The sequence below is a fragment of the Carcharhinus amblyrhynchos genome, chromosome 10 (assembly GCF_965287045.1).
Source record: "Carcharhinus amblyrhynchos chromosome 10, sCarAmb.v2.hapA, whole genome shotgun sequence".
Taxonomy (NCBI): domain Eukaryota; kingdom Metazoa; phylum Chordata; class Chondrichthyes; order Carcharhiniformes; family Carcharhinidae; genus Carcharhinus; species Carcharhinus amblyrhynchos.
Genome location: NC_137333.1, coordinates 82778586 through 82850674, shown reverse-complemented (window position 1 = coordinate 82850674; position 72089 = coordinate 82778586).

The following is a 72089-nucleotide window of genomic DNA, read 5'->3' as shown; positions in this document are numbered from 1 at the left end:
TGCTGAATGCACCTGGCATTTGCTATCTTTGTAATCGATTACTGGTGGCTGGAGCAGCTTATTTAAATTGTCAATATACCATGGGCGACCTGTTGGCACAATGATTAGCATTACTGCCTTATAGCACCAGGGACCTGGGTACAATTCTCGGCTTGGGTCACTGCCTGTGCGGGATCTGCTTTTGTCCATGTGTCTGATGGTTTTCCTCTAGGAGTTCCGCTTCCACAGTCCAAAAGATGTGCTGATTTGAGTGCATTGGCCATGTTAAATTCCCCCTCAGTGTACCAGAACAAGTGTCGGAGTGTGGCGACTAGGGGGTTTTCACGGTAACTTCATTTAATGTTAATGCAAGCCTACTTGTGGCACTAATAAATAATCAATAAAATAAATATAAAATGAGATTTAAGTTATTCTGGGATATTCGGGAAAATGAAAAGAGGAAGCATCAATGTTCAAACATCACCTCATAATGACACTGCTACTTCAGCAGAAGCATTAATCCATTAGAGCTAAATCCATTAAAGTCTTTATTCAGGAACAAAGCAAAAGAACGTGTTATTGCTGTGTTCAGAAATTGTCCAATCATGGTGGAGTTTCTGGTGCAGATGGAGGAGGAGAAAGTGGGTTCCCGGACACGCGTCCTCTGTTTGAATAGAGGGGAGTACGGTAGGATGAGAGAAGAATTGGCGAATGTGGACTGGGGGAGCGCGTTGGAGGGAGGGTCTGTTGAGGAGCAGTGGAGGATCTTTAAGGAGATCTTTCTTGGTGCTCAGCGGAAATTTATTCCGATGGTCAAAAAGGATAGTAGGAAGAGAGGTAATAAGCCGTGGATAACGAAGGAGGTGAAGGAAAGTGTTAAATTAAAAGCGGAGGAATGTAGAGTAGCTAAGAGTAGTGGGCGAGAAGAGGATTGGGAGAGGTTTAAATGTCAACAAAGATTGACAAAGAAGTTGATAAAGAAGGGTAGGAGAAACTATGAAGCTGGGCTAGCGCTTAATATAAAAAAGGATAGCAAGAGTTTTTATAAATATATAAAAAGGAAGAGGCTGGCTAGGATGAATGTTGGTCCTTTAGAGGATGAGAAAGGGGACCTAGTGGTAGGGGATGAGGATATGGCTAAGGTATTGAATAACTTTTTTGTTTCTGTCTTCACGGAGGAGGACGTGAATAATTTGCCGGGTGTTAGCGATAGAAAGGTGGTAGGACTGGAGGGTCTTAATGACATTACTGTTACTAGAGAGGCGGTGCTCGACAGACTGGAGGGGCTGATTGTGGACAAGTCCCCAGGACCGGATGGAATGCATCCGAGGGTTCTGAAAGAAATGGCGGAGGTGATAGTGGATGCCTTGGTGGTTATTTTCCAGACGTCACTGGATTCCGGGGAAGTGCCGGATGATTGGAAAATGGCTAATGTTACGCCGTTGTTTAAGAAGGGTGCCAGGCAAAAGGCGGGGAATTATAGGCCGGTTAGTTTAACGTCTGTGGTAGGTAAAATGTTAGAATCTGTCATTAAGGAGGAAATTGCGAGGCATCTTGAAGGGAATTGCTTGATAGAGCAGACGCAGCACGGTTTCATTAAAGGGAAGTCGTGTCTGACAAATTTACTGGAGTTCTATGAGGATGTGTCTAGGGCGGTGGATAGCGGAGAGCCGGTGGATGTGGTCTTTCTAGATTTTCAGAAGGCGTTTGACAAAGTACCTCACAAGAGGTTATTGCAGAAGGTCGAGGGACATGGAGTTGGGGGTAGGGTGTTAGCGTGGATAGAGGATTGGTTGTCAAATAGGAGGCAGAGAGTGGGGGTCAACGGGTGCTATTCGGATTGGCGGATGGTGACTAGTGGAGTGCCCCAGGGGTCGGTGCTGGGGCCTCAGCTTTTTACCATTTATAGATGATCTGGAGGAGGGAACCGAGTGTAGGGTGTCGAAATTTGCTGATGACACCAAAATTGGGGGAACGGCAAATTGTGCGGAGGGTGTGGAGAGTCTGCAGAAGGATCTAGATAGACTGGGCGAATGGGCCAGGAAATGGCAAATGGAATTTAATGTTGGCAAGTGTGAGGTGGTCCACTTTGGTAGGAAGAATGGTAGGAAGGACTATTACTTACGGGGTGAAAAACTGCAGCAGGCGACGGTGCAGAGGGACCTCGGGGTCCTTGTGCATGAGTCGCAAAAACCCAGCTTGCAGGTGCAGCAGGTGGTCAGGAAGGCGAATGGGATGCTGGCCTTCATAGCGAGGGGGATTGAATATAAAAGTAGGGAGGTCTTGCTGCAGCTGTATAGGGCATTGGTGAGGCCGCAGCTGGAGTACTGTGTGCAGTTTTGGGCGCCGCACCTGCGCAACGATATTTTGGCCTTGGAGGGAGTGCAGAGGAGGTTTACTAGGCTGATACCGGAGTTGAGGGGGTTGAGCTATGAGGAGAGGCTGAATAAACTGGGCTTGTACTCGTTAGAGTTTAGAAGAATGAGGGGAGATCTCATTGAGACGTATAAGATGATGAATGGGATGGACAGGATAGAGGTGGAGAGACTCTTCCCACTCAAAAAAGATAGTAGGACTAGGGGGCACAGCCTCAAGATAAAAGGGGGGCGGTTTAGAACGGAGTTGAGGAGGAACTTCTTCACTCAAAGGGTGGTGAATCTCTGGAATTCTCTGCCCGTTGAAGTGGTGGAGGCTGCCTCGCTAAATATTTTTAAGGCGCGGGTTGATGGGTTTTTGATAAGAGAGGGGATTAAGGGTTATGGGGAGAAAGCGGGAAAGTGGAACTGAGCAGCGACAGATCAGCCATGATCTTATTGAATGGCGGGGCAGGCTCGAAGGGCTAGATGGCCTACTCCTGCTCCTATTTCTTATGTTCTTATGTTCTTATGTTCTTGGCCTTTATAAATCAGAGTATCGAGTATAAAAGTTGGAGTGTTATGGTAAGGTTATATAAGGCATCGGTGAGGTGAGGCCGAATTTAGAGTATTGTGTACAGTTTTGGTCACTTAGTTACAGGAAGGATGTAAATAAGGTTGAAAGAGTGCAGAGAAGATTCACAAGGATGTTGCTGGGACTTGAGAAGCTGAGTTACAGACAGAGATTGAATAGGTTAGGACTTTATTCCCTGGAGCGTAGAATTATGAGGGGAGATTTGATAGAGGTGTATAAGATTTTGATGGGTATAGATAGAGTGAATGCAAGCAGGCTTTTTCCATTGAGGCTAGGGGAGTAAAAAACCAGAGGGCATGGGTTAAGGGTGAAAGGAGAAAAGTTTAAAGGGAATATTAGGGGGGGGCTTCTTCACGCAGAGAGTGGTGGGAGTGTGGAATGAGCAGCCAGAAAAGTGGTAAATGCAGGGTCACTTTTAACATTTAAGAAAGTCTTGGACGGGTTCATGGATGAGAGGGGTGTGGAGGGATATGGTCCAGGTGCAGGTCAGTGGGACTAGGCAAAAAATCATTTGGCGCAGGCAAGAATGGCCAAAAGGCCTGTTTCTGAACTGTAATTTTCTATGGTTTCTATGGTTTCTATTCCAAAACAGTCAACGCTATATTTTAGTATTCCAGTTACAGTGTCAGAAATACCAATGCTCCCAAATGATTCTAAGAAATGTTTACATAATGGCAAAACTGACTGCGCAGATAGTGAGAGGCGTTCAATTATAATAAAGGACTTCATGCCAAAATAAGCAGTTGAAAGATAAAAATTTGGTTGAAGGCAAAGGCTTGAATAATTCACCAATGCTGACTCAAGCACCAGTTTTAGTTCCCATAGCAACAGTGGCGCCTGTTACATTTCCTGTCTGGCTTCAGTTTGGTTACAGGTGTCCATCACTTCCACTCTGTTGACTGAGAGGGCAATTACAATGATTGTACATGTGACAAGTCACAATATACAGAGAGATATGTATCAGAAAGATATTTATGAGTTAGATAAATATATCAGAATATGACCAGGAGACAAGCTGTAAGCTTCCCAGAACATATCTACTTGTCATGAGGCTAATTCAATTTATTTTTTTTTCATGGAACATCAAAAAATGCTATCAGGAATAAAACAGAGAGATTCTATTAACCCAAATTAGCTAAAGGGACATAAACATGTTTTCTCGTTTGTCACACTGAGAAACAAGCATTTGAGGTTTTATTAATGTTAAAGGTGTGTTCTAATTGTATCCATATGATTTACTCTCTGGTTCATTACTGTGGTATAAAAAAATTCCAGCAGAATATATATTCACAAGAATGTTCCAAGAATGTTTGTAAAGATTTTACCAGAGATAATTGCTCCAACTGATCTATGCATAGGGCTGCTTGTTTGCAGTTTTAAATAGACATAAAACCACCTTTAAATTAGAGGAATTTAATATAGTTGTGTTAAAGTCGGAACAGAAGGAAGTGTGTCCTTGAGGCTGTGTCCTTGAATAGAGACACAACAGAGCTGCTTGGACTGAATGGCCCCTTTGCCTGTTATATTGTCTTCGTGTTTTCATTTAGTGTTTCTCATGGTCTCAGGTGTCCCAAAGCACTTCACAACTAATGAATTACTTTTGCAGCGTAGTGACTATTGTAATGTAGCGACAGTAAGAAGTCTCACAACACCAGGTTAAAGTCCAACAGGTTTTCTTGGTAGTACATGTAATGTAGCGAAGCATGGCAGTCAATTTGCACATAACAAACTTACACCAAAAGCAGCGAGATAAATTACTCAATTTTCTGCTGTTTAGTGTTGTTTGTTGAGGGATAAATATAGGAGATCTCTCAGTTCAAGTAATGCTATGGATTCATTTAAATTCACCTGAGAAATCATGTTTCACATCTCATCTGAATGATGGCACTCGCAAAAGCGCAGTACTGCTTGTAGCATCGCGTTGAGTTTAATAGCCCAAAACTTAACTTCCCAGATCAAGTTCTGTGCTCTTTAGCTTCATGAGCTAATAGCCTATTGTCCAAATTTTGCCAATAAAAAGAAGAAAGTGGTGTTTATAATGCACCTTTCACAAGCTCAGTGAGTGCTTTACAGCAAATGACATTACTATTGACGTATATTCACTGTTGTTACAGGGGAATTGTCATTTGGGCGACATGGTGGCACAGTGGTTAGCGTTGCTGCTTCACAGCACCAGGGACCTGTGTTCAATTCCTGCCCCGGGTAACCGTCTACGTGGAATTTGCACATTCTCCCCGTGCCTGCTTGGGCTTCCTCCAAAGATCTGCAGGTTAGGTTGATTGGCCATTTCTCTTTAGTAACGGGGGATTAGCAGGGCAAATGCATGGGGTTACTGGGTGGGATTGTTGTTGGTGCAGGCTCGACTGACTGAATGGCCTCCATCTGCACTGTGGGGATTCTATGGTTCTATTCCATGAATGCAGCAGTCTGTCTGAAGCAAGCTTGCACAACAGCAACATGGCATTGACAACCAAAAGAGAAAATGCTGGAAAATCTCAGCAGGTCTGGCGGCATCTGTAAGGAGAGAAAAGAGCTGACGTTTCAAGTCCAGATGACCCTTTGTCAAAGCTAAAAGGCATAGAAAGTGGGAGATATTTACACTGCAGGGGGAGGGAATGAAAGATCAGCTCTTTTCTCTTTTTACAGATGCTGCCAGACCTGCTGAGATTTTCCAGCATTTTCTCTTTTGGTTTCAAATTCCAGCATCCGCAGTAATTTGCTTTTCTCCACGTGGCACTGACAAGATTATCTGTTCATGATGTTGGATGATGTTAAATATTGCTGCTCTTTTGAAATGGTACCATGGGATCTTTCATACAGCAGCCACTCTGAACACAGAATGGTTCCAATAACAGCAAAACAATGACCAGATAATCTGTTTTAAGGATGTTCCTTCGTGGAGATTGGCCAGGAAAATGAGGAGAACGCCCTTCAAATTGTGTCATGGGATCATTTACCTACAACCACAAAGGCACACCAAACCTCAGCTGATCATCCCATTTGGATTATAATGCTCAGCAGTGCAGCAATCCATCAGCACTGCACTCAAGTGTCAAGCTGGATTAGGTGCCAAGTCCATTGGAGTTGAACCCTGAAGTCTTCTGACTCAGAAACAGGAGTGTTACCACCAAGCCAAAGCTGACACTTTATGCTGTTTCTATCACACCCAGTAACTTTGAAAAAAAACAAATTGCTGAAGTGATAAACACAGCAACAGTAAAATATGGCAAAATTAGATATTAGTCACTTTCGTCCAATTTCTGATCACCTGAGTCCGACAGTATTTTTGATTAGCCAAGGATTGATAAAGTACATGCTTTGCGCTGCATGTTATGCCTTTTCTTCGAGTCAAAATTCTGCTGCTAACTATGAATTTCACTTCTGTGATTTACTAACTGATATTAAGATCAGATGTGAGAAATATCATCACTGCATTCTTCTCAAGTAATGCTTCACAAAGAATCCAAAAACTTGGAGAGCTGCAGAGATCTGCGTCATTGGAGCATCAGGCTGTCCAATTTGTGTAGTCAGGAACACAAAATTCTTTTTTATGATCTTACTCATGGTTAGAAATTGCTGCTAATGGAGGCACTTTGGAATAAACTTAGCTAACATTTGAAAGCTTTGTGAAAAGTTTATTTATTAATCACAAGTAAGGCTTACATTAACACTGCAATGAAGTTACTGTGAAATTCCCCTAGTTGCCACAGTCTGGCGCCTGTTTGGGTCAATGCACCTAACCAGCACATCTTTCAGAATGTGGAGGAAACCGGAGCACTCAGAGGAAACGCACGCAGACACGGGAGAACATGCAAACTCCATCACAGACAGTGACTCTAGCTGGGACTCAAACCCAGGACTCAAGTGCTGTGAAGCAGCAGTTCTAACCACTGCTCTATCGTATTCCTTACTTCATGAAATCAGTAAACATGCCTTGGAGATGTGCCCTGACATGGAGATGTCAGGGATAAGTTTTTCACTCAGAGGGTGGTGAGTGAGTGGAATCGGCTGCTGTCGGTGGTGGTAGAGCTCGCTGGGGTCTTTTAAGAGACTTCTGGATGCGTACATGGGATTTAATGGCATTGAGAGTTATAGATAGGCTTGGTAGGTATGGATATGATCGGCGCAACTTGTGGGCCGTAGGGCCTGTTTGTGCTGTAGTGTTCTATGTTCCAAGCCCCAAAGAAATTATTCATTTTGGACAAATTAGAGGACAATACTTTCTTTCCTGAAGCTATACCCTTATCAAATTAATATCAACTTCAAGTATAGGGAAGGCAATGGCTTAGTGTTATTGTCACTGGATGATTTATCCAGAAACTCAGCTAATGTCCTGGGAACTTGGATTCAAATCCCACCATGGAAAATGGTGGAATTTGGATTCAATAAAAAATATCTGGAAGTAGAATCAACTGATGACCATGAAACCATTGTCAATTGTCAAAAAACCCATCTGGTTCACAAATGTCCTTTAGGGAAGGAAATCTGCCATCCTTACATGGTCTGGCCTACATGTGACTCCAGAGCCACAGCAATGTGGTTGACTCTCTTGCTGAACCTTGGGCAACTGGAGATGGACAATAAATGCTGGCCAGCCAGCGACACCCATGTCCCACAAATTAATCAGCAAAATAAAATGCAGTTGTGGATTAAATTACTAAATGATATTTCAATGTTTATGGTTATGGTGGGATATTCAGAAGATTTTATTGCAAGTCTAATTTGAACTAAAATCTTTATTTCATCTGCAATTGCAAAAGTTTTTTGAACTGTCCAGGCTTTAAAATATTGGGGTGGAGTCAGTATTTTGGTGGTAGTAGTCAGATCTCACTTAGATGTAGGGTTCTTCTTCAATATTCTGCACAAAGGATGTCCAATTCACAGCGCCACAACTTCCACAAGGGAGGCAGGTCCCAAATTCACCCCAGACCAGATTGAACCCTGTGTTGTTGGCACCAATCTGACTCACAATGGCCATCCACCCAATCTAACCAACCTGTCCTCCAACTGGGTTGTGGTGGCAACATGCACATTTATATGCATAGTGTAGCTGAAGTTATGGATAGCGATGGTAGAGGCTACAACTTGCTTTCTATCACATGGCTGACCAGGAATCTCTCCCTTTCTTACCAGCATGATGGTGTAACGGCATTGTCACTGAACTAGTAATCCAGGACCCAGGATAACGCTCTGGGGACCCAGTTTCAAATCCCACCATGGAAGATAGTGAAATTTGACCATGCAACTATTATTGATTGTCTTAAAAATCTATCTGGTTCACTTAATGTCCTTTAAAACTTTATTTATTTATCACAAATAGGCTCACATTCACACTGCAATGAAGTTACTGTGAAAATCCCCTAGTTGCCACACTCCAGTGCCGGTTCAGGTACACCAAGGGAGAATTTAGCATGCTCAATGCATCTAACCCGCACGTCTTTGGATTGTGGGAGGAAACCAGAGCACCCAGAGGAAACGCATGCAGGCACAGGGAGAACATGCAAACTCCACACAGATAGCAACCCAAACCGGAAATGATCCCCAAGTTCCTAGCCATGTGAGGCAGCAGTACTAAATACTGTGCCACCGTGCCACCCCATTTAAGGAAGGAATTCGGATTGGCGGTTGGTGACCAGTGGAGTGCCCCAGGGGTCGGTGCTGGAGCCTCAGCTATTTACCATTTATATAGATGATCTGGAGGAGGGAACCGAGTGTATGGTGTCGAAATTTGCTGATGACACCAAGATTGGTAAACGGCAATTTGCGCGGAGGGTGTGGAGAGTCTGCAGAAGGATCTAGATAAGCTGGGCGAATGGGCCAGGAAATGGCAAATGGAATTTAATGTTGGCAAGTGCAAGGTGGTCCACTTTGGTAGGAATAATGGTAGGAAGGACTATTACTTACAGGGTGAAAAACTGCAGCAGGCGACAGTGCAGAGGGACCTCGGGGTCCTTGTGCATGAGTCGCAAAAACCCAGCCTGCAGGTGCAGCAGGTGGTCAGGAAGGCTAATGGGATGCTGGCCTTCATAGCGAGGGGGATTGAATATAAAAGTAAGGAGGTCTTGCTGCAGCTGTATAGGGCACTGGTGAGGCCGCAGCTGGAGTACTGTGTGCAGTTTTGGTCGCCGTACTTACGCAAGGATATTTTGGCCTTGGAGGGAGTGCAGTGGAGGTTTACTAGGCTGATACCGGAGTTGAGGGGGTTGAGCTATGAGGAGAGGCTGAATAAACTAGGCTTGTACTCGTTAGAGTTTAGAAGAATGAGGGGAGATCTCATTGAGACATATAAGATGATGAATGGGATGGATAGGATAGAGGTGGAGAGACTCTTCCCACTCAGAAAGGACAGTAGGATTAGGGGGCACAGCCTCAAGATAAAGGGGGGTCGGTTTAGAACGGAGTTGAGGAGGAACTTCTTCACTCAAAGGGTGGTGAATCTCTGGAATTCTCTGCCCGTTGAAGTGGTGGAGGCTGCCTCGCTAAATATTTTTAAGACGCGGGTTGATGGGTTTTTCATAAGCGAGGGGATTAAGGGTTATGGGGAGAGGGAGGGAATGTGGAACTGAGACACGACAGATCAGCCATGATCTTATTGAATGGCGGGGCAGGCTCGAAGGGCTAGATGGCCTACTCCTGCTCCTATTTCTTATGTTCTTGTGCTATGTTCTTATGAATTTGATTCTCTTCACCTGGCCTGGATGACTCCTGGTGCACAGCAATGTGGTTGACTCTAAAATGCCCTCTGAAATGGCCAAGCAAACCCTCCAGTTCAAAGGCAATTAGGACAAATGCTGGCCCACATCCCCAAATGAGTGAAAAAAATGGGAGAGTATACGAGTTTCTATAATTAGGTTACTCAACAACATTGTAGCCTATCCTGGAACAGAAACAGAAAATGCTAGAAAATCTCAGCGGGTATGACAGCATCTGTGAAGAGTGAATTTAGCCAACTTTTTGCATCTGGATGACCCTTCATAGCCTATCCAGTGCCTCAATTTCTTCAGTCATTATTAGCTCCTGCCTCTCCTCTGACCTCTCCAGCTCTCATGCCTCTGTGATGATTGTGGGCCACTAGGATCCTGAAAATGTTTGTGGGATTACTATATCGTACATCCTTAAAACAGTGGATAGATCTGAACCGTCTCTTTAATACTCATTGTGAATGGTCATTGTGCCTTATTGTGTCTCTGTTCCACAACAATAGGTGGAACCTATGGGGCGTCGCTATGAATGTATCTGTCACACAATGGTTATATTGCTGAATTAGTAATCCAAAACCATGGACAAATGTTAACGCTGGCAGACAAATTCAGAAATCACTCCACACTCAGAAACCGATCTGGCTTCCAAAGTAGCTTTATTTAACACTGGTGGAGAGAATGCTTCTGCTTTAATCCCAGTGCCATCTGAAGAGTCAGTGTGAAGGTCTCAACATTTAAACCTTTGTTAGAAGGTACATTCACATAATACATTCACATAATTTGATTTAGCTAGGTGTTACCCAGATGAAGATAATCACTCCTGTATTGTTTCTTAAATTGCAAAGACATCGAAACCCATTTCCATATAACAACCTGATAACGTCTTCATTCATGAAACCAGCCAGAGACATTGAAATATATTTACATACATTTAGACTAGTGAGGTGCCTTGATCGGTGAGTTCTTGTCCTTTACTATCCCTTGATTGTTGTCTGATTTCTGGTAATTATCAGAATATCATTCTGTGATTGACTTGTTGCTACGGCTTTGTGTATGTGCTAATGATGTGGAGATGTCGGCATTGGACTGGGTTAAGCACAGTAAGAAGTCTCACAACACCAGGGTAAAGTCCAACAGGTTTATTTGGTGGCACAAGCTTTTGGAGCGCTACTCCTTCATCGGGTCAGAGGAGAGTTGGGTTCACAAACAGGGCATATATAAATACAGAGTCAGTTTACAAGATAATGGTTGGAATGTGAGTCTTAACAGGTAAACAGGTCCTTATAGATACAGATAATGTGAGTGGAGAGAGGGTTGAGCACCTATAAAGACCTGATTACCTATTAAGACTCGTATTCCAATCATTATCTTGTAAACTGAGTCTGTCTATATGTGCCCTGTTTGTAAACCCAACACTTCACTCACCTGACAAAAGAGCAGTGCTCCAAAAGCTTGTGCTACCAAAAAAAACCTGTTGGACTTTAACCTGGTATTGTGAGACTTCTTACTGTGTATGTCCTAATGTCTTTAAGTTGGTGGGTTAACTCAGACTCTATAATGTTCAGACAGGACACTCTGTGGTGTCAGCCTTTAAGCTGTAGGATCTTTAAGAACTTAAGAACATAAGAAATAGGAGCAGGAGTAGGCCATCTAGCCCTTCGAGCCTGCCCCGCCTTTCAATAAGATCATGGCTGATCTGTTGTGGCTCAGTTCCACTTTCCCGCCCTCTCCCCATAACCCTTAATCCCCTCGCTTATCAAAAACCCATCAACCCGCGTCTTAAAAATATTTAGCGAGGCAGCCTCCACCACTTCAACGGGCAGAGAATTCCAGAGATTCACCACCCTTTGAGTGAAGAAGTTCCTCCTCAACTCCGTTCTAAACCGACCCCCCTTTATCTTGAGGCTGTGCCCCCTAATCCTACTGTCCTTCCTGAGCGGGAAGAGTCTCTCCACCTCTATCCTATCCATCCCATTCATCATCTTTTATGTCTCAATGAGATCTCCCCTCATTCTTCTAAACTCTAACGAATACAAGCCTAGTTTATTCAGCCTCTCCTCATAGCTCAACCCCCTCAACTCCGGCATCAGCCTAGTAAACCTCCACTGCACTCCCTCCAAGGCCAAAATATTCTTGCGTAAGTGCGGCGACCAAAACTGCACACAGTACTCCAGCTGCGGCCTCACCAATGCCCTATACAGCTGCAGCAAGACCTCCCTACTTTTATATTCAATCCCCCTCGCTATGAAGGCCAGCATCCCATTCGCCTTCCTGACCACCTGCTGCACCTGCAAGCTGGGTTTTTGCGACTCATGCACAAGGACCCTGAGGTCCCTCTGCACCGTCGCCTGCTGCAGTTTTTCGCCACGTAAGTAATAGTCCTTCCTACCATTATTCCTACCAAAGTGGACCACCTCGCATTTAACCTTGTCCTGATTTGTCACAAAGTGAATGCTGAGTGTCATCTTATCCTCGCTTTGTCATTCAAACATAACAATGAATAATCCTCCAAATCCCAGCATGGCAGGTGGAGCTAACAAATTCAAATAAAAAGACAAAAGGGCTTCACTAATGACCTAAAGACAAGGAAACATTCTGCCTTTACTCAATCTGAATTATATATGAATCAATTCCAGAGGTTGACGATTAATTGTCCCCTGAAGAAACTTCTGATAACCCATCACTCACTATCAGAACTATCCAGACCATTCCTGCTCTGCAACGCTAGACAATGGAAACAAAAACATATAGGCCTGAATTTTATCTTGTTTGAGTGGACGCACGTGACCCAGCAGAGCCTGAAGACATGGGAGAGGATGTCTGAGGGCCATCGTGCACTCGTGTAATATTTCACTCAGCGGACACATGCAGCAGTCGGAAATGCATCCACCGACATTTAAGCCCATTAAGGAATCACTTGATAGTAATTGTTATGTGGTGCATCTACTTCTATGGTTGGCAAATGGGCCATCCTGCCAGGTAGGCTGTCACATTTTCGCTACAGCCTCGGTCCAGGGATAAAATGTCCAGGCTGGAACAGAATAAAAATGTACATAGGGAGCTACTGTTTTTGGAGTTCTGCTGTCAAGTGCCTGAATGTGCTGAACAGACAGAGTTTGCCGCATTTTTTAAAACTCAATGAACTTGAACAGGTCTGCGGCTCCCTCAGGCAGCTCTGGAGCAGCTGTCCACCTTTGGGGAGCTGATTAGAAGCACCAGCCCACGCCCACAATTTTCTGTGTATCTGCCCTATTCCTAACCCCCCCTCCTCAGCCCCTGGCGACACTGAGCCTTACTCAGCATTCTTTTCACCAGTCAGCGTGAAATTGCGTTCGACGGCAATTGTGGCCGAAAGCACATTTCACATCTGCTTCTGGGCCTGCTAACTGTGTGCACCCTGTGAGTGCAAGATTCAGGCCTGCATTTGAAAATGATCTGCATTTGTGATGAGTAAATTGGTAGTGGAGGAGACAGATAAGTCATATTCAAAAAGTAAATGGTGAATATAGAGTACTTTTATATCAGGATTGTTAACCCAATGGGGCGGGGAACCTATTGCAGTGGGTTGTTGCATATTATGGGTGCCTTTTCTTCCAGCCTTTTGCCAGCATAAGGCAGTCAATGTCTGCAATGAGACCAAACCAAAGCAATTTTTTTGTTCTTTCAAGGCTTAATTATAGTTTCTACCTCAGGCTGAGAACACTTTGGGAATGTGGCGGCAAATGAGACAAGTTCAGAATTTTTCAGATGCAAATCTGCAAAATATCCTTTGTTGGAATCAGATGGAAAACTCCTGCTAACTTTGCAAGGAAACAGACCAAGAAAGCAAATGTAGAATGAGAAGAGGCCATGCCACTGAATGCAACCCCTCTGAGCCCCTGATGCTATAACAGCCAATTAGTGCAGCAAGAAGTTTAATGACCTGACCAGGGTAGTGAAGGTAAGAAAATTGTAATTGTCCCAATCTCACTTTGACATGATATAAAATTCTTCAGTTACTATCTGCACTCCTTCAATGGAATGACTAGTTTCCTTTTACCATGTACCAAGGCTGAATGGATCTATAACACTCCCACTTTGAACCATTGCTTGGGACTGTGGTCAGGTAGCCAATGGCAACAACAGTAGTAGTGGCAGCGAGGGCAACGGTAACAACAAGAGTTAAGCATGCTGGGAACATTGGTCAAGTTATAATTAAGCACAGATGCAGGTTAGAAGACTACAGCAAGTCATGAGCTGCCCTGTGACTTGACAGTTCCTGTGTTGTTTGGGCTGTGCTAGACATGCCAGAGCCATTGTTACCATATATGGAGAGGCTATGTAATTTACATGCAACTTGGTATGAATATTTGGGAGTTTTCAAGTAACTCCATTGGCTATAATGGAGCATTGCGATTGGTTTCTGATGATATCATTGGCTGAGTGCCGGAGAACTTTCTGGAAGAATGTGAGAAGTTTAGGATAAAGACCTGTGTTTGAATTTTTTGTCTCCATCGACAATTCAGACCTACCATCGCAAGTGTGCCCTGCAGAACGTCTTCAGAAAAGACAAAGAACCATGAGGGAAGATCTACGTTGGAGATCAGAGCTGGCCAAGTGCCCAAACTGGATAGTATTTGTTTTCCGTTAAAAGTTTGGAGTTAATGTTACAGTCAGAGGGTTAAAGTTAAATAAGCTAAAGTGTTGCAGCTGTTATAAGTTCAGATGAATATTGGTACCTAAAGTATTGAATGCAGAGAAACGTTTTGTTTAAGTGAATGTGAGTTGACTCCTGTCCTTTGATTTGTCACACTAAGATAAATACCTGGGAAGTTTACATTCGGATAACAGGACTCATCTCACTAACCACAAGCAAAGTGGCAAATTGCAACTTCAATCATTCATGCTATCATGTATCTCTGTTTGATTCATTGCATCAGTTAACTGTATTAGAGTTAAACACTTGTTGAAAAAATATTTCTCAACCTGTCTTATTCAAACTGAGTAGTGTTTAAATCTGGTTATCTGAGGGCAATAGATCAGAAGCGATGTTTAAATTGTTAAAGAAAAGACTGGCATTCTAGAGAGCACTTTTCATGGCCACCAAATGTCTCAAATCCTTTAATATCAAGGGAGTACTTTTGAAGTATAATCACTGCTGTAATGTAGGAAACACCCCTCAATCAATGTCAAATCACAGAGGCACCAGGCCACTGTGCAAACGTGAATAATGTGAACTAGTAATTGGTCCAGATAACAATGCCGACATGCCAATTTGTTATCTCTGTATCTGCTATAGAGGGATGGCTGAGCCTTTCACTACAGCAATACATCAGTAGCACATCAGTGTTTTTGTCTATTCACCCATGTAATGGTTACCAAATCTGTTTGGCAGTCTATGACGTTGTCATTTGAAAATAGCTATTCAAAAACCTTATGGAGTTGAGGAGCATCAGGTCTGGGTGAGTGATGCACTCAGTTGCCAAATTACAGGAACAAAGATATTTTCTTCAGTCCCTGAACTCACTTCAGGATATGTCATTATAGTGCCAGAAAAGGCATAGACCAGGTCAGACAACAACAGCTCATTAATGGCAACAGTCTGAGCATTGATCCCAGAAAAAGTGCTTGGAGTAAAGCCCTAAAATATAACAGTGATTGGTTGACAAGAAAAGTCTTGGAGGGAAGGTGGTGTCCACATTGCACAGCAGAAAAGGACAGTTTACCATATCCTTCCCCCATCCAGTCTGTTTATTGTTTTGTACTGTAATTCAATTATTAACACTTGTTGAATCAGGTTTGTCCACGTGCAACTGCATGCACTGAAATTCTTCTATGACGTGGTTAGTTTATTGCAGGATTAACAATGTCCCTCCAAGGCAACCCACATCAGTCACAAATCTCTTAAATTTGCCAAGAGCACCTCTTTGCATACTGCCTGTACTGCATACAGCCTACACTTCTATGCATTTAATAAAAGTCAGTAAGTATCAGCACATTCAGATTCAATGAGACAAGCTAAATTATGAAGATCAAATCTCCATTGCTAATAGGTATGCATATTATCTTGACAATATGTATTGCGCCTTTGTAAGCAGATTCATATGGACATGTGCAATTGCAATGAACATTTGGTGCTTTCATCTGAAGAAGTCATCCTTTTTAAGTGTATTTATTAGTGTCACATGTAGGCTTATATTAACACTGCAGTAAAGTCATTATGAAAATCGCCCAACCGCCATATTCTGCTGCCTATTCAGGTTCACTGAGGGAGAATTTAGCATGGCCAATGTACCTAACCAGCACGTCTTTCGGACTTTGGAAGGAAAACGGAGCATCTGGAGGAAACCCATGCAGGCAAGGGGGGAACGTACATACTTCACACAGACAATGACCCAAATCAGGAATCAAATCCAGGTCCCTGGAGCTGTGAGGCAGCAGTGCTAACCACTGTGCCACCGTGCTGCCCTGGTTTGGCAAGCTATTCAACTCAAGGGCAAATGAGGATTTGCAACAAAGACTGGCCTTGCCTGTAATGTTCACACCACAGAAAAGAATATAGAAAACAAATACTTGCACATGAGCCTAAAAGAAATCTGAATCATAATTTATACCATACTTAAAATCTGTTAGCCAACATCATTGGACAAAGTTAAAATATTCCACTGAAGTAGCAGAATCAAAGAATCATAGAATCACAGGGCTCCTCATACATTGTTATTTTTCACTGACAGTGATTCATAATGAAACATAATCTATAAACTTTCAGAAAATCAGAAACAAATACACAGACGCAGAAGAATCTATGATTCTCAGGTTTTGATCAAAACTTAAAAAGCCTAATCACTATTTAATCCAGAGTTTTTATTTAACATCAGTAACATTATTCCCCCTTCATGGAATCATAGAATCTACTGCACAGAGGCAAGCCCTTCAGCCCAAACTGCTCCATGCCAAAGGGCCTGTCTGCAATGCCATTTCTATAGCTCTTAGAGCTAAATGGACCAAGGGATATGGGAGGAAGGAGTGATCAGGATGTTGAATTCGATGATCAGCCATGATCAAGATGAATGGCAGAGCAGGCTCGAAGGACTGAATGGCCTACTCCTGCTTCGAGTTTCTATGTTTATAAAATGCCCATCTCAGCTAACCCCATTTGCCTGCATTTGGGCCATATTCCTTTGAACCTTTCCTATCTATGTTTCTGTCCAAAATAGAAGTGGTTCAACAAGCAAGCAATCCTAACAAGCAATGGACCGTGAAGTGCTGAGGCACAGAATTGTTCAGTGTTGTCCTACCAAGTAGACTGAGAGAAGGTGTTGAATAAAGATAGGGCACTATCACAGTAGTAACAGTAGATGTTTGTACATCTTCAGCAGATGAGGGTTGCTCAAGCCACCCACTGTAGCATATCATAAATACTTTTTTCTCTGGATGTAATTGTGAAGTTACCATGAAACAGCCAGAGCAATACATTCACAGGATTGACTGGATTTCATTGACTGAGGACAAATCAATGGTTACATTGCCAACCGGAGTTTTACTAGAAGGAATTTTGTCATCCCGTCTGCTGCAGGAATTGTGGCGGGTGGGACACAGGCCGCTGACCTTGGGCAGTCTTTTTCAGTCTCGGGATGAATGAGGGCTGGAAAATCCTACCCAATCTTTTAATAAGCAGAGGGCCTAGGTAAGCTCTGTTGGGGGGGTCAGTGCAGAGTCAGTGGGTCAAATGGACCCCTTCTGCACTTCAGGATTCTATGATTATTTCATTCATTAGACTGAGAGACAGCCACCTCCATAGAATCATAGTATCCCAACAGTGCAGAAGGAGGCCATCCAGCCCATTAAGTCTGCACCAGCTCTCTGACAGAACATTTTTAACCGGGTATACCCCCCATCCTTTCTCCGTAACCCTACATATTTAGACCACTAATCCACCTAACCTACACTAAGGTGCAATTTACCATGACAAATACACCTAACCTGCACATGTTTGGACTGTGGGAGGAAGCCGGAGCACCTGGAGGAAACCCATATAGATACAGGGACAACGTACAAACTCCATACAGTCACCCAAAGCTGGAATCAAATACAGGTCCCTGGCGCTGGGAGGCAGCAGTGCACCACTATGCTGCCCTATCTTATCAAAACAATGGAGCCTGATTTTAACACTGCAGGTGGAATGTTTTGTGTGGGTCAAATTCAAGCCCTGAATAGTTTCAGTGATATGTTGCCAAAGAAGATTGCATTCTAACTTGGAAGTTAAGCCCTGATATGATGGTACAGCCCACCAAAGGTAATAACTATGAAGTTTCCATTCAAGTGGTCATCTCAAACCATGCTGGATTAATGCCCAGTAAAATCCAAGCCAGATTACAAAGATTGCTCATTAAGGATGTTTATACATGTAATGTTGTTAAGGTTAGGAGGCTACAGTGTATCCCTCACCCCTGGCTGTCATTCAAGGAGGAGAACACTGGGACCAAGGAGAGGAAATGTGGGGTGGCATGATGGCACAGTGGTTAGCACTGCTGCCTCACAGAGCCAGGGACCTGGTTCATTCCCAACTTGGATCACTGTCTGTGGAGTTTGCATGTTCTCCCTGTGTGTGCGTTGGTTTCTTCCGTGTGCTGCGGTTTCCTCCCACACTCCAAAGATGTGCAGGTTAGGTTGGTTGACCATGCTAAATTGGCCCTTAACCAGAGGGATTAGCAGAGTAAATATGTGGGGTTACGGGAATAGGGCCTGGGGTGGGATTGTGGTCAATGCAGGCTCAATGGGTCGACTGGCCTCCTTCTGCACTATAGGGGTTCTATGACTCTATGTGCCCCACGCAGCTCCTGTGGCTGAGCCCTTTATTCCCCAATTTAACCCTCTCCCACTAGCTCCAATTCTGGTAAAATGCACTTCAAATAATAACAAGGGAACTTATTCTCTGCACAAAACTTTGCACCAATCTTTTATACTCAGAAAAAGCTCTTACTTTCAATGTGATCGACAAACTTTAAAAAGCAGCCTTTCATTCTATTTTTTAGAATGTAAATATCTGCAAATCGCTTTTAGTGGGGAGAACCTCGCTGCATTTAAGAACATGAGAACATAAGAAATAGGAGCAGGAGTAGGCCATCTAGCCCTTCGAGCCTGCCCCGCCATTCAATAAGATCATGGCTGATCTGAAGTGGCTCAGTTCCACTTTCCCGCTTTCTCCCCATAACCCTTAATCCCCTTGCCTACCAAAAACCTATCTACCCACGTCTTAAATATATTTAGCGAGGTAGCCTCCACCACTTCAACGGGCAGAGGATTCCAGAGATTCACCACCCTTTGAGTGAAGAAGTTCCTCTTCAACTCTGTTCTAAACTGCGCCCCCCTCTTATCTTGAGGCTGTACCCTCTAGTCCTGCTATCCTTTCTGAGCGGGAAGAATCTCTCCACCTCTACCCTATCCATACCCTTCATCATCTTATACGTCTCAATAAGATCCGCCCTCACCCTTCTAAACTCCAACGAGTACAAGCCCAGTCTATTCAGCCTCTCTTCATAGTTCAACCCCCTCATCTCCGGTATCAGCCTAGTGAACCTCATCTGCACTCCCTCCAAGGCCAAAATATCCTTGCGCAAGTGCAGCGACCAAAACTGCACACAGTACTCCAGCTGCGGCCTTACCAGATTTGCTCCAGATGCTCCCAACACATTAACAAATGCCCTTGTATGGTGCAGGAGCAGACCCAATTGCTGTAACCTACCCTGGCCTTCACAGGCACATGGGAAGGGGATTTTAGGAGCGATCAGAAGCGAGCGGAAAGCTTATTACTGATGAAGACTGTGACTGCAGCATGTGGGAAAGCAGCAACCTGTGGGATAGAAAGGATGGAGCTCTCAAACAGGTTAATATAGACAAAAATATCTGGGATTTTCAAAGTACAATTGAATGTTCAGATGTGAGAGTTAATGTACTCAGGGAAGGGTAGCAAAAATTAACTATTGGTCTAGTCTTACCTTGTTAGTTGTCCTTTAATTCAATCATAATAATAGCTTGAAAAATTAGCTAATTGAAATCTAGGGCCTTGGCTTAGGTTGGTTCAAATGTTTCAGTTGCCTTGAAGCTGAAGTCAAAACCATCAAGACTGATGTTTGGGTTCAAGGAGTTTGGCCTGAACTTGATTTCAGCACGGAAATAGTTTGATGTGGTTTTCAATTGTTGAAATTCCTGAGTCCTTGAGCTCATTTATTGCGACAAGCCGGTGGAAATCTGTGCTGTACACAACCTGTTTAGACAGGGGCAGGAGGGAGCTCAGAGGCTGGGGGTTGCCTCATCATTGCCCATGGAATCTGGTGGACATTTGTTATGCCGAATGCACGGAGGTTCAGACAACCTCCCAGCTTTCAGAAGTATCTTAGCCTGGATTCCCCACTGCCACCCATCAACTCAGACAAGCGTACAATCCGGTTAGGTCCTGCCAATAAAAAAATATGTTCATTGCCTGTGGCTCCATGGATGGAAAGACTTGCTGGCAGCTTCTCCTGCCTCTCTTGATGCGGCGACCACCCAGCATTCACCCTGAGTGCTGTGGATGCTTGCCAGCAGTATGGATCGAGCTCTGTATACTGCAATAAATTCCTACAGATCTTATAGAGAACAGGCCACTGGGATAATTATCAATCCCAATATGACAGCATTATAGGGGCTATAATGGAGGTGACCCCATCTCTTATCCTCTGAGCTCCTCCTTCAGCCTCAAAATTGTCAGGCATTGAGTTGAGGCAAGGTGCCAATGGGCCACACTAGGCCTTCTTCCTACCTCTCCCATCCATAGGCAGCAGAAAAATAACTGGACGAATCCTGTAAACTCCTGTCCATTGTTCACTTTTCAACTGTCCAACATATCATTTCAACGATAAATCCAACACAAACTGATTGGATTTGACTTCAAGAGAAAATAACTATTCCTGGGCAATTGGAGTATTGTGTGCAGTTCTGGTCACCACACTACCAGAAAGACATGGAAGCGTTGGAGAGAGAGAACAAAGAAGGTTCACCAGGATGGTACCTGGTTTCAAGGGTGTTGGCTATGAGGAAAAATTAAATAAATTAGAATTGCTTTCACTGGAAAAATGGAGGCTGAGGGGAAACCTGATAGAGGTCTACAAAATTATGAGAGGCATAGACAGGGTGGATAATCAGAGGCTTTTCCCAAGGGTGAAAGTGTCAATTACAAGCGGGCATAGGTTCAAGGTGAGAGGGGGGAAAGTTTGAGGGAGATGTGCGGGGGATGTTTTTCATGCAGAGAATCATGGGTGCCTGGAACGCGCTGCCTGAGGAGGTGGGGGAAGCAGGCAATTAGCAACATTTAAGAGGCATCTGGATGGGTTCATGTATAGAGGGATACAGACCAAATAAGGACAGAAGGTATTTATTTTTAGTTTAGTTAGGGCATCATGTTTGGCATGGGCTTGGAGTGACAAAAGGCCTGTTCCTGTGCTGTACTTTTTTTTGTTCTTTGTTTGTTCAATGTCAATAATTTTGTGAGTATGTACATCTAGATCTATAGAAATATTAAAATGGTAATGAAGAAACTTATCAATAGGTACATTTCTAATGTAGTTTTAAGGAGGAACCCTGACATGCCCTCCTGCTCCCTTGAAACTAACATCTTCTATTTCATTTTGTTGCCTCCAGTGTCTGCCATGAGTTAGAGCTATGATATCAGTAGCCGATCACTGTGGGAATATTTAATTGAGGTGTGCTCCCCAGTCATGCATAATTTGGCCACTTCAGTGACAGAAATTGTAAATGCTCACAGCAGGGCACTTCCAACAAAAGGTTAGGCAATTGGTGTTCAGTGTCATCCACATTGATGTTTGAGTAGCAGAGGTCTGGTGTCTTCTGAAAAATCATTCAGCTAGTGCTCAATCTACCCGTTCAGATAGATGTGAAAGTTCCACTGACAAAGTTTGACTGATGTTGTGGCCAAGAGCTCCACTGAAATGAATTAACTGGGCAGTGAATTGGCTGTGGTATGTCACAGGACATCCTGAAGACATAAAGGGCGTCATATAAATGTAAGCTCGTTCTTTCTAATTGTCAGCTGTGTGAAATGGGAGGGTGGGGGCGGGGGGGGGGAGATGTGGTTTGAGGAAGGGTGTTGCTCCGTAATAAGACTGTAGACCAATTTCTAAGGAAAAGATCGGCAAGTTTGTTGCATATAGTTCACACTGAAAAAATCTTTCTTCATGCTTTTCCAAGTATTCAGTGGACAGAAAGTTTCATGTTTAATATGTGACAAATGAATCAGCCAATGTTTAATCAACTGACAAAGAAAAACAGACCACTATGCTTAACCTTACTTGTTGCTCTTTATAAAGATTAGCACACTGAAGTGCCAATTTTTGTGGTCATCAATAATGTGAAGTGGACAGTTATGCTGATACCTTTAACTAACTCTTCAGCTATAAAAGCTACTCTCCCCTTCCCAGGCTTCTGTTTCTGTTAGGCGGTTATTAAAATGGTTTGGAGAATCTTGAAATGTTTCAGCTGCCAAGTTGCACTGTGTTCTAGCCCAAGGATTGCTGTTGAAAGCTGGAGCTCATCTTGAGCAGTTATATTTGCAAATATTTGACTTTTGTGCCACGATTATCTGACAATTCTGTTACTTATGCATGCAAGTAATTTATGCAATGTTCAGGTAGGGTTTTTGCCAATTAAATTGCTTTGTACTTGCCTGATTAATGATTTTTGATATTTGTAAACGTACTCTAAATTTTAAATACAGTTATAGCTGGAGTGCTGAAGCAAATTCTTTAGACAAATGTTCCAGCCATGCTCACAGCATACTAAGGATTTTCAAAGTCACAAGAGAAGACACACAGGCAGCTCACAAATCTTTCAAAACATTGCGTATTTGTTAAATATCAGCAAGTGGCACAGTGGTTAGCACTGCTGCCTCACAGCGCCAGAGACACAGGTTCAATTCCTGACTCGGGTCACTGTCTATGTGGAGTTTGCATATTCTCCCCATGACTGCATGGGTTTCCTCTGGGTGCTCTAGTTTCCTCCTACAGTCCAAAGATGTGCAGGTTAGGTGCATTGACCATACTAAATTGCCCCTTTGTGTCTTGGAATGTGTAAGTTAGAGAGATTAGCTGGATAAATGTGTGGGGTTGTAGGGGTAGGGCCTGTGTGGGATTGTTGTCAATGCAGGCTCAATGGACCAAATGGCCTCCTTCTGCAATTTGGGATTCTATGATTCTAAGCTTTCCTGTAGAAAGATTGATTTAAATAAAGGATGGATGTTTGAGATAATGGCTCAGATGTCCCTTATATTTTTTGCTACAATTATGACACTGTGCACAATTTTAGCAAAATAATGGACATCTAGTGAACTTCATTACTTTTGTTTGGGAAAAGTCACCATGCATGTGTTCCCTTGTTCTGGTTGACTGAATACACGGTCATTAGTGCAGAAAAGACCCTTCGGCCCATCAAGTCTGCACTGACAATAACTACCACTAAAGGCACGCTAATCCCATTCCCCAGCATTTGTCCCAAATCCCTGAGTGTTACGACATTTCAAGTGCTCATCCAAATACTTTTTCAAGGTTGTAAGGTTTCCAGCTTCTACTACCTTCCCAGGCAATGCATTCCAGACTCTCACCACCATCTGAATGAAAATAATTTTTCTCAAATCGCCTCAGAATCTAATTATCTATATCTCAAAACTATGCCTCCTCATGATTGATCCCTCAACCAAGGGAATAACTGCTTCTTATTCATCCTGCCTATACCCTTCATAATCTGATACACTTCAATCATGTCACCCTTCAGCCTTCTCTGGTGTAAAGAAAACAATCCAGTCTCTCTTTATAGCTCAAATGCTCCATCTTAGGCAACATCCTGGTGAATCTCCTCTGTACTCTTTCTAGTGCAATCACATCTTTGCTATTGTGGGGTGACCAAAACTGCACACAGTACTCCAACTGTACCAATAGAGTCATAGAATCATAGAGATTTAGAGGTTTACAGCATGGAAACAGGCCCAACTTGTCCATGCCACCCTTTTTTTTTAAACCCCTAAACCAATCCCAACTGCCCGCGATTGGCCCATATCCCTCTCTACCCATCTTACCCATGTAACAGTCTAAACGCTTCTTAATAGACAAAATTGTATTCGCCTCTACTACTACTTCTGGCAGCTTGTTCCAGATGCTCACCACCCTTTGTGTGAAAAAATTGTCCCTCTGGGCATTTTGGTATCTCTCCCCTCTCACTTTAAACATATGCCCTCTAGTTTTAGACTTCTCTACCTTTGGGAAAAGATATTGACTATCTAGCTAATCTATGCCCTTCATTATTTTATAGACCTCTTTAAGATCACCCCTCAGCCACGTACACTCCACAGAAAAAAGTCCCAGTCGATCCAGCCTATCCTTATAACTCTAACCATCAAGTCGCAGTAGCATCTTAGTAAATCTTTTCTGCACTCTTTCTAGTTTAATAATATCCTTTCTATTATAGGGTGACCAGAACTGTACACAGTTTTCCAAGTATGGCCTTACCAATGTCTTGTACAACTTCAACAAGACATTCCAACTCTTGTATTCAATGTTCTGACCAATAAAACCAAGCATGCTGAATACTTTCTTCACCACTCTGTCCACCTGTGACTCCACTTTCAAACAGCTATGAACATGTACTCCTAGATCTCTTTGTTCTATAACTCTCCTCAACGCCCTGCCATTAACTGAGTAAGTCCTGCCCTGGTTCAATCTATCAAAATGCATCACCTCACATTTATCTAAATTAAACTCCATCTGCCATTTGTCAGCCCACTGACCCAATTGATCGAGATCTCACTGCAATCGGAGAAAACTTACTTCATTGTCCACTATGCCACCAATCTTGGTGTCATCTGCAAACGTACTAACCATACCTCCTATATTCTCATCTAAATCATTAATATAAATGACAAGTAACAGTGGACCCAGCACCAATCCTTGAGCATACAACTGATCACAGGCCTCCAGTTTGAAAAACAACCTCCTACAACCACCCTCTGGCTTTTGTCAAGAACCAATTTTGTATCCATTTAGATATCTCACTTACCCAGAGCTCGGAAATTCTGATTCATTGTGATCTTCATGATTTACGTATGAGAGAATAAGTGCAGAACAAACAAATATTGGTGTAAAAGCTCCTTCCATGGGGCAGATGAAGAGGGCATCAAGCCTGTTTATAGAAATGGCTAAAATGAAGCCGAGATGCATTAATAAGTCATAACCAAATAATTACACAGTTGACCAAAATGTTGTTCCGGCGAAGTACACCATATGCTCCACCAATATAGAGTAACATAAGTGCACTTTGAACTTGACCTGATCAATGGTTAGATATAACAAAAATCCCAATGTTATCTAAGACAGTGCATTTCTCTGGTGCTTTGACATACTTTTCTATCACTTATTTGAATGCCAATCTTTGAGTCTCGGCTTGAATGATTGGGTGGTTGGTGCTGCTTTCAATTGATTACCAGCCTCGTAGTGGTCCACCAGATCAGGGCTGAGGAGACCTCCGGAAATCCTTCCTCCCAATCACATTCATTCTTGGGTCCTCATTTGCGGTAGTTTAAGGGTCCCATCACAAGCAGCATTCTGCAGAAACTGGCAGAGAATGTCAGCTGCAAGCGTATCCTGGAACCACCACCAAACTCCCACTAGATTTGAGTTGAAAGTACATTGGAAGGCCTATAGAATTTTGACCTATGTGAGTTTAAGCTCTGAGTGATGTTTGAACTCAGAACCATCAACACAAAAGCACTTAATACTGATCAAAACTTCAAATTAACACAGAGATTCTATTAGCATTGCATAACAGTGGTTACGTTTCAGTTACTTATTTTCTTTGCACATTTTATATATAGTGTTTAATTCTTCTCAGAGATCAGGAATGTAATTATCATTACAGTCAGGGAGCATACCAGTTTCATGGCACAATTTTGAGGGAACTGGCACATTGATGAAAGAGACAGTGAAACAAAAAAATGAGGACAATCATTGGACCATAAACTATGAAGAATGGCCACTCACTCAAATGATGGTATTGACAACCAGCACCACAAGTTAGACCACCATGCTTTCTGACAAGTTAGACAATCATACTCTCTGATACTCCAGAGGCAGATTTATACCATAACCTGCTAGAAAATTTCTTCGAATATGTAGCAGCAAACCTATCAGTAGATTGATCAATGCTCAGGATAAAAGCCAATTGTGTTTTAGAAGTGTTTAAAACAGAAGCGTTTAAAACAGAATTTTACCGTTTGAACTGATTTACAGAAACAATCACAACTTCTAATTACTATTTGCCTTAAGCAGCCATCTTTATTTCACTCCCTATTTTTGTAATCTCCTCGAGCCCCACAAGATTCTCTAATTCTCTAATGGCCTCTTGTGCATTCCCATATAATCACACCACTATTAGTGGCTGAGTCTTCAGTTGCCTTGGCCCCAGGCTCTGGAATTCTCCCTCCGCCCCCCCCCACCCCTGCATCCATCCACCAACATTGCCATCTCTGTCTTGTTTTCCTCTTTCAAAACAATCCTTAAAACATGTAAGTCTTGAACCAAGCTTTTGGTCATCTGACTTAATGATTGGAATTTTTCAGCCCCATGTGTGTTCCCCATGATGGGGGGGGAGAGGGTTTATGTGGCTCAGCATCAGACTTAGTATTAGAATGCCCCTGTGAAGCATCTTGAAATGTTCATTATGCTAAAGGTGCTATATTAATATAAGTTGTTGTTGTTGGTTAATTCATCATGAGGAACCATAACCTCCCTCCCTGTGTGCACATCCCTGTCCTCCATGTTGGTTCCTTCCCATTGAAATTACACGAACAAGATGGAAGCCAAAAGCTTTTAGTCTTTGTTGTTCAGTTAGGCTCTGTCACTCTATCCTCAGTGCTTTGGGTAATGGTGCGCGCCAACACTTTTTAGCAAATTCAGACCCAATTTCTTTTTCCAAGGTACTGTCATCAAAATAATCAATAAATCATTTTTATTGGCCTATCAGGCAACAAACTAACTGGTTTGAATTAACGTTGCAACTGATGGAATCAGACCTCCTCATGCTCCATGTTTCTGGCATTCCTGCTGCTTTATGGTTTGCCATTTTCCAACAGCGCTGCCAATATTTCCAATCCTAAGAAATGTTTTGTATGTGGGTTGACCTCAGCCTCTCTCCTTGATCTCTTCCAATCCAGATCACAAGGCTGCTGACTTTATTTGAAGAGGATCCGGTATCACGTGCAGATGGAGACACTTCAGCCGTGTCTCGCTGTCTGGTCTGGTAATGTTTATATTTGGCAAGGATTGTTCAGCCAGCACTTGGATATATTTACATTGCTGCTTTGGATGATATTTTATTGCACGTGGCTCCGGTTCATCTGTGGAAAAGAGAAAGATTGTTTATCAGCTGTATATCACAAGTGATGAAAACAATCACAGCAACATTATGAATGCTGTGACATATCAATACATCATCGCTGGGGCTCCATCATTTTGTGTTAATAGGTCCCAGTGCTACAATACTCTACCTCTGCAGCAGTAAAGAATATTCCCACTTCAGCTTTTCCTCATCCAGAACATTTCTGTCTCACAGGAGGCCATTACAGTAGTCTCCTTCATAGAAACCCTATAATGCAGAAGGAGGCCATTTGGCCCATTGAGTCTACTCCAACCACAATCCCACCCGTAACCCCACATATTCATCCTGCTAATCCCCCGACACTCAGGGCAATTTAGCACGGCCAATCAACCTAACCCGCACATCTTTGGAGTGTGGGGGGGAAACCGGAGCACCCAGGGGAAAGTACACAGTCATGGGGAGAATGTGTAAACTTTGCACAGACAGTGACTCGAGGCCGGAATTGAACCCGGGTCCCCGGCGCTGTCAGACAGCAATGCTATCCATTGCACCACCGTGTCACCACCCACCCCCCCCGCCCAACCCTAACTGCTCCAGCAATTACTCTCTAAGATCCAATGCAGCCTGTACCATGGCAGGTATTACTTTATATCAGCAAAGTAAGCGAATCTATCGCACAACGTTATTCGGAACTTTAATGCCTGACATTCCAAGTCAGGCTCCATGTTGCATTGTCAGGGGCCTTCTCAACCTTACCCCTCACATGAGGTGCGGTGACCCTTAGGTTAAATCACCACCAGTCAGCTTTCCCCCTCAAAGGGGAGTGCAGCCTCTGGAACTGTGGCGACTCAGCACACTTGAAATTATTAGTGTTTTTCTGATGTGTTTCGCAATTTGTATTACGCAGCCTATCTGGTACATTCTACTAGAAGAATCTGCCTGGTTAAATTAATTGTGCTGTGAAAGATTATTTGTAAGTGGAGACTTGCTAGTGACATTAAATCTTACTCGCAATGATTGATCATCAGTTAGGAAACATAGACATAAAATTGGCACCACATGAAATTAATACTCAGCCTATCCACTGGCTTGTTTGCACATTTCAAACTAAATTGCTGATGAAAGACTCTTTGAAGTAATTAAGCTGGAGTTTGAACATGGGGTGCAGGTGTACGCTGTAGAATTTGACACAAAATTAGAAAACTGACATCTTGATTTTTTTCTTCTTTCATCACTGGAACCTTTCCAAAGCATTCTGTCTGAGTGATTTTTCAGTTTTGACTTGTTTTGACTCCTACATTTGGCTGTACCAGAATTTTGGTGTATATTTGACAAGGGAAAATAATAGACCTCAACTACTTTCTGTGGTAGTGAATTCCATACTTTCACCACACTCTGGTGAAGAAACTTCTCCCCACCTCAGTTCTGAAAGGTTATCGTTAAGGTATGGCCCCTGTTTCTAGACTCCTCCACCCTCGGAAACATTCTTTCTGAATCTATCCTGACTAATCCTGTTGGAATTTTATAAGGTTTATGAGATCCCCTCTCACCCTTTTAAACACCAATGAATACAATCCGAACCAACTTAATCTCTCCTCAAATGACTGACGTGCCATGCATTACACTCCTAAATTGTGGCCAAACAGGCCACTTAAGATGGTGGTTTGCAAGAGCATGCTGGGATAATTGGACAAGAACTGAAACAGACAGGCTGCAGCCTCGAAAGAAATTAGACACAGATAAACAGAGATGAGGAAAAAGATTTTGTGTGGGATTTTATGACTTTGCTCATCCCAAAACCCCCTCCTTAAGGTCAACATGCTTTCCCATGCACTGCCCCCTCACCCACTCTGATTCCTAAGGCAGGCAGTAAAATTCCAATGTTTCTCTCAGATGGTCGTTAGCATGTGGAATTCTCTTCCCCAGAAAGCAGTGGACGCTGGATCACTGAATTTATTCAAGGCAGAATTAAACAAATTTTTGATGGACAAGAAAGTCAAAGGTCATGAGGGGTCAGACAGAACACTGAGCTTGAGATCATAGAAACATAGAAGATAGGAGCAGGAGGAGGCCATTTGGCCCTTCAAGCCTGCTCCACCGTTCAATTACAATCATGGTTGATCAGCCAACTCAATAGCCTAATCCTGCTTTCTCCCCATAACCTTTGATCCAAGTGCTATATCCAGTCACCCCTTGAATACATTCAATGTTTTGGCATCAACTACTTCCTCTGGCAATGAATTCCACAGACTCACCACTTTTTGGATGAAGAGATGGTCTGCCCTGAATCCTCAGAGTGACCCCTGGTTCTGGATTCCCCCACCATCAGGTATATCCTCCCTGCATCGACAACCAAATCAGCCACGATCTCATGAATGGTGGAACTAGGCTTGAAGGATCGAATGACCAACTCCTGTTCCTAAATCCTAAGTTCATATATTCCTACACAATAGCACTTTAAAGAGTCAGCATGGATAAAATTATGGCCTGAATAATGGATTTACAATGGCCTCTTCCTGTGCTGTAACATTTTATGGCTACAAAATTAGATAATCTCTGAAAAAATATCTGAAACTATGATGTGCCATGTGTAATTAACCCTGTCTGTTGCTTCCAATTTAGGCGGCACATAGACCTCATGCTAGGTGCTCATTTAAAGGACTATAGCTTTGGTGAATCTCCAGATGACTGAGGAGCCCTATTCTGCATCCACAACTTCTTGCACAATGGGGGCAATGTGTTTGCACAGGGGAGTGGAATTTGCAGCCACGATTTGGCTTCCCACTTCTTCCCTGTTTTTCTCACGAACCTTGGTGAGCTCTTGCAGTGCATCTTGTAGATGGTACACACTGCTGCCATTGTTTGTAAGTGGTGGTGTGAGTGAATGTTTGCAGAAAGGGTGCCAAACAGGTTGCTTTCTCCTGGAAAGGGTTCAAGCTGCTTGAGTGTTTTTGGAGCTGCACTTATCCAGGCAAGTGAAGAGTATTCCATCACACTCCTTACTTTTGCCTTGTAGGTGGTGGACAGGCTTTGAGAGTCAGGAGGTGAGATATTCACTGCAGGATTCCTAACCCGTGGTCTAGATGGGAAGTCTAGATGAGAGGAAAATTCCCCAGGAGAAAGAGGATCCGAGTGGGCCTGTAGGTCTTCAGTGCATCTGTTTTAATGCGAAGAGTATGACGGGTAAAACGGATGAACTTAAGGCCTTGATGTTCGCGAGGAATTTAGATGTTGTGGCAGTGACGGAGACGTGGTTAAAGGAAGGGCAGCACTGGCAACTAAATATTCCTGGGTATTAGTGTTTTAGGCATGACAGAGGAGGGTCAAAAAGAGGAGGGGGAGTGGTGCTGTTAGTTAGGGAACACATCACAGCGGTGCAGACAGAGGATAATATAGGGGAGTTAGGAATTGAGTCTCTGTGGGTGGAGTTGAGGAGTAGGAAGGGAGCGATTACTATGCTAGGGGTGTACTACAGACCACCTGACAGCCCGCGGGCAGTGGAAGAGGGTATATGTAGAGACATTTTGGATAAGTGTAGGAAGAATAGGGTTGTTGTAGTGGGAGATTTTATTCTTCCTGGGGTGGATTGGAAGGTGCCTAGAGCTGGGGGTTCGGACGGGGAGGAATTCATAAGATGTGTATTGGAAGGGTCCTTGGAGCAGTATGTAGATAGCCCTACTAGAGAGGGGGCTATACTGGATTTAGTTCTGGGTAATGAGCCAGGTCAGGTAGTTGAGGTTGCAGTAGGTGAACATGTGGCTAACAGTGACCACAACTCTTTACTCTTCACAAGTCTACTTTAGGATATTAATGGAAAAAGATGAGTCCTGCCCTTAAGGGGAGGGTGCTAAATGGGGGAAAGGCTAGATACAGCCGGATTAGGCAGGAGCTTAGGGATACAGACTGGGATAGGCTGTTGGAAGGCAAGTCCACGTTAGGCATGTGGGAGTCTTTCAAGGGAAAACTGAAATGGTTGCAGGAAAGCCAGTTAAGAGGAAGGATGGGAAAGGTAGGATTAGAGAGCCATGGATTACTAGAGATATTGAGGACTTGGTCAGGAAGTAACGAGAGGCGTATGTTAGGTCTAAGCAACTGGGAACGGAAAGAGTGTTGGAGGAATACAGAGAGAGTAGGAGGGATCTCAAAAGGGGAGTTAGGAGGGCAAAAAGGGGGCATGAAATGGCTTTGGCAGGTAGCATTAAGAAAAATCCAAAGGCATTTTACTCCTACGTCAGAAACAAAAGGGTTGTTAGGGGAAAAATCGGTCCTCTCAGGGACAGAGGAGGGGAACTGTGCTTAGAGTCTGAAGGAATAGGGAAGATCCTGAATGAATACTTTGCGTCGGTATTCACGAAGGAGAGGGGCTTGATGTCTGGTACAGTCGTCGAGGGAGCTGTAGACCAATTGAAGGAACTATCCATTACGAGGGAAGAAGTGTTAGGGCTTTTAGGTAGCATTAGAACTGATAAATCTCCGGGGCCTGATGGCATTTATCCTAGGCTGCTTAGGGAGACGAGAGATGAAATTGCTGGGCCTCTGACGCAAATCTTTGTCTCTTCTTTGGACACAGGTGAGGTCCCAGAGGACTGGAGGATAGCGAACGTGGTACCGTTGTTTAAAAAGGGTAGGAGGGATAACCCTGGTATCTATAGGCTAGTGAGTTTGACATCACTGGTAAGCAAGTTGATGGAGAGGATTCTTAGGGATAGGAGGTATGAGCATTTAGAGCGTTGCGATCTGATTAAGGATACGCAGCATGGCTCTGTTAAGGGGAAATCTTGCCTTATGAATCTGGTAGAATTTTTTGAGGAGGTGACAAAAACGGTCGACGAAGGACGAGCCGTTGATGTTGTCTATATGGATTTCAGTAAGGCGTTTGACAAAGTCCCTCATGGTAGGTTGGTTGAAAAGATTAAGGCTCATGGAATACAAGGCCAGGTATCCAGATGGGTTGAGAACTGGCTTGGTAAGAGGAGACAGAGAGTAGTAGTGGAGGGGTCCTTTTCTAGCTGGAGGTCTGTCACTAGTGGCGTGCCGCAGGACTCAGTACTGGGACCTCTTCTTTTTGTAATATATGTAAATGACTTGGAAGAGGGAATAAGTGGTGTGATCAGCAAATTTGCAGATGACACTAAGATGTCTGGATTGGCGGGCAGTGAGGAGCAGTGTCTGGCAATACAACGGGATATAGATAGGCTGGTATATTGGGCAGATATATGGCAAATGGAGTTAATCCTGATAAATGTGAGGTGCTGCATTTTGGCCGAAATAATGTAGGAGGGAGTTATATGATAAAGGGTAGACCAATAAAGAGTATAGAAATGCAGCAGGACCTGGGGGTGTAAGTGCACAAGTCTTTGAAGGTAGCAGTACAAGTGGAGAAGGTTGTGAAGAAAGCTTATGGTATGTTAGCCTTTATAGGAAGGGGTATAGCGTTTAAGAGCTGGAGTCTAACGTTGCAGTTGTATAGAACGTTGGTTAGGCCACATTTGGAGTACTGCGTCCAGTTCTGGTCGCCTTACTACCGGAAAGATGTGGAGACCCTGGAGAGAGTGCAGAGGAAGTTTACCAGGATGTTGCCTGGTATGGAAGGACTGAGTTATGAGGAAAGATTGAACAAATTGGGGCTGTTTTCCCTTGAAAGACGGCGACTGAGGGGAGATCTAATAGAGGTATACAAGATTATGAAGGGTATAGATAGAGTAAACAGTGGTAAGCTTTTTCCTCTGTTAGAAACGCACAGTACGAGGGGCCATGGGCTTAGAGTGAGGGGGCAAGGTATAACACAGATGTTAGAGGGAGGTTTTTCACACAGAGGGTAATGAGGGTACGGAATGCTCTGCCAAGCAAGGTGGTGGAGGCAGGTACGCTGGAGTTGTTTAACAGTTACTTAGACAGGCACATGAGTGGGTTGGAGATGGAGGAAATAGGAGATTGTTTTAAATAAGGTTCAGTAGCCTTGGGACGTCCCTGGTAATGTATAAGGATACGGAATGATACTAATGTTTTTCTCTTTTAATTCACAGGTTTTAAGTCAGTCCGCCTTGTTGTTCAACAAGGGGCATACACGCGATGGGTCGTACAAGGGCTGCTCTTGGATGTTTGAGAATAGCCTAGTACTTGTGGTAGGTAAAATGTTAGAATCCGTCATTAAGGAGGAAATTGCGAGGCATCTTGAAGGGAATTGCTTGATAGAGCAGACGCAACACGGTTTCATTAAAGGGAAGTCGTGTCTGACAAATTTACTGGAGTTCTATGAGGATGTGTCTAGGGCGGTGGATAGAGGAGAGCCGGTGGATGTGGTCTTTCTGGATTTTCAGAAGGCGTTTGATAAGGTACCTCACAAGAGGTTACTGCAGAAGGTCAGAGGACATGGAGTTGGGGGTAGGGTGTTAGCGTGGATAGAGGATTGGTTGTCAAATAGGAGGCAGAGAGTGGGGGTCAATGGGTGCTATTCGGATTGGCGGTTGGTGACTAGTGGAGTGCCCCAGGGGTCGGTGCTGGGGCCTCAGCTATTTACCATTTATATAGATGATCTGGAGGAGGGAACCGAGTGTAGGGTGTCGAAATTTGCTGATGACACCAAGATTGGGGGAAAGGCAAATTGTGCGGAGGGTGTGGAGAGTCTGCAGAAGGATCTAGATAGGCTGGGCGAATGGGCCAGGAAATGGCAAATGGAATTTAATGTTGGCAAGTGTGAGGTGGTCCACTTTGGTAGGAAGAATGGTAGGAAGGACTATTACTTACGTGGCGAAAAACTGCAGCAGGCGACGGTGCAGAGGGACCTCGGGGTCCTTGTGCATGAGTCGCAAAAACCCAGCCTGCAGGTGCAGCAGGTGGTCAGGAAGGCAAATGGGATGCTGGCCTTCATAGCGAGGGGGATTGAATATAAAAGTAGGGAGGTCTTGCTGCAGCTGTATAGGGCATTGGTGAGGCCGCAGCTGGAGTACTGTGTGCAGTTTTGGGCGCCGCACCTGCGCAAGGATATTTTGGCCTTGGAGGGAGTGCAGAGGAGGTTTACTAGGCTGATACCGGAGTTGAGGGGGTTGAGCTATGAGGAGAGGCTGAATAAACTAGGCTTGTACTCGTTAGAGTTTAGAAGAATGAGGGGAGATCTCATTGAGACGTATAAGATGATGAATGGGATGGATAGGATAGAGGTGGAAAGACTCTTCCTGCTCAAAAAAGACAGTAGGACTAGGGGGCACAGCCTCAAGATAAAGGGGGGGCAGTTCAGAACGGAGTTGAGGAGGAACTTCTTCACTCAAAGGGTGGTGAATCTCTGGAATTCTCTGCCCGTTGAAGTGGTGGAGGCTGCCTCGCTAAATATTTTTAAGAAGCGGGTTGATGGGTTTTTGATAAGAGAGGGGATTAAGGGTTATGGGGAGAGGGCGGGAAAGTGGAACTGAGCCACGACAGATCAGCCATGATCTTATTGAATGGCGGGGCAGGCTCGAAGGGCCAGATGGCCTACTCCTGCTCCTATTTCTTATGTTCTTATGTTCTTATGTTCATGTCATTAGTGTACGCTTAAACTGAACCAGATGCTGGGAAACACGACAGCTCAGTGACTATCACTGTTTGCTGTGCAGACACATAGATTTGGGCCAGTGTTTGTGGGAGTTTGCGCATTCTCCCCGTGCATGCGTGGGTTTTCTCCAGGTATTCTGGTTTCCTCCCACACCCCAAAGATGTGCTATTGGGCTGATTGATGGTAACAAATCGTCCCTAAATTAGTTTTCCCTCAATGTGGAATGCCATAAGAATAGATAAGGGCCATGGGTGGGGGGGGGACTCGTAATGTTAAAATGGCAACGTGGGCTTGTTGGGCCGAAGGCCCCGTTTCCCGGGTTGTTTTTGTTCTTTGTTCTTTGTACTTTCACAGCCATAGTATTTATATGGTTAGTCCAGTTGAGTTTTTGGTCAATGGTCAATTCCTCCCAGGATGTTGATAGTGAGGGCTGGCAATGGTAATGCCACTGAATGTCAAAGGACAATGATTAGATCCTCTCTTGCTGGCGATTGTGCGGTATGAGTATTACTTGCTAATTGTCAGCCCAAGCCTGGATAGAGTCCAGATCTTGCTGCATTTGGACATGGACTGCTTCAGTATCTGAGATGACACAAATGGTGTTGATCATTATGCAATCATCAGTGAACACTCCTACTTTTGACCTGATGATTGCAGGAAGCTCATTGATGAAGTAGCTGAAGATGGTTGGGCCTAAGACACTACCCTGAGGAACTCCTGCAGTGGTGTTCTGGAGCTCAGATGAAGCATTTGGAAGCAGTTCACAGATGATTTACCAGACCAATACCTGGAATGAGTGGGTTGTCTTATGATGAAATGCTGGACAGGCCAGGCTTGGATCCACCAAAAGAGCAAGTGGCAATTTGATTGAAACATGGAAGATCCTGCGAGGTTTTGACAGGGTGGATGGTTCCTCTCGGGAGAGAATCTCAAGCTAGGTGTCAAGTTCAAAAATAAAGGGTCACTGTTTGAAACAGAGATGAGACTAGATTGTTTCACTCAGGAAGTCATGAACCTTTGGGCTAGAGTCCCCCTCCAGGATTTGATAGCCAGGAAGATGCATTTATATCACAGCCAAACAGGTTGATTATCAGCCTGAAATTCCTTCCAATATGCCTGATGGCAGGCAGTAAGAATGGCAGAGTTTCCTGGTCAAACATACTGCAGAAGACAATGGCAAACCATTGCAGCACTTTGCCAAGTATAATCATAGACCAATCCAATGAAATTCATGGTGACCAATGCCTTAGGGCATTGTACCCAAAGGAGGATGTTATGTAAGGAGGCCATGGTTTAGGAGTCCATTCATCATTCTCCTAACCTTACTCCATGGGTCTGAGTTCTCGTTACTTATGAGACTTATAAGGGTTATGGGGAGTGGGCGGGTAAGTGGAACTGAACAACTATCAGATCAGCCATGATCTTACTGAATGGCGGAGCAGGCTCGAGGGGCTAGATGGCCTACTCCCGCTCCTATTTCTTATGTTCCAATGTTCTTACAGGAAACTTTGCAAGACTGGAAAGCACTTACATCAACATTCCTTACAGAAAATCTTGCACATTTGCTTAGAAGATGGCAAAACTTTTGTGTTTGACCATGTCTGAAAATGGTTGTGCCAGTCAAAGAGCAATGGTTATAATAGCCCAACCTTACTGATCTGGTCATATATGGATGAATCCAGAGTCCCAGAACAACCACAGATACAAAGTCTCAAATCCAGCACCCTGGGGACAGAGACCATGCCAGATTTTAGATTTTCCCACATTTTGGAACCAACTCCATCACACTGGCTGTCTCTTGCAGCACACTCTGTACTGACGATTGATGCCATGAAAGTTACGGAACAGGGAGTGCTTGCATTGTTCAAGTCCTCCTAACCACAATGGGCAGCAACATTGACAGTTTAGCAGTTTGATTGGGCAAATGTTTCGAAACCTATTAGTCTCACAGTGGAGTAATTCTTGCAGGAAAAGAGCATTGGCAATAACAGGGATGGCGAAAAAATGCTTGATTTCTGATCCTCTCACCCAAAAGCGACCAGGACCATTGCAACTAGAATGTTCCAGCCGGTGGAATAGGCAGCTTCATGTCCGGAGAACAGACTAGGCTGGGGACAAGGCAGATATTAAAGCATTGCAATAGATGTAGATCCTATGTATGCATAACTCTTACTGACTCAGAGCTCTGGGATCTGTCTGACAATGGCTCCTTCATTCCCATTCTTACTCTCTTTGGGAGCAGCACCTAAGAGAAAACTGTCTGGATTTTGGACAATGGAGGAGGCAATGGCCTAGTAGTATTATCAGTAGAGAATTAATCCGGAGACTCAGCTAATATTCTGGGGACCCATGTTCGAATCCCACCATGGCAGATGGTGGAAGATGCATTCAAAACAAAATATCTGGAATCAAGAATCTGCTGATGATCAAGAAACCATTGTCTCAGGATGAATGGCAGCTGCCATGTGCTTATATTTTTAAAAAGTGCTGCTTAGATAGTATCCTAGATCGTGGGTAGGACCACTAATTATTTCCCAATTCCCACTATTGATTGCATGTTCCTTCGCTCAATTTTAAGGATGCCTCATGGCCAAGTTAAAGGAGATGCGACGGCGCAGTGGTATTGTCTTAGACTAAAGATCCAGGACAATGCTCTGGGAACCTGGGTTTGATTCCCGCCACAGCAGATAGTGAAATGTGAGTTCAACAATGGAGGTCTAATGAGGATTGTACAACAGTTGGGTTACTACGGGGTAAAGAAATCAGCCAAATTTCACCACGGTAGCTGATGAAATTTGAGTTCAATAGATGTCTGGAATTCAAAGTCTAATGATGACCATGAAACCATTGTAAATTGTCGTGAAAACTACTCTGGTTCACTAATGTCCTTTACGGAAGGAAATCTGCCATCCGTACTTGGCCTGGCCTACATGTGACTCCAGAGCCACAGCAATGTGGTTGACTTCAAATGTCCTCAGGCAATTGGAATGAAAATGAACATTGGTCAGCGAGCGACACCCATGTCCCACGGATGAATAAAAAAGAAAATTCCAGTTTCTGGATAGCAGGATTTGAGACACCGCACCTTCACTCTATTCTGAACTGAGGTCCATCCAAAGAAGTGTTGGCAGCCAAAAAATAATAATAATAATATAAAGACCTGAAGAAATTGAAGTCTAGTTGATAGGGACCACCTACCTCTCCTGCTGTCATATCCAAGTGCTGGCTGTGATTTGTTAGTGTCTATACGAATCCATGTGTGGACAGACACTTAGCCAGCAATGAAAGCTGTGAAGCCTATCACCAAGCTGACACTGAAGCCTTTTGTAAACTGGAGTGCAAGTTCATAGCAGGAGAGGGTCTGAGCGTAAAATGACCAGCTTCATCATGCTTGTTCTGTACTAATAACTTTGAGTAAGCTTATGTGCTTGGTGATTGCCTTGTCTGCAGTTGGTGCAGGTTTTCTGGTAATTGCTAATTACCTCATACTTCAAAAACAGACCAAAGAGGTTCGAGGAGCATTGCATTAAGATAAATGGTAATCGAATGCACAACCTATGTTGATGTGAAAGGGCCAACATACAACCCACAATGAGCTTTAGAAGAAATAGACTGAGTTGGTGAAAAAGTATGCCAGAGCCAGTGAGTTCAATGAAACTCTGTCTTGCATAATTTGTGGTAACATTCCTATGAACAGCTTTGGGGGGTTTTATTACATTAAAAATGCAACATAAATGCAAGCTTTTTTCTATTCAGGGGATGTGAACATCACATGTTGACCAGACATGTAAACAGCAGATTTCACAGAATCACAGAATACTATAATGTGGAAGAGGCCCTTCAGCAAATCAAATCTGCACTGACGCATAAAATGCTCTGACTTGCTCACCTAATCCCACTTGCCAGAGCTTGGCCCAAAGCCTCGAATGTTATTGCGTGCCAAGTGCTTATTCAGATACTTTTTAAAGGATGAGAAGTATCCCGCTTCCAACACCCTCCCAGGCAGCACATTCCAGACCGTCATCACCCTCTGAGTAAAAAGTGTTTCCTCAAGTCGTCCCAAACCTCCCTCACTTTTAACTTGTGTCTGCTTGTAACTAAGGGGAACAGCTGCTCCCTATTCACCATGTCCATGCCCCTCACAATCTTGAACACCTCAATCAGGTCACCCCTCAGTCTTTACTCCAACAAAAACAACCCAAACCTAACCAACCTCTCTTCATAACTTAAATGCTCCATCCCAGCAGTATCCTGGTGAATCTCCTCTGCACCCATCCACTGCGTCCACATCTTTCCTATAATGTGGTGACCAGAACTGCACGCAGTACTCCAGCTGTGACTTCACTGAGGTTCTATACAACTCCATCATTGACCTCTCTACTTTTGTAATCTATACCTCGATTGATAAAGGCCAGTGTGCTATAGTGCCACTTACCCTTTTCACCACCCTATTTATCAGTCTTTCCGCCTTCAGAGATCCATGGACAAACATGCCAACAGCCCTTTGTTCTTCGGAACTTCACAGTGTCAGATCTTCCATAATATACTTCCTTGTCAAATTCCTCTTTCCAAAGTGCATCACCTCACACTTTTCAGGGTTAAATTCCATCTGCCACTTATCCACTCACTTGACCATCTTTTTATATCTTCCTGTAGCCCAAGACACTCAACCTCACTGTTAACCACCAGGCCAATGTTTGTGTCATCAGCAAACTTACTGATACTACCTCCCCACATAGTCATTAATGCCATTTATATAATGATGAACAATAGGGGGCCCAGCATGGACCCTGATCTCGAGTCACTAAAGCACCTGTCTGTTACCACCCTCTGTCTCCTACCGCTAAGCCAATTATGAATCCATCTCGTCAGACCACCCTGTATCCCATGTGCATTAGTCTTCTTATTAAGTCTCCCATGTGGGACTTTGTCAAAGGCTTTGCTGCAATCCATGTAAACTTCATCAACCACATTACCCTCATCCACACACTTGGTTACATGCTCAAAAATTTCAATCAAATTTGTTAGGCATGACCTCCCACCGACAAAACCATGATGACGATTCCTGATCAAACTTTGCCTGTCCAATTGGAGACAGATTCCCTCCTTCAGAATCTTCTCCAGTAGTTTCCCAACCACAGAAGGGAGACACAGTGGTCTGTAGTTCCTTGACTTGTCTCTACAAACTTTCTTAAATGGTGGGACCACATTAGCTATTCAAGGAAGCTATTCCTTCCCTGCTATTGCTGAGTTGTTAGAAGTTAATGTGTGAGACTGGAAGAATAATTAAATCTGTAAGGGATGAGTGAGTATTGGGGCTTTGCAGCATTACACAGCTTGAGATGTTGGTGTTGCAGTGGCTAGGAGATTCCCTGATGTTGACCAAGTATATGAAGTCACGGGACTTCTTTTGACAGTAGCCAAGTCCTCAGGATCAAGCTGTGGAAATTAATCTTTATGGCCACCAGTTCTCTTTTTGCAGTTTACCTTGAAGTCCTTCTGGTCTCTGCAGCAACATGGTATCTTTCACCTCCATCACTAATGCCTCCAGACAACCTGGGAGTCCTCTCCCTTGTTCCAATCATGACGTTCAAAATTTTGCTTTATTTTGAAACTTTGCCTTTAATTTGAAGTTAAACTGGGGGTCATGCGAACTGTTCTGAAGTCTGTTTGACAAGTGGCCTGGAAGCACTAAACATCAAAAGGATGCCTAGCTTGTGTTACTGGGGTGATGACGCAGGGTGCTCATGGTTAGAGGCAATGACAGCAGTCTCTGCAAACAAAATAGTAGCCATCCTGAAATCAGGCTTGTAGACTTCCCAATAGGCCAGCAGTTTTATATGGTTAGCAGAGAGAAATGACTGTTTGATGTTGTAAGCTATCACAACCAGACATGGGAGGGATACAGTCTCTAGCCAAAGAGGCCCACCTTCAGCTGCCTAAGGATTCAGGGAGATTCGTCCAGGTGGGGCTAGAGTCAAAGGATAATCTGGACAGATATTCATATTGGTGGGGAATTAAGGATACTCTCCAAAAATGAAAGGAAGCACCTGGAGACTGTCACTCAAAGTTACTATCAGGCAAATAATGAATTGGAAACTGGGAGCAATTGTTAACTGCTCTCTCTGAGGACTTTATTTCCATCGAAAGTACATTGGATATAAACGAAAAGCACACCAAGTTTAAAAGTTGCCTCCAAAAATAGTGTTGACTTGATAGCATTTTAGTTATTTGTTGTTGCAAAAAACTTGAAGTATGAATCATTGATGGCGTCATCCTCTTTGGCCATGAACTGGAAGTTCAAATTTCTTTTTAAACATTATCAATCTGTGCGGGAATGGCAATAACCTTGGCTGTTGCCTCCATTTGCTATACCCTTCCTTCCACCTGTGCATTGTCAAGACAGACGTGCTGGATAGGTGCATTAGCCCTTGGCCTCTGTGTGTCTGAACAGGCACTGGAGTGTGGCTACTCGGGGATTTTCACAGTAACTTCATTGTAGTGTTAATGTAAGCCAACTTGTGACATGAATAATAAATTCAACTCCTATTGCATGCGTGCAGCTTCACTTTAAGAAGGGTGAGTTGCCTTCACAAGGTTCAGACGTGCTGTGTGTCACATTAGCCACACATGGTCCATTGAGTGTGCAGCCAGGCAGCAGTGCATTGCATGTTGGGCTGCAAGATGAGATCATTTGCCTCAACGGGACCACGCACAGGGCAACTGCCATCCTCTTGTTGGAAAATGGACCATCTCCAACTTTTTTTCTCCTGAAGAATTACACTGGGGGAGAGGAGCTTACAAAACTGTGCTGATTTTCTTCCAGAATTGCAGATATTAGAACAATAAAAAAAAACCAATGAAATGCAGATGGTTGGCTCTGGATGAGTAACATTTAAATACTTGGCCTCTCATTGTTTGGAAGAATCAATGATGACTGCTTTCTTGGGCTTACCGCTTTGTAAATGCATTTATTGTGGATTCATGGCTTCACACGATTCCACGATTCCAGGGCATTGGGGCCCTGATTTAACCGGCACACTTGCCCTGAGGCTCGTAGAACAGCATTTTCAATTGGCCTCAGGTGCGATCTTATGAGCCTCGGGCAAGCGTGCTGGATGTGATGTAGGTTGATGGCCATTCTGAGCACAAGGGAGCTAGTTAATTTCCAGTTTTTCTTAAGCGGTTCAACACATTTCACCATTCAAGGGGCATTTCATTTGTTTTAGTGGGTCACCAGCGCGTGGATGGAGATGAAACAGAGGTGTGATGAAGTTATTCATCTTCATTTTACAGCAGGAGAGCAAGAGAGAGAGGTGGACATAAGAATAAGTACTTGCATGCCTGACCATTGTCCTTACTGAAAAAGCTAGTGTGTAGCTGCTGGCATCAGTGGAAACAACTCAAGCAAATAATCCACATGAGGAGTTACCTATTACAGGGCCAAACACTGTGTTGAAGGTGTTCATCAGTAGGTATAGTACAGTGGAGTAGAGTTGCACTTCAGCCAGACCTCTTTAAACTCTAAGGTGCTATTTTAATTTCTATTAACCAGAACTAAAATAATTTGGTACATTTTCATAACGAATAAAAAATAAATCTATCGTAGCTTGGAACTGCTGCTTGATTATGCCAGATCATTCAATGTAATTCCCCTGACATTTGCGTAAAAGACTGTAACTTTGAGTACAAATTGAATTCAGAACAATGTAATTTTCCTCAGTGAGTGGCAATAAATGAGTCATTTTTAGGTTGGCAGACTCTTACTAACGGGGTCTAGCAAAAAGGACTATTTACAATCTGTGTAAATAACTTGCATTAAAAGACCCAGTGTAACATATCTAAGTTTTTATTTCATTTGCTCATGGAATGTGAGCATCACCAGCAAGGCACTGTCTGTGCGAGTCTGCACATTCATCCCGTGTCTGCGTGAGTTTCATCCGGGTGCTCCAGTTTTCTCCCGCTGTCTGAAAGTCACACTGGTAAGGTGATTTGGTCATGCTGAATTCTTCCTCAGTGTACCCAAACAGGTGCCGAGTGTGGCGACTAGGGGATTTTCATAATAACTTCATTACAGTGTTAATGTAAGCCTACTTGTGACACCAATAAATAATTTGTTGCCCATCCCTAATAGTTCATGAAAGATGGTAGTGAGCCACCTTCTTAAACTATGCATAGTATAAGATGTCTTTTTCTTGACCTGTAAACTAAGATGTATACTTGTTTGCAATAAGTCCCTCCTCGACTATAAATCTCATAAAGTTTTGGAGATTTAACCATGTGGCAAGAAAGAACACTTTAAATGATGAATTCAGAAAGTTTATTAACCATTGAACTGGTAACATGTTAGAAAGATAAAAAGCAGTGTAATTAATAGTAAGAGGAGGAAGCTGAAATAACACTTGAATAGATTCAGGGGATTGTGACAGATTTCTCACCACCTTTTCAGACCAAGCTGTGAAGTAACCACTCCAGAGAACATCCAAAAACAGCTCTCAATACTTCTCTGTGAACATTTCCCTCTCACTATCTCTTCTCTTCTGCTGATTTGATTTTTTATTGTTACATATATTAGGATACAGTAAAAACTATTGTTTCTTGCGCACTATACAGACAAAGCATACTATTCATAGAGTACTTGGAGAGAAGGAAAGGAGAGGGTACAAATACAGAGTTACTGCTATAGCTCAGGTGTAGAGAAAGATCAGCTTTATGTAAGTTAGGTCCATTCAAAAATCTGATGGCAGCAGGGAAGAAGCTGTTCTTGAGTCGGTTGGTATATGATCTCAGACTTTTGTATCTTTTTTCCAACAGAAGAAAATGAAAGAAAGTATATCTGGGAAGTGTGGGGTCCTTGATTATGCTGGTTGCTTTTCCGAGGCAGTGGCAAGTGTAGACAGAGTCAACGGATGGGAGGCTGGTTGGTGTGATGGGCTGGGCTACGTTCATGATTCTTTGTAATTTCTTGCGGTTTTGGTCAGAGCAGGAGCCACACCAAGCTGTGATACATCTGGAGAGGATACTCTCATAAATGTGAGAGGGAAACGGGACACTGTGATTCTCCCTCTAAATCCCTTTAATCTGTGACTCCTGAAGTTTTGCCCTCTATCACGGCAGAGGAAGCAGCTAGCCCACCAGTGGAAAGGCAGAATAAGCTGCCCCCCTCCAGGTCTCTGCACTCCAGAGGACTGCTGCTGAGGTCATCAAAGGCAACAGGGGTGACAACTCCACAGGCTGCCTCCACCCTTGCTGCGGACATCCTGGCAGCACTTTGTGGTAGGCCAAGAAAAATGATGAGATTTTGACACAAGTGGCCACACAGGTGAACATTACCACTGTATTCTATGTACATACATTCTCCCTTACACTGAATAATATCTGGTGCTGACTTTCAGTGTTATTACAACGGTTTTCCAAAGCCTCAGCCCCAGAGTCCAGCTGCATGGAGCCACACCATCAGAGATTCTGGAGGGAGAAGCGTCAATGGCAGGGCTTTTCCCAGCCTCTCCCTTCTGCACGGGGTTACTCCAACCATCTCACTCCTCTGACTGGCCTCAGTTTTCCCTGTGCTGTCTGCTGGTGTTCCCTTTCGGTTGTCTATCCGTGCTGACCAGTGGCACTGTCCACCCACCCCTGTGACCACCCAACATGGGGCCTGAGATTACTTCTGGTTCTTGATTTGAATTGATTTGATGTATTATTTTTCATGTATTGGTATACAGTGAAAAGTATTGTTTCCTGCAGGCTATACAGACTAAACATGCCATTCATGTTCAGCATGTTCGGGGAGAAGGAAAAGAGAGGGTGCAGAATATAGTGCTGCAATTACAGATAGGGTGCATTTGCAAAGAGGTACAGCATGATTTAATTCCCCCCCAACATTCCCCCTTCGTACCCTCACTAACATCCACAGCCAATCCCTCCTCTCCCTTGATCCCCGCACCTTCCTGCAGCCCAGCCTTTCCTTCCACTGCTCCCGGTAACCACATTACCTGCTTTGTCTCTTTCTATCATCCACTCTCATGAGACAGTCCCCTACCCAGTTATTACCCTCGACCTACCACGCTATTACATTCCAGTCCCAACTCGCCACTCTCGTTGTTCCCAAAACTGAGTACCCTAAACTCAACCCTCAGGACCCGGACACAGACAGCATCAACCCACCCTTGAGGACCACAATCCCTACCCAGAACTTTTTCCCACACAAGACACAAGGCCTTTCGCTCCCTCCCATATCCCTGCACCATCACCTTCGCTCCCCCCTCCCCCTGCCTCAGACTCCCTCCTCCCTCCCTGCCCTAGACTCTCTCTCCCATATTTCCAACCCTTCCTTGTACTCACTCTCTCTAACCCTGCCTCTGAGCCTCCCCCTTGCATCTATCCTTGCCCCTGTGCTCTCTCCCACCACTGACCCTTCCCTCCACGTCTCCCTACTTCCCCTAGAAACCATCTTTCCCTCCCTGCCCTGGACTTCCCTCCTGTCCCACGATGCTTCACAGCAGACCCTGAGCTAAGAAAGGCGCCCAAGTCAATAAACACCACATTTAAACAACGCATATGTAGAAGTTTTAGGGCCAAAATATTGAATTCTCTTTATTTCCAAGCCCACACTAAAACCATAAGCATTTTGGTGCTGAATATAACAAACTGGCAGGATTGCCTTTCCTAGAAATCTGATGCACTGAAATGGGAAATATGAAGAAAAAGGAACGCAGTCCAATTGTAAAAATATTGGCTGAAAATTACTTGGGATCATCCCAGCCACAACTCATCATAGATACCATTTACTGTTATTTAAAATGATAAATAATAAATAAGTCCTGCTTAGCTACTAAGGAAAGCTTTGATCCTTGGTTTTCAAGCAATGAAACCTGATTTTCCGTCTTATTGCCAGAGGCCAAATGTCAGAAACGAGTGTAAGTGATACGAATATATTTACTGAATATATATTTTACTGCTTTGAAAACTGAAATGGACTGGAATTATATTTCACAACAATGTCGCAACAAATGCAACCAAAACCCTCTCCAAACGTAAGGGGAGATGGTGGCATAGTGGTAATGTCACTGGACTTGTCATCCAGAGATGCAGGTTAATACTCTGGGGATATGGGTTCACGTCCCATCATGGCAGCTGGTGGAATTTAAATTTGGTTAATGAATCTGGAGTGTAAAGGTAGATTCAGTAATAGTGACTACGTGTTGCATTTACTCAGAATAGTGGGAGTGGGTGGGAGAAACAGCCTTGTTTATTTAAACGAAACTCTCAAAGGGGAGGAAGGAGGAGGAAGGGTGATTTGGTCTTTTGGGGCTGCCTTTTGCAGATCAGATAGGTGGCCCCCTTAAGATTGAAAACCCCTCTTTCTTCCAAGCCTAGCCCCCAGCTTCAAATCTAAAAATGTGTGACCTCCCCAACACCCCACCCTGTCATTATTCCGCCCCATGAAACTATCATTGATTGTCATAAAAGCCCATCAGGTTTGTTCATTTAATTTAGGAAATTAAATCTGCAATCCTGGTGCAGTCTAGCCGAAATGTGACTCCAGACCCACACCACAGCAATGCAAGGCCCAGAACTGAATGCAGTGCTGCAGATTCAATTTAACCAGCGCTTAGTGTAATGGGTTGCATTGTATTGGAAGGTCAGATTTGAGATGTGGAATGCATTCATCAGGGCTGTGATTCTCCCATCCTGACGCACTAATGTTTTGTTGGGACAGGCCGGGAGAATCACACATGCGCTGATTCACGGGATTTTCCACTTGCATTCCCGACATGCGCACATCTCCCAGTGACAGATATCCATCGCGGTGGGGACCATATTGGAAACCGGTGGGAACAGCAGGTAAGTAATTTTAGGGGGTGGGGCCTAGGGGCCAGTGCCGGGAGTGGGGCCTAAAGGGTGGGTCTTGGGGGCAGGTCTTGGGGTGATCGGGGTGGGTTGGGGGTTCTGTCTCTTGTGGGGGTGGGGGGGAGAAATCTGCGGGCTGGAAGGGATCTGCGTCCTGGGGGAGTCTGCCTCTTGTGGGGAGGGGGGTGCGGGAGGTGGTGGCGGCTGCCAGGTTGTGGGGGATGGTGCAGAGTTTCATTAAGGAACATGTGTATCCAATACTCTATAACATTGAAATGAATGGAAAACATTTTTGTGCACCAGAACTCCATGTTACACCCAGAATTAAGTCTATGGCTTTCATGCCAAGTTGTCTGCATAAGAAATAATGTTTCTAGGGATAAGACATAACATACTTACTGAAAACGTAAGCATGGGATCAGTATTTTTAAATTTTATAAGCACAAAATAGGTTAGTTTTCACTTTTACTTGGCAAAATTCTAACTGCTCGAACTATAAGTCACATTTTCCTCAACAGAAACTTGTTTTTTTTAAACACAAGGGCCTTAAAATTGGATCTGCTTCTGAATCCAAACAACATTGGTCCCATAAATCATGTCTTGTGCACTTGGCAATCCAACAAGCGTGTAGAAGCCAAGCCATGTGCTTCCCTTTCCTTAAGATACACAGACAACACCTAAATGTTCAGCAACGGCCCCTGAAAGTTTTCAGCAATATGCAAGCTGAACTGATAAGAAGGTAAATCAGGGGATCAGGATTGACGTCTTCTCCCAAGAGACATGACAATACTGATGACCTATTGAACCAGAGTGTAATGGAAGTCAATACATCCACTCTATTAGGTATCTCTGAATTGGTTCTCTCTTTTGTGGACAGCACTTACACTAAGGCTCCAGGGGCTTCTTTGTGGTGTGATCCTCTGCTCCTTACCATCATTGCTGGTGTCAGAGCCAACAGGATTTATGCCTTGCTGCTCTTATCTATCTCATCGCCCTTGTCCTTTTTCTCTATGGTTGTTGAGCAGAAAAGGCGAATGTAATCTAAGAATGGGTGAACACTATCCCCTTTTCATTAGGAGATAGAGAAGTGGTGGAAGCTTCTGCCTTGCCTGGTTCTTCATGAAATAGAAGCAGGAAAGGATAAGTCCCATCAGGTCAATGCAGGGCACTTGTAAAGAAGAATGGTGTGGTCAACTGTGTCAACAAGTCAGAAAGGATATGGGTGGATCCTAAACCAAGGCACAGATTATGAAATTCTGACTTTGGTTTCAGCATTATGTAAAAGTCAGGAAGCTAATTGGAGAGGCTCAGGCATGGTATTGTGAGATAGATAAGTGCAACATGTTCAAAGACTTGAGAGAGGAAAGGCAGTTTAGAACAGGGAAATAGTTGCAAGGACAAAAGGGTTAAAAGTGAGCTTTTGAGGAAGAGGATATGACGGCATATTTGAAAGATGGAGGGACAGTAGATGGAAGTGTTAACAATATCAGTTAGCAAGGAAACCAGGAAGACAAGTTGGCTAGTCAGCAGTTAACTGGGAAGAGGGGCAGGAAACATAATCTATTGAAGCTCTCTGTTCAACTGTTCAAAGCTGACACCATATAGATTACAAGCAGGAATTAATACATTGCGCTATCTTAACATCGGTTTACAAGATTGAATTGAGAATTATGTTACCCCTTTGTTCTTTGAGTAGAGATTTTTGTTCCACACAACCCCTACAAGTTTATCCTTCACCTGTCTTGCACTGAATCCTCGAGTGTGAGTGAGGGTTGTCCCCTGGGTTATACTAGGCTGATACCGGAGTTGAGGGGGTCGAGCTATGAAGAGAGGCTGAATAGACTGGGCTTGTACTCGTAAGAGTTTAGAAGGATGAGGGGGGGATCTTATTGAGATGTATAAGATGATGAAAGGGATGGGTAGGGTAGAGGTGGAGAGGTTCTTCCCGCTTAGAAAGGACAGCAGGACTAGAGGGCACAGCCTCAAGATAGGGGGAGGGGGAGTGGTTTAGAACAGAGTTGAGGAGGAACTTCTTCACTCAAAGAGTGGTGAATCTCTGGAATTCTCTGCCCGTTGAAGTGGTGGAGGCTACCTCGCTAAATATATTTAAGATACGGGTAGATAGGTTTTTGGTGGGCAAGGGGATTAAGGGTTACGGGGAGAAAGCGGGAAAGTGGAACTGAGCCACTTCAGATCAGCCATGATCTTATTGAATGGCGGGGCAGGCTCGAAGGGCTAGATGGCCTACTCCTGCTCCTATTTCTTATGTTCTTATGTTATATCCCAAAAAAAGAGTTAATCCAATCATGTTTTCACCAATGCTCCCCCTATTCTAATCACAGGGTCCGCACACATGTACAAACTTACTCCTGTGACCCCTTTTCTTTGTTTTCAGAATGCCAGCTTCCTCAGATGGTTCATCCTGCTGATTTTGAAACTAGCAATTCTAACTGTAATGAAATCCTAGCCTCAATATCATTCTGTTCACTAATTCTAAGGGAGCAATAAATATAACCTGTTATTCAACAATGTTTAGCATTCTAGCAAGGCCTAACACCGGAGAATTACTAAAGTGAATGATATTGAATATTAAAAATTCTTTAGTATAACCACATCTGGAGAGTGAATAACATGATCACAAGTTTGATTTCTCGATATTGCTTCTTTGGTTTGCAATAACAGGGTATTCATGACTATTAGTCATGCTGCACCTGCATTCAGTTAGTCTCAAAACAAGTTTGCTGTTCAAGTTGGCCAAATCTATCATCTCTTCACCGCTTCCAGCTAAATTCGCCAAGTATCTTGTCACCTCACTTTTCCTGACAGTGAATGGTGATGGGAGTCTGGACAAGATGAGCACTTGATGATTCAGATATTGGCTGGCATCCAACCTCAAATAGCTTCTGTAAAAATTGACCTTATTCTCAAAATTGACCCCTGTTGTTTGTTTTGTATCCCTGGTCACATTAAAGCTCGCTCACCTTGTGCTCACTAACCTAAATTGTCTCCACCACCGCCACCTTGATTGGGAAATTCTAATCCTCATGCACAAATCTCTCCATATGGTCTCCAATCTCTTAAACTTCCTGCAGCTTTACAACTCCGCAAGATCCCAAGTCTTGAGCATCTCACATTCTGTCACCCTCACCATGTCAAGACCTGAAGCTCTAGAATTACTGAACCTTTCCATCTCTCTCATCCTTTAAAACTCTGCTTAAAACCTACACATCTTTCAGTCAAGACTTTAATCATTCCTCTTGATATCTCCTTCTGTAGCCTAGTGTTTCATTGAGTTCCCTTGTGGCATCTTTGCATATTCTCCTACATCAAAAGGTGCTGTTTATAGGCAAGCTGTCCTTGTTGTTATATCGCCTGATGTCCAGGATTCCAAGGAAGGAAAAGGAGAGTGGATGATATTTTATTTTGTCTGCTATTATCTGGAGTTTGAAAGCTTTGTAATTTGGTCTACATTCCTGGGGCTGACTAATTTGTCACCCTGTACCAGTGATACCCACCTTCATATGACATCTCAAACAAGAGGTGGTACAGTGGCACAGTGGTTAGAACCGCTGCCTCACAGTGTCAGGGACCTGGTTCAATTCTGGCCTCAGGTCACTGCCTGTGTAGAGTTCACATATTCTCCCTGTGTCTGCATCGGTTTCCTCTAGGTGCTCCGGTTTTCTCCCACAATCCAAAGATATTCAGATTAGGTTGAAGGCCATGCTAAACTGACTCTTAGCGTCATGGGAGTTAGCAGGGTAAATATGTAGGTCTACAGAAATGGCACGTGGGTGGTTTGTCATTGGTGCAGATTCGATGGGCCCCCTTCTGTACTATAGTTCCATGATAAGATGGTCTGCAAGTCTGTATCAGATTAACTGTAGCACCACGTTTGTTGCCTCATGCCATCTTATTTAGTTGCCTGTGTCAGCAGTTCTGAGAGAGATTTACTTGAAAAATGGTACAAAAACAGTAATAAAACAGATAATTCAACTAGCAGAAACTGTATGTGTTTACCTGCTCACCCAGACTACAGCTTCAATCTTCAATTATTTCAGCAGCATAACCAATCACCTTTAAAACCTACAGTAATTTTGATCTCCATGTTTGCAGGGCTTAGAGGAGTGGCAGTCCTCCTTCTCCTGTGACTGTCCCTATATTCATTCTCTGGCCTACTCAATACTTGTGCGCAGCTGTTCCCAGGCCCCAAATGGTGATGAGCTCCCAGTTCTATGGCAACTGGGGAAGGATTCACCTTCCCCAGTTGCCATAGAAACACCAAAAATAGGAGCTTGAGTCAGCCATTCTGCCCCTTGAACCTGCTCCATTCTCCAACCAATATGATCATGGTGAATCCTCTATTTCAATGCCATACTTCTGTCCTCCCCCCATATACCTTGATGATGCTTGCAGAGACTGCCTTCTTGACTGTTGGACCTTCCGTTGGTCTCATCCACTCAATCCGCCAGACCCTGTCTTCACATGTTGGGATAGACAACTCCCTATCTCACCGAGGGTTGTGACCCGTCGGCTACCCTCACCTGGTTTAGCTGGCTTGTCGAGCCCATTGCCCGGGAGATGGCTGCTGTCACATGCAAACAGCTACGGGGAACCACAGGTGAGAGCTGAGTGCCGGGTGAGGTCAAAAGATGGACTGAAGGTCTACAGTGCCATGGTACTCACTACCCTCCTGTATGCCTGTGGAACGTGGACTGTGTATTGAAGGCATGCAAGGCAGCTCAATCATTTCCACATGACTTGTCTTTCCAGAATATTACGCATCTGATGCCAAGTCAAAGTACCAGATGCTGAAGTCTACCATCAGTCTACACACTGCTGATGAGAGTGCAGATCCGCTGGACAGGTCATGTCATCCGTATGTCAGATGCGTGCATGCCCAAGCAGCTCCTTTTTGGGGAACTCTCTGCTGAAAGACGCTCGCATGGAGGGCAAAAGAAACATTTCAAAGGCACATTCAAGGCCTCCTTGAAGTCGCTTGACATTGACCACGACCACCTGGGAAACGCTGGCACAAAACCACTGTACCTGGCGCTGCCTCATCCACAAAGGCTGTCAAGCTCACGAAGCAAGGTGTATTGCTGAAGCACAACTTAAGCGCAAGCTGCGCAAGTCCAGAGCCACCAGCGCAACAACTACAAGCCTGTCCAATATGTGCCAGGACATTCCATGCTCGAATTGGCCTGATCAGCCATCTTCGGACACACCACAACCAGCCTCAAAATGACTAATGGTGTCGAGGTCCTCATCGATGACAATGGACGAACAACAACAATATACCTTGACACCTTTAGGGCAGGATTTTGTGGCCTTACTCACCCTGAAACTATAAAATCCCACCAGAGGCCAACAGACATTTCTGTTATCTGCTGCTTCCGACTCTGATTCTGTGGCGGGCAGGGACGATAAAAATCTGGCCTAAAAGTAAAATAGAGTCTAAAAATCTTTCCATTTGCTTCTTAAATATATTCAGTGAATTGACCTTCTGTGGTCAAGAATTCTGCAGTTTCTCTTCCTCAATGGCCTACCCCGCACCACAGACTCTGACCCCTTGTTCTATACCTACCCCGAGCCAGAGGAAATATCATCCTCCATCGAGGTAGGTTCATCACTCAGAGAGTAGTAAGGGTGTGGAATGCCCTGCCTGCAACAGTAGTGGACTCACCAACGTTAAGGGCATTTAAATGGTCATTGGATAAACATATGGATGATATTGGAATAGTGTAGGTTAAATGGGTTTTGGATTCGTTTCACAGGCCTGCGCAACATCAAGGGCCGAAGGGCCTGTACTGCATTGTAATGTTCTATGTTCTATATATCCAGTCTATCCAGCCCTGATGGAACTTCATGTGTTTCAATGTCATCCCCTCTTATTCTTCTAAATTCCAGTGAACACAGATCTAATTATCATAGATCATGATACAGAATACAGATCTAATTGATCTAATCTCTCCTCATTGTTCCATCAAAGCATCAGTTTGATGAGCAGTTCACTGATCTCTGTGAATGTTAGCATTTCCACCACCCAGAAGGATCAAAGGGACAGATAGAGGGTATTGTCAATAGTGCTGACAAGTGATATTTACTCAGCAATAAACTGCTCACCTGAGTTCTGGCAGAATCCAAATGTCTCCTGACCTTATTCTAGCCTTGGTCCCAGCAGGGACTGAATTCTAGATGAGAGGTGAAACAGGCTGTCCTTCACACCAACAGTCTACTCTCCTTCAGCAGCAAAATGATGGAGCAGGGGAAGGGTAGTTGTCGATAGCGCTACCAAACAGCACTTACTCAGGAACGACCTGCTACACTGACACTCAGTTTGGGTTCCGCCCGGGTCACTGAGCTCCTAACCTCATTACCGCCTTAGTTCAAACATGGACAACCGAGCTGAGATTGAGAGGTGGGATGAGAATGACTGCCCTTGACATCAAGGCCACATTTGACCAAGTGAGACATCAAGGATCCCTGGTACATTTGAAGTCAATGGAAATCAGGGAACGTTCTCTGTTGGTTGAATTTCTACTGAGCACAAAGGAAGATTGACATTCTTATTCCAGGTCAATAATCCCAGGAAATCCCTGCAGGAATTTCTCAAGGCAGTGTCCTTGGCCTAACCATCAATGAACTTCCCTCCATCATGTGGTCCAGAAATGGGCTTGTTTGCTGATGATTATACATGAAATCCAGAAAGCTAACATAGGTGCAGGTAATAGGGAAGGCAAAAGGAATGTTGACTTTTATTTCGAAGGGGTTAGAGTATAAAAATAAAGAGTTGTTGCTGCAACTGTACAAGGTACTAGTGAGGTCACATTCAGTATACTGTGTACAATTTGGTCCCTGTACTTAGGGAAAGATACTTTATCATTGGAGGCAGTAGAGAAGAAGTTTAATAGGATGGTTCTGGGTATGGGGGGACTCACAACACAGTAAAAAGTCTGACAACACCAGGTTTTAGTCCAACCGATTTATTTGATAGTAAACGCACAAGCTTTCGGGTTAGTCCCTTCGTCAGGTGAATGGAGAGTTCTGGCCTCAGACAGAGCATATAAAGCACAGACAGTTTACAGATTACTGATTAGAATGCGAATCTTTACACCTAACCTGCTGTTCAAGTCTTGAAGTGGCCGACAATGTGAGTGGAAGGAGCACTGATCACAGGTTAAAGAGATGTGTATTGTCTCCAGATAGCACAGTGAGTGAGGTTTTGCAAACCCAGGCAAGTGTTGGGGGTTACAGATAGTGCGACATGAACCCAAGATCCTTGTTGAGACCGTCCTCATGTGTGTGGAACTTGGCTATCAGTCTCTGCTCAGTGACTCTGCGCTGTCGTGTGTTGTGAAGGCTGCCTTGGAGAATGCTTACCCGAAGGTCAGAGGCTGAATGACTCACAACACCAGGTTAAAGTCCAACAGGTTTATTTGTAGCAAACGCCACTAGCTTCCAGATCTGGCGTTTGCTACAAATAAACCTGTTGGACTTTAACCTGGTGTTGTGAGACTTCTTACTGTGTTTACCCCAGTCCAATGCTGGCATCTCCACATCATGGAGGGACTGCTATATGAGGGAAAATGGGGTTTGTACTCCTTGGAGTTCAGAAGAATGAGAGCTGACATGATTGAAACATAAAATTCTGAGGGGGTTAGACAGGGTAAATGTTGAGAGGATGTTTCCACTCATGGGAGAATGTATCACTAAAGAACATAGCCGCACAATAAAAGAGTGCTCATTTATGACAGACTTGAGGAAGAATTTCTTCTCTCAAAGAGTGGTGAATCTTTGGAATTCCTTACTCCAGGAAGCTGGAGAGAATCCTTTAACATTTTAAGGCCGAGATTGATAGGTTTTTAATCAGGCATGGAATTATGGATTACAAAGAGAAATCAGGAAAGTGGACATAGTAAATGCTAGGTCAGTGGAGCAGGCTCAAAGGGCTGAGTAGCCCACCCGTTTCTATTTCACATAAGCTTATGGTCTTAGAACACTAGCATCATTTTTCCCACAGATAGAATAGAGCAGAACAAGAAATGACAAGGTTTTGTCTGCATAGGAAGTTTCCACAGGGTCAAAAGTGTCATTCATTGGACCCATACTGCCACAGATATTTTACTAGATGAAAGGCACCATATATGTATGCACATTATTGTTGAAAAGTCAGCATCAAGCTCCCATCTTTCACAATAGAGATCCCACACCTTCAATCTGCATTGATCTGCATTGTGGAAGCCAATCTGTATCAGATTTCCTGGCAACAGTGATTATCGTTCTTCTTGAGCCAGTAGTCTGGTGGGTATTCATAAAGGCACCAGCAAAGTGAAGACACCAGAAAAGCCTGATGGTTAAATGGGCTAACTCTGTATCGGGCTAAGGACTGGGGCAGTAGCAAAGAACAGGATGTGCAGCCATGGAACAAGCACAGGAATTGACTGGACAGTGGCTGTCGCTATGCCTGAACAGACAGTGATTGAATACAGACCTTGTTTGTCGTGTTCCTGAGAGAATTATGACTTCCAACAGAGGCACGGCCCTGTGACCAAAAACACAGTGACAGATTAGTGTCTGTCCTGTGAGTACTTGACTGGAAGCACGATCAATGCCAGCACGATTGCTATAAAGAGAAGAGACAGAGACATCGAAAGCAGTAACCCGGGAACAACCATTGCAGAAGAAGCAGCAAGACTCTGAGTCTGGTACTTGAAGACATCAGAACAAAACCCATTGTTTGGCGGAGGAGGGGGGGTAGAATCTGATCAGTTTGATTGTCACGGGTGATATCTGTTGGTCCATGTAGTAAATTTGGATATTTTGTGAAGTTTTAATACATTTTGAATATTTTGTGTCGTATGAAATAGGTCAGAGGTTTGTTACTTTGTGTATAACAAAGTAAAGACAGGGGTTAAATAACTTGGGCGGGTTTTTCCGCTTGCTCCAAAGCCAGAAATTTCCGCCAAGGGCAACGGACCTTTGCATGGTCTACCCCTGCCCGCTACCATTCCAGTAGCCGGGCAGGATGAGAAAATTTCACCCTTCGTGTATAATGAAGGAACGATAGAGGTTGAATAATTTGTGTAAATCGAAGTTTAATACCTGCTCTACTAAGGCTTTGTCGTAGAGTTTGACACTTTTGTGGTAAGTTAGTAGAGTAAAATAAAGGAGATTGGCTGTACATTAATTTGAGAGTTTGAGAGTCTTTGTCCATAGTGTCAGTTGACCTGAACTCAAGGGCAAGCAGAAATATTCTCAAGCAGATAATCAATGTGCTCAACCAACAAGTTTCTGCTGCCTCTATCGTTCTGGAAAAGCTTTACACTACAGCCCCAACTGTAAAGCCAGGTTTGTGCTCATTCCCTATTTGCTGCATAACTCTGCCATCATACAATATTTTTACTGAAGATCAGGGGGCATAAGTCGACCAGCCATATAAGACATTGCATTTATTTGGCCCCATAAATCATGCTTATTCATTTACTCAACTTATAAGTCAAGGCCCCTCCACCTTTCCAGCCACAAAATGCTATACTTGCATTCATTGTCAATCTCAATTTTTCACCCCACAAATGGGTATTTAATTTACCAGCACTTTATAACTGGGTACAAAAGATCAGTAAGGAGTCTCACAGCACCAAGTTGAAGTCAAACAGGTTTATTGGGTAGCAACATCCACTAGCTTTCAGGGCGCTGTCCCTTCGTCAGGTAAGTGGGAGCTCTATTCAAAAACAGATCATATAAAGATACAAACTCAATTTACAAAATAATAATTGGAATGTGAGTCTTTACAGCTAATCAAGTCTTAAAGGTACAGACAATGTGAGTGGAAAGAACATTAAGCACAGGTTAAAGAGATATATATTGTCTCCGGACAGGACAATTAGTGAGATTTTGCAAGCCCAATCAAGTCGTTATGGGGATTACAGATAGTGTGACATGAACCCAAGATCCTGGTTGAGGCCATCCTCATGTGTGCGGAACTAGGCTATCAGTCTCTGCTCTGCGACTCTGCGCTGTCATGTGTCATGAAGGCCACCTTGGAGAGCGCTTATCTGAAGATCAGAGGCCGAATGCCCTGATTGCTGAAGTGTTCCCCAACAGGAAGAGAACAGTCTTGCCTGTTGATTGTCGAGTGATGTTCATTCATCCAGTGTGGTAGTGTCTGCATGGTCTCCCCAATGTACCATGCCTCAGGACATCCTTTTCTGCAGCGTATCAGGTAGACAACGTTGGCTGAGTTGCAAGAGTATGTACCATGTACCTGGTGGATGGTGTTCTCATGTGAGATGATGGCATCTGTGTCAATGATCTGGCATGTCTTGCAGAGGTTGCTGTGGTCGGGTTGTGTGGTGTCGTGGTCACTGTTCTCCTGAAGGTTGGGTAGTTTGCTGCGAACAATGGTCTGTTTGAGGTTGTGTGGTTGTTTGAAGGCAAGAAGTGGGGGTGTAGGGATGGCCTTGGCGAGATGTTCGTCTTCATCAATGACATGTTGAAGGCTCCAAGTGTCCTGCCTGGTGACAATACACATCTCTTTAACCTGTGCTCAACGCTCCCTCCACTCACATTGTCTGTACCTTTAAGACTTGATTACCGGTAAAGACTCGCATTCTAATCATTATTTTGTAAATTGAGTTTGTGTCTTTATATGCCCTGTTTGTGAATAGAACTCCCACTCACCTGACGAAGGGGCAGTGCTCCAAAAGCTCGTGGATTTTGCTACCAAATAAACCTGTTGGATTTTAACCTGGTGTTATGGGACTTCTTACTGTGTTTACCCCAGTCCAACGCTGGCATCTCCACACATTACGAGAGATCAAGCAGATGACGGGGTTTGAGTTGCAAAGAGGGAGTTTAAGACTCACCCACACAGACTACACCCTGTGTGCTGAACGACAAAATTGGCAACCATCCACACCCATGCCAGCCAGCGCATCAGTTGGCCCCAGTTTTTGTTGGGAAATTTTGAGGCAACGAAGTTCGCTGACATCAATGGTATCTAAAATCATTCGTAACAATTCATGTGCGTTCTTAAACACTGCAGCTGGAACTGAGGATTTTTAGAGTAGGAAATATTATTCTGAAAGTTGGAAAAGGAGTGAGATTTGATTTGGGAATTGTACACCAATTTGTCTAATAGCTGTTTTAAGGAAATTCTTGGCAGCATTGAAATCAGTGCTTGTATGAAGAACATTCAGACTTCATCAGTCAGCTTGGATTTACAAGAGGTAGGTCTAGCCCCATTAATCTTTGTAACTCTTTGAAGTGGTACTTAAAGAAACAGACAAGGCCTACAATGACGACAACTCATGCCAATTTAAGTTGATAAGCTCCCAAACATTTAAATGGAAATACTAATCATGTGGATTGAAAATTGCCTTGAAAAAAGGGAGAGAGGCAAAAATTAGGAAACTATAGGCCAATTGGCTTGACCTTTTCAGTGGGGAAGTTGCTGGAATCAATCATTAAGGAGGAGATGAATGAGCATTTGGAAAGGCAAAGCTCAAACCACCATTTTCAGCATGGCTTTATGAAGGGAAAGTCATGCTTAACAAATTTGAGTTCTTTGAGGACATAACCAACAAGATGGAAAGTGGGGAACCTGTGGATGTGGTATATCTGGACTTCCAGAAGGCGTTGGACAACATGCCACATAAAAGACTGATCAGGAGGTGACATTGAGGATAGAGTACTTAGCCCACAATTTGAGGCATTTCCTGCTACCATTGAGCTTTGCATCCTGCCTTTTGCCTATTTGATCTAAACTTCTGACTGTCATCTTTGGCTGTTTTGTATGTTGTTGTTTTGGACATAGTCAGTAGCATGATTGACAACGAAGGCCAGACCCTTTCTCTCTTCTGCATCTGTTCTTTTATTTTTCCTTCAAATTTGGGTTTCTTATGATATATTCCAGTTTTCTCTTAGACCCTTTCCTATTCTTTAGCATAGGACACCCATTTCTTTTCCTTTGGTCTTTGTCCATGCCATTTGATGGTCAGAATCACAATTGGCATCAGGCAAGGAGGTAAAATCTAACCCTTCTGCTTTGTCCTTTCCAACTATGACATGATCAGTTTGGTTCTTGTGGCATTTACCAGGGAAGCCCATCTTTTTTCATTTGGTTTTTGACCAAAAGCGGTGGCCACAGTTTTAATGTTGAGTTCTCTAACCAGTCCAATGACAGGATGGATGGTGTGGGGTGGAGATCCCACCAGCCTTTTGCCTCTTTGTGATCACTTCCAGGACAGGAATGTTTTCTGGTGGCCTTCACTGCCTGAGGTTCATTGAGACAATTAAATGGCCACTTAAAGGCCTCAGCCACCAGCATTCAAACAATGGCAGACAGAGGACTCACCATCCTGGGAACAAACCATATCAAGTTTGCCAATGGCGTAACAAAGGTGAGTGCCTCAATCACAGCAACTTGCGCCCGATCGAGGCATGCGGAAAATCTTGCTTATTGAAATAAGCAAGATTAAAATCAGAAACCGTTCTCAAAGTCAGGCATTCACAAAGACCAACCCTTCCCTACAAAAACTAAATTCTCGCAGATTTCCATTCAGTCTTGCTGCCCGCTGCTTCAGATACAGAATAAAATCAGATGGATTTTGGAAAATAATGTAAAATAAGCCATAGCATCTCCTTACAAATCACCCATGATTTTTATTTCCGTTGACTTGAATTTGTTCTTACCTATTCAACAGGATAGGCTGATCATGGGGAAAGTGATGTATTTGGTGGTGATTATATTGTAAAACAGACAACATTTAGCACCTCAAACGTGATCCACCATTGAATGAGACCATGATTGATCAGAGACTTTTGCAGTATATTAAGTTTTTAGTATCAAATTAACAATTGAACCTACCCTTTGGGTGGAGATGTGGTTCCTAACTTCATTCTTGACCCTAATTTTTCGGACTGTGTCCAATTCCCAGATTTACTATCCAATAGCAAAAAAAATGCCTATCTTTCCTATCAGTTCCCTTTAATATTATACTATATTATCCCTTAATCTATATTATCCCTTAATCCTCTGCATTCTCCAGGAGAAAATTCTAAATTGTGTAATGCCTCCTTGTAATTTAATTCTTAGGCATCATTCCCGTAAAAAAGCCAAACTTTCTAAAGTTGTTAATTCTTGAGCCAGGGCTTTACAAGTGGCAATAAGGAATCCATTCCACAGAATTGCAGAGGTGTAAAGGCCATTTGCCAAATTTCATAAAGTCACAGAAGATTACAGCATGGAAAAAGGCCCTTTGGCCTAACTTGTCCATGCCACCCAGTTTTTACCACTAAGCTAGTTCCAATTGCCTGTGTTTGGCACATATCCCTTTATACCCATCTTACCCATGTAACTGTCGAAATGCTTTTTAAAAGACAAAATTGTACCCGCCTCTACTACTACCTCTGGCAGCTCGTTCCAGACACTATAGACGTTAGGCTCACTGGCCTGTAGTTCCCAGGCATTTCCCTGCAGCCTTTCTAAAACAAAGGCACAACATTTACCACCCTCCAATCTTCAGACACCTCACCTCTGGCTGTCGATGATTCAAATTTCTCTGTTAGGCGACGTGCAATTTCCTCCTTAGCCTCCCACAACGTCCTGGGATGCACTTCATCAGGTCCCAGGGATTTATCTACCTTGATACACTTTAAGACTTCCAACATCTTCTTCTCTCTACATTCCTCAAGGCATCACTATTTATTTTTCCAAACTCCCTAACATCCGTGCCTTTCTCAACAGTAAATACTGATGAGAAATATTCATTTAGGATCTCTTGTGGATAAAGATGACCTTATTGATCCTTAAGAGGCCCTATTCTCTCCCTAGTTACTCATTTGCTCTTTATGTAATTGCATTCGTGTATTTCTTCCAGGTATTGTGGAAAAAGATCTGTTTTAGCTTCAACGCTAGAGCTTTAATTATCAAAGCATTGTTACTATCTCCAAGCACAAAGCAGAGACAGTAGTTTGGCACATCTGTGATATGTTTCAGTGGATAGAGATAACGATCGATGTTTTAACAGCTTTATATTCACTCCAAATGTTGATATGAGTTCCCTTAAGTCCCTTGTAGCCAGAGAGTCCAGCTATCTTTTCAGTCTTAGTGTGCTATTTACAACAGCTGTGCAATGCTACTTCACGGTTGTAGCTACTTCAATAGAGCCGGTAGCGATAAGACATTTTCTTACACGGAAAAGTTCAAATATTGACAAAGAGAGTGCTGCTACTGCTTATTGTTTAAGGCAATTGCCTCTATCTGCTAACACCAACTCTAGAAGTTGACCTTGAATTGCATTCTGCAGCTCAAATAGAAAAAGCAGTGAGGCCAGCGATGCCCTCTTGTTAGTTTAAAGTAAATTGGCTTCTTTTAATATGTGGAAATCTGGAAGTACAGTGCTGTTCAAATTGCCCACCAGATATACCCGTACTAAACTCAGCATTAACATACCTGGAGGATGCAAAATTGTGGTACTTACCTGTGATAGAAAAGGGTAGGGCGAGTGCTGATTATACTTTTTTTGTCAGAGTGAGGTGGGAGGAACAAGCATCCAGCTTCCCTTGTCACAGTGTGTCATTAACCATGTACTTGCTTTGCAGGTGACACATATTGTAATGATGTTTATTTTCACTTAGAGTAGCACAATCCCACTACCTAAGCTTCAGGTGTTTAAGCAAACATCTTTTTTTGCTATGTCTTAGACTCATGGATCATTGTTGGTTGCAAGTGGAAAGGAAGCAAATTATTTTGGAGCTCAAAATTATACTAAAAGTCAATTATTATTCAGTGAATGCATTATAATGTCAGTACATGGCCAGGCCACTTAGACCATTATTTTTACTGCTAAGTGGCTGCACCATGTAGGCACACAAGCATTGGAAAAATACAATTGCCAGTGATTTCACTGGAACGATGATAGTAACTGTTTCTAATGAGGTTAGTAGCACAGTATTACAGAAGTCTCTAGTAAATGTGGAGTGGCTTAATTAATAGTGTAAGGCATTTATTCATTAATTTTCTGTTTTGCACTGTTCAGGAGTCCCTATGCTATAAGAACATAAGAAATAGGAGCAGGAGTCAGCCATCTAGCCCCTTGAGCCTGCCCCACCATTCAATAGGATCACAGCTGATCTGATAGTTGTTCAGTTCCACTTACCCACCTGCTCCCCATAACCCTTAATTCCCTTATTGGTCAAAAATCTATCTATCTGTGACTTAAACACATTTAACGAGGTAGCCTCCACTACTTCAATGGGCAGAGAATTCCAAAAATTCACTTCCCTCTGGGAGAAGTTCTTCCTCAACACTGTTCTAAATTGACTCCCCCTTATTTTGAGGCTGTGCCCTCTAGTTCTTGTTTCCCGCAGAAAAACTGGAACCATTGTCTGATACATGTGAGGTAACAATGGGAGGTTTTAGTGAGAAATGAAGTTAGTGTTGTCTCTGTTGAAATGCAGACCTGATTAATGTTTATCTCCTTTAGTTTGTCAAATTCAGTGAGTTACAACCTACACCAAACCAAAACTGTAGCTGCTTCAATGAGGAAAAACCCAGCTGAATGAAACAAAAGTGTACATCTTCTGGCTCTATTAGGTTTAGAAATGGGTCTGTTCAATACTTTCTCACTATGAACTCTGACCTTGTAAGATACAACCAGGCTAATTGAACTTCAGTGTGCTTAATTTGCCTGCACTTGAGCTTCTCAACAATTGCTTGACCAGATATTTCCATTTCTCTTGCATCTTACACTTTAATGGCTAAGACTGAAAGTTGTATTCGAAAATATATGAATTATGAACTGGATGCTCACAACAAAGGAAATGAAGATATGTCGCAAATCATGACAGTAGATTTAAGCAAGGGCAACCTTGAAGGAATGAGGTGACAACTGCTCGGATGAGGATGGGGTAATCATTATTGATAATGACAAACAGTATTCAAAAAGACAATCAGTGGCTTCCAATTAACTTGACTAATGCAACCATGGGGTGTCATGGTGGCAGAGTGGTTAGCACTACTGCCTCATAGTGCCAGGGACTAGGGTTCGATTCCCGGCTTGGGTCACTGTTTGTGTGGATTCTGCACATTCTCCTCGTGTCTGCATGGGTTTCCTCTGTGTACTCCGGTTAACTCCCACAGTCCAAAAGACATGCTGGATGGGTGCATTGGTCATCTAAATTCTCCCTCAGTGTAACTGAACGGGCACAGTGTGGCGACTAGGAGATTTTCAGAGTAACTTCATTGCAGTGTTAATGTAAGCCTACTTGTGACACTAATAAATAAACTTAAAAACTGATCTATGAGCTAGGTTAGGGGTAGTACTAAACAAAAGGGAGAGGGTTCATCTAAGAGTGAAGACCAGTGGCAAGAATAGGGACTGAGAAGTTTGCAAAAAGCAACGAATTGATGGTGAAAGTAATGAGGACAAAGAAGGAATGTAAATTATGTAGAGGCAGCAAGAAACCTTTTTACTGATAATTCTAGAAAAAAGGAGAAGTTGCTCCCACTAGAAACAGATTTGGGCATGGGAGTAATAGATGACAAGGACATGCTAAATGAATATCCTTGAGTTTTCATATTGAATACTGAGGGAAGATTCACAGAGGTGACAGAAAGACTACGGATTAGTGGGCAAGACACGCAGCAATAGGTATAAACAAAACATGTTATAAATGATAAAGTAATGGGATTGAAGCCAAACAACACTTCAGGCACAGATGGTGTTCACCAACAAATGTAAAATTAAGAAAGAATAAGGAAATTTAGGACACATTAGGTAAAATCTTTCAAAGTTTTCTGACTTCATGGATAGCGCCAAAATAGACACTATTAGTGTCTCAAGTATAACCTCAGCATCCCTTGGCAGGACAACACTCACAAATGAAGTGTGCCCATTCCATCAACATATTCTCATTGGCAAGCCATGAATGCCTGTGCTGGCTTGGCCACAGTCATCAGATTGCTGACTCCATATACCCAAAGACCTTCTGTATGGTGAAGTAGCCACCGTGTCATAACCTTCTGGGCGCTCATACCTTCTCTAGATGGGCACCTGCAAGTGAAATATAAAGATGGCTGACACAGACACTGACAACTGGGGGAGCTGGTCGGTGATGGCCATGACCCTGGAGGCTGACAGTTTGGAAGGGTATGGGGAGTGGGAATCAGCTACAAAAACCTCATTTGGCTAAGAAGGTGGCCCAGAGGAAACAGGACCCAACAAATCGTGTATCTTCTCAGTCCACATGTCTTTCTCTGCAGCACATGTAGCAATGACTGCCTTGCCAACCTGAGGCTCCCAAACTGTACCAGACAGTGATTAACTCAGAACTGACCATTATGGTTTGAGTCAACACCTTACAAGGTAAAAAACTGGCACAGTATACAAAAATATAAACCATTATGCTTAAAACAGGCAAAGGACATATTAACAGCTGCTTAAATTTAATGGCAGTAGTGAGGAAAATCCAACATCACAATAGGGAGGCATGGTGGCACATTGGTTAGCACTGCTGCCTCACAGCACCAGGGTTCATTTCCTGGCTTGGGTCATTGTCTGTGTGGAGTCTGCACGTTCTCCCTGTGTCTCCATGGGTTTCCCCTGGATGCTCCAGTTTCCTCCCACAGTACAAAGGTGTGTTGGATAGGTAGAATGGCCATGCTAAATTGCCCCTTAGTGTCAGGGGAATGAGCTAGGGTAAATACATGGGGTTATGGGGGATAGGGACTGGGTGGGACTGTGGTCAGTGCAGACTTGATGGACAAAATGGTCTCCTTCTGCACAGTAGGATTCTATGATTCTACAATAGAATAAAAATGACTTGTAGTACATTTTACTTTTAAAAAGTGTGAAGCAAGATGCAAGTGATGCAGAAACACAAACGCCATCAACATTTTAATGCACCATGCAATATTTAGCATTTATGCGAAGACTTATAAGCAGCACATTTCAATGAAAATCAGTGTGAGAAAGAAGTTCTTTTTCTGCACAATTTTTTAGAAAGTTACAAGAGTGGTGTTTTTTTTTCCTCTCTCAACCGACACATTTGGTATAAATTGCACTTTTTTAGGTACTCATGTGGAATTCTAATATACTTTAGAACTTCAGGTGATCTGTCATTTTAACCTCGCACTTGTGCCAAAGAAAACATAAACGCTTGCTCCACAACACAGCCTTACAATCACTTATAAGCCTCAGCTGGGCACTTTCCAATAGCACTGTCGGTCAGCAAACCTGAACAATGCACAAGTCCAACCCTTCTTGAAAGGAGAGAGTTTCTTTTGTGATGATGTGATGTGTTAGGAGCACCTCGCCCACTTGGACGGTATATTTAACATTTAGTGTGTGCGTGCTTAATTTTCTGAATGTTGCTTTAAATGCATGGAACATAACGAGCAGCACACACTCCAGTTTTTAATACGTACTTCCAAAGGAAGTCTTCCATCAGGATTGTTCAGTTAGGAAATTATCCCTAAAACATTCTTCCCCAAGGGTGCTACACTTTCATTCCATTCGGGAAGATGCACATTTATACCGAGGGCTGATACCAGAAAATTGCTTTTACTAAAGCCCAAAATAGAATCATTCTTCTTTAGTCCACTTCCCCAATTTCCTCAGCATTGAAGCTGAGTGCTGCTGCCACTGGAACCCACTTCATTCAGCCTCGCTCCTTTTCCTTTGATATGTTGTTAGGATCTCAAAACTGGGGTTCTTCACTCCTTGTGTGCAACTATTCACTCAGCAATTACTGGTGTCTGAGATGAGAAATCTGTATTTGCTGCAGATTTACCACAGGAAAGTGTTGAGAAGCTACGAAGTCAGGTATATGTTAGACCTCAGCAATGTGGCCACTTCCCTGACTAAACTATTGAAGCCATCTTCGGCCTACATTAAACAGCACCAAAACATAGCACAAACATGACCCATCTGGATCCTGCCTTCGTCTCTGAGGTGTAAGACCAAAAATGTGTTTTATTATTTTCAAAGCAGCATCTTATCAACAGTGGGACAAAGCATCTTGGGAAAAAATATACCAACAGTCCGTTCAGGATTCTTTTTTCATTCAGGGAATGGGATGTCACTCACAAGGCCTACCGTTAGGCTTCATCCTTAATTGCTCTTGAGAAGCTGGAAGCACACCACCTGTTTGATTCATTGCAGTTTATGCAGTGTAGGTCTTCTTCAAATGCTGTTCCAGGATTTTAACCTAGCAAGGAGGAAGGAAAGGTGATGTAGCTCCAATTCAGGACAGTGTGTGATCCTGCACAATATACTGTAGTTCACACCCTCTGTAGATAGGGCCACCACCATTGGGATTCAAAGTGGAGGACCTTCCTCCGACCCCAGGCAGCTCATTGAAATTAGTTCTGATTGGGGGTATAGACTTAATATCCAAACTAAATTCCTAAATGCAACCTGATTCCTTCTCAATTATATAAAAAATCAGAAACACAGAATTGTTATGGCACAGAAGGAAGCCATTTGGCCCATCATGTCTGCACTGGCTTCCCAAACAAGCTGTGTGACTTCATGCCATTCCACTGCCTTTTCCTCATATCCCTGCACTCTGTTACTATTTTAATACCATCTGCCCCCTTAGATGCTTCGCGTGAGCCTGCCTCCATCACACTTCCAGGCAGTGCATTACTGACCCGAGCTACTCACTGTGTGAAAAAGTTATTTCTCATAAATAAGAAGGAGTTGTAATTACCTAGGCAGCCTCATTTGCATTCCTGCTTCACTCATAGTTCATAGAATCCTACAGTGCAGAAGGAGGCCATTCAGCCCATCGAGTCTGCACCGACCACAATCCCACCCAGGCCCTATCCCCATACATCTACCCTGGCTAGTCCCCCTGACACTAAGAGGCAATTTAGAATGACCAATCAACCTAACCCGCACACCTCTGTGACTGTGGAAGGAAACTGGAGCACCCGGAGGAAACCCACACAGACATGGGGAGAATGCGTAAACTCCGTACAGTGACTGAGGCAGGGAATTGAATGTAGGTCCCTGGCACTGTGGGGTAGCAGTGCTAACCACAATTCCACACTGCTGCCCCTTTGTTCATTCACTCTTTATTTCTCTCCTCCCTCATCTTTTCCAAAATTCCATTTTCATTCCCATTCACCTGCAGCCAGAAGAAAGATCGTACAGCTCTGTCAAAACCTTCTCAGTGATTGTAATGCAGGAGAGCATTAATAATGGAAGTACTTTTACCAAGTGTTCTGCGTCAGCCATCCCTTCCCCGAGGTGAGATTCTATGGGCGATTTTCTTAGTGTATGCTTCTCATGGGGAGCCTTACCTGCCCCACCTGCCCATGAAGAGACTGGGACCATGGCAGCACACATTAACATCAACCTCTCCTCTTTGCTCTGTGAAGCAGTACACCTTCATGGCATGTCCCAACTTAACTCGTTTAACTAACAGTTACATTCATTAATCCCGTTACTGGGAAATTAATCAACTTACAGCATCAAACCTGCATTTTGTAATCAAGCAGGATGTGGCAAATAACCAAAGGAATTCCAAATAATAACAACCTATAAGAAGAAAAAATGTAATGGTGATTTCTGAGTTTGTGATTAAAGTAATTTATATCCTTCAGTACTAAAATCAAACACGCAACATAGCATCAGCCTATAAAGTCAACATTGCATATCTTGCAGCTGTTTTTGCCAGAGTTATTTATTTTGTTTGAGAAACCAAGAATGCCAGTTAAGTACTTAATCACTAATATTTGGGAATATATGAGCAAAATGCTAAGTGTCTCCCCAATCTGGAAACCTAGGGGAAATTTGTCCACGTGAATAGAGGAAGAAGAAACAAAGCAATAACTTGCACTTCTATCGTATATTAGACTAACTCTCAGGGGAGCACCACCAAATATTTGCAGAAAGCAAGTTACTTTGCTGAACAGTCATTATTGCATAGAAACACTGGGGGCGATGCGCCCAAAAGTGCTGAAATGGCGGGAAAACTGTTCTAAATCCTGACTGTTTGGTCAGTTCAGCTTCTCACCTGAATTTCCCCACTCCGTGCACTGCAGGGTTCCCAGTCAGAAATCTCATTAAAAACTCAAGGGGGCAGGACCTTTGCACGCCAGAGTCTGACTGTTCTGGAACTCTGCACGTGTGTAGTGGTCCCGATCTGTCAGCTCCCCGTTTATTGGCCAGCTCGATCACTGGCCAGCCCGGGACATGCACAGTGCTGCCCACCAGTCACTCCCACAGCCCAATCGTGGCCCCCACAATAATTCCTGGGCCAGCCCTGACCCCCACACTGTCCAGGACCACCCTGATGCCCAGGCCCCACTCTCCAACAGTGGCGATCCCCCCACTCCCTTCACCATGGCAGACCCCACTGCCCCCTCCCCCCCCCACCCCCCACCACTGACCCCTCCTTATTCATAACTCCCCCCCTCCAGAGGCAGGCCCCTTCCAGCAGACCTCACCCCAGTCTGCCCCAATCACTGCCCTCCCTCTATCCGAGACCGGTCCTGCCTGCAGAGTGACAGCAGACCCTGCACCCCCACCGATCACCCCTAGGCCCTGTTCAGAACTGCCCAATGGACATGGGCATTTTCCCTTGGGCAGTGCCAGGAGGCACAGACTGGCACAACAGAGTGCCCATGCCCAGAAGGCATCACCCCCCTCCCACTGTATGACCCCTCGGGGCCCCGATTGCCCCCCCTTCATTCCGGTGGGGTCTCCTGCTAGTTCCCCGAATGCGGGAAGCTAGTCTGAATCCCACTGGAACGAAGTACTCCTGGCGGGGTGGGAGATTCAATCGGGACCTGAAAGGTCCCAATAATGAATTAATAAACGTATTTAAAACATATTTTAAAAAGATGTAAACTACTTACCTGTCTTCCCACCGGTTTCCAGAATGGTCTGACCAGCGACTGTTCACTGGCTCTGGGAGATGTGAATGCATTCTTGGCACATGTGCAAACCCTGGAACAAGGCCAGTGATGCTCATCTCCTACTGCAACCTGACAGAAAAGATATGGGAGAATCGTAGCCACTCTTTCACGTAGTGAGTTCACACAAATAACAATGTGATCAATTACTTCATTTTAGGTGCTGTAGATCAAAGGAATTGCTCACCTGCACACTTGGAGAACTTTCTGTTTCTCTTTGAATAGTGTCGCAGGACTTTTCTTACTTTAATTTGATTCATTATTGTCACGTATTAATATACGATGAAAAGTATTGTTTCTTGTGCGCTATACAGACTAAACATACCATTCATAGAGAAGGAAATGAGAAAGTGCAGTATGTGGTGTTACAGTCATAGCTAGGGTGCAGAGAAAAGTCAACTTAATGCAAGGTAAGTCCATTCAAAAGTCTGACGGCAGCAGGGAAGAAGCTGTTCTTGGGTTGATTGGTATGTGACCTCACACTTTTGCAGCTTTTTCCTGATGGAAGAAGGTGGAAGAGAAAATGTCTGGGGTGCGTTATGCTGGCTGCTTTGCGGAACCAGCAGGCAGTGTAGACAGAGTCAATGGATGGGAGGCTAGTTTGCATGATGGATTGGGCTACATTCATGACGTTTTGTAGTTCCTTGCGGAATTGGGCAGAGCAGGAGCCATAACAAGCTGTGATACAACCAGAAGTAGTGCTTTCTATTGTGCATCTGTAAAAGTTGATGAGAGTTGTAGCTGACATGCCAAATTTCCTTGGTCCTTTGAGAAATTAGAGGCATTGGCGGGCTTTGTTAACAATTGTGTCAGCATGGGGACAGGTTGTTGGTGATCTGGACACCTAAAAACTTGAAGTTCTCGACCCTTTCTACTTCGTCCCTGTTGATGTAGACAGGGGCATGTTCTTCTTTACGCTCCCTGAAGTCGATAACAATCTCCTTTGTTTTGTTGACATTGAGGGAGAGATTATTGTTGCCGCACCAGTTCACCTCAGATTCTCTATCTCATTCCTGTGTTCTGTCTGATCATTGTTTGAGATCCAACCTAATACCTAGCTGAACTATTGGAATAGGTAGGCTTGGTTCAATATCTCACGTGAAGAATAGTTTCTTCTAAAATGCAGTGCTCCCCTTTCAAAAATATGTATGTATATATTATATATAATATGTTATATATATTATATGTATACTATATATATATAAAAGAATTGCCGCCTCACAGCATGAGGGACTGGGCTCAATTCCTGCCTCGGGTCACTGTCTGTGTGGAACTTGCACTTTCTCCCCACATCTGTGGCATTTCCTCCAAGTGCTCCGGTTTCCTTCCACAGTCCGAAGATGTGTAGGTTAGATAGATCGAAGTTGCCCCTTAGTGTCAGGGGATTAGCAGAATAAATACATGAAGTTACAGGGATAGGGACTGGGTGGGATCGTTGTTGGTGCAGTCTCAATGGGCCAAATGGCCTCCTTCTGCACTATAGGGATTCTATGATTCTATATTGCCCTGAAGTCTCAGCATTGGCCATTTGCTCAAAAAACCTGAAGTTGGCTTGAGTCAACAATTTCCTAGCTATACCCATACAAGGATATTGTATAACAAGTACAAATTTGTTAAGCACACCATTGTTAACTCTCCTCTATTAGTCTAACTGTTCCTATTCCTCTTCTGTGATACTGGATTCTAGGGAGTTTGATTCTTTGTCAGAAAACTTGAACCTCCCCAAAGGTTCTGTCAGAGCCTGGAATTTTACCGTTCCACCCACTGTGGGAATTGGAGGAGGCAAGAGGCAGACCATGGAAAGGTCCGTTAGCCTTGGATAAAATTTTACGGTTTCAGGACATGAATAGTCGCTAAATTATTCACATCAGATAATCAAAATCTTTTTAAGTTTTTGTTTAGTTATTGGTGTCACATGTAAGCTTACATTAACAGTGCAATGAAGTTATTGTAAAAATCCTCTAGTCGCCCACTCTGACATCAGTTTGGTACATTGAGGGGGAATCCAGCATGGCCAATGCACCTAACCAACACAACTTTGGAGTGTGGGTGGAAATTGGATCACCCCCAGAGGAAGCCCACGCAGACACGGGGAGAACATGCAGACTCCAGAGACAGTGACCCAAGCTGGGAATTGAACCCAGGCCCCTGGCACTATGAGGCAGCAATGCTAACCACTGTGCCACCATGCCGCCCCAATCACTAATGTAAATTAGCATTATAACCATTAGCGTGGTTTAATGGAAGTGTTTTGGGCCCAAAGTCCAAAATCAATGCATTGAAACAATTATTTACTAGAATACTAATCTGCAGCATTTTCTCAGTATATAAGCACAATTTGCTCTAGCTGTGTTGAGTCACGTCTGTTTATGGAGAATAGTTGTGGTTAGGATATGAGAAACTGTTATGTAACGATGGATGCCATTCACACACTACAAAGTAGCACCCATTCTCTGGTAACACATGTTTCTTATTTCCTGCACCAGTCTTTATTATCCCATAACTTTACCAGAAGTAGATCCCTCCATTATGTATGGAAACGTAATTGAGAAACTCCATCAGTCTCCTTTGGAATTTTTCTAACCATACCCATTCTAACAGAGCATTATTCATTTTGTGCTATTTTCCACCCTCTATTTTGAAACCACATAGCACTTTCTGTGAATGTGAAGATGTATTCCTGGAAGGCTTTTGAGCTGAACAAATAACTTTATTTACAAGGTTGCTTCATTAGCTGCGTGTTTTGCACTTGTCTATAGTACATCCTTCTTATCTAGGAAAAGTCCTGCCCTTAGAGAGATTCCCTGCACCAACTGTTGACTGGTTAGGGCTGGAGTTGAGGACCTGGCCGTGGACACCCTCAGATTCATAGAGGTTTATAGCATGAAAAGAGGGCCCCTCAGTTCAACCTGATTATGCTGCCCAATTTTTATCAGTGAACTAATCCCAATTGCCCATATCCATATCCCTCTATACCAATCTTGCCAGTGCAACTGTCTAAATGCTTTTTAAAGACAAAAATTGTACCCGCCTCTACTACTCCCTTTGGCAGCTCGTTCCAGACAATCACCCATCCTCTGTATGAAAAAATTGCCACTCTGGACCCTTTTATCTCTCCCTTCTGACCTGAAACTTATATGCACCAATTTTACACTCCCCTACCTTTGGAAAATGATGTTGATTATTTACTTTACCAATGCCCCTCATTTTTGTCTAGAACTCTATAAGACCATCCCTATGTCTCCTACGCTCCAGGGAAAAAAGTCCCAGTCTATCCAGCCTCTCCTTATAACTCAAACCATCAAATTCTGGTAGCATCCTACTAATTCTTTTCTGCACTCTTTCTAGTTTAATAATACCCTTTCTATAATAGGGTGCCCAGAACTGTATACGATATTCCAAGTGTGACCTTACCAGTGTCTTGTACAACTACAACAAGACATCCCAACTCCTGTATTCAATGTTCTGACCAATGAAACCAAGCAAGCCGAATGCCTTCTTCTACCTGTCCTCCTGTGACTCCATTTTCAAGAAACTCTGAACTTGCACTCCTAGACCTCTTTGTTCTGTAACTCTCCCCAGCATCCTACCATTAACTGAGTAAGTCCTGCTCTGGTTTGATCTACCAAAATGCATCACCTCGCATTTATCTCAATTAAACTCTATCTGCCATTTGTCAGCCCACTGGCCCAATTAATCAAGATCCCATTGCAATCTTAGATAACCTTCTTCACTGTTCACTATGCCATCAATC